Source organism: Rutidosis leptorrhynchoides, chromosome 3 (assembly GCF_046630445.1).
Source record: "Rutidosis leptorrhynchoides isolate AG116_Rl617_1_P2 chromosome 3, CSIRO_AGI_Rlap_v1, whole genome shotgun sequence".
Taxonomy (NCBI): domain Eukaryota; kingdom Viridiplantae; phylum Streptophyta; class Magnoliopsida; order Asterales; family Asteraceae; genus Rutidosis; species Rutidosis leptorrhynchoides.
In genome coordinates, this window is record NC_092335.1 from 346745234 (window position 1) to 346817322 (window position 72089).

The following is a 72089-nucleotide window of genomic DNA, read 5'->3' on the forward strand; positions in this document are numbered from 1 at the left end:
TAAAGTAATTTCGGTTCCATGACCTAATTTAACTCATGAAGAATTTTTTAAATATTTTGGGTTGATTGATTAAAGATATTTATACCTTAAGAATAAACGTTAAATTTCGCAGTGATGTAATAAATTTTTTGAATGATATCAATAATTTCGGTCGCCAAACCTAATTTTATTCAATACCAATTTAATACTTTATAGCGAACAAATTAGCGTTTATTATCAAAAGGTTAAAAATAAAAATAAAAATAAAAATAAATAAAAACTGTACAGACTTACCTGTGAGATAGTATTCTTTAGTTATATGATCTATCCCATTCATAAGATAGTCGGTTTAATTGGTTTTCCATGGCTACATAGGCGTAACCTCGAGCATTCAGTGTTTTTTCTTCTAAGCATATGAACGGTCCGTCTCTGCATAAAGTAACAAATTCGGTATTTGAATAGGTTTGATTATTTGAACATTTACCTCCATGTGACCATTTTCCACATTTGTGACATCTTTCTAGGTGTCGTGCTCTTCTTTCGCTGCGGATTTTGATTTTCCTTTACCAAATTGTAACTTATTATCTTCGCATCTGGATTGTTTTCTTACTCCGTCCAATCTTTCTCTGATTACTGATACTATTTCACTCGGAAGTGTGTCATTATTACGTTTAGTGATCAAAGCGTGTAGCATTAGACCATGGTTTAGTTCACAGGCAGTCTTCATTTCCTAAAAAAAATAAAAATTCAGAATGGGGGGAGAAGACTAGTTCTTTAGGGTCTGCTAGGGAAAGACCATTCGGGTTCCATTTTTGAGAACTACATGAAAACAGAAAATCTAACTCTAACAGAAATACATATTATCCTTTAAAGACTTGATTCTCCCCACACTTAGTTAGCTGTGGTATCGAAATTGTGATTAACTTCGTTGTCGATTTCCATTGGACTATCTATGTAATGTTTAACTCTGTGACCATTAACTTTAAATTCAATTCCATTTGAATTTATTAATTCTACTGTTCCGTATGGGAAAACTCTTTTGACTATGAATGGTCCAGACCATCTTGATTTCAATTTTTCAGGAAATAGCTTGAATCGTGAATTGAAAAGAAGAACTCTGTCTCCTTCTTTAAATTCTTTTGAATTTCTGATTCTTTTATCATGCCATTTCTTCGTTTTTTCCTTATATATCAACGAATTTTCATATGCTTCATGTCTTAATTCTTCTAATTCGTTTAGTTAACTTAACCGTAGACGTCCAGCTTCATGTAAATCAAGATTACATGTCTTCAAAGCCCAAAATGCTTTGTGTTCAATTTCTACTGGAAGATGACATGCTTTTCCGTAAACGAGTTTAAAAGGTGTGGTTCCAATTGGAGTTTTGTAGGCTGTTCTAAAAGCCCATAGTGCATCCTCCAATTTAATGGACCATTCCTTCAGATTTGATCCTACGATTTTCTCTAGAATACGTTTTAAAGCTCGGTTGGTATTTTCAACTTGTCCACTTGTCTGTGGATGATAAGCAGTGGAGATTTTATGAGTTACTCCATATCTTTTGAAAATTTCTCAAGTTGATTATTACAAAAATGAGTTTCCCGATCACTTATTAAAGCTTTCGGTGTTCCAAACCTTGCAAAAAGACGTTTTAAAAAATTGACTACAACTCGTGCATCATTACTCGGGAGAGCTTGTGCTTTCGCCCATTTAGATACATAATCAATGGCAACGAGAATGTATAGATTATTATGAGATTTTGGAAATGGACCCATAAAGTCAATACCCCAAATGTCAAATACTTCACATACTTGAATGACATTTTGTGGCATTTCATCACGTTGACTTTTTTTTCTGGCCCTTTGACATGCATCACAGGATTTGCAAAGAAGGTGTGCATCTTTGTAAATTGTACGCCAATAGAATCCAGCATCATAAACTTTTCTTGCTGTTAGTTGAGGCCCATAATGCCCTCCTGTTGGTCCTGTGTGACAATGGTTTAAGAGTTTACTAGCTTCATCTCCGAATACACATCGGCGTATTATTCCATCTGGACAACTTTTAAACAAATGTGGATCTTCCCAGAAATAGTGTTTTATTTCACTAAAGAATTTCTTTCGTTTTTGGTACGATAATCCTTTTTCAAGGAATCCACATACTAAGTAGTTTGCATAGTCTGCAAACCATGGAATTTCATTATAATCTATCTTCAATAGATATTCATCAGGAAAGTTGTCTTGTATGGCCGATTCATTTAGAACTTCTAATTCGGGATTTTCAAGACGAGAAAGATGATCAGCGGCGAGATTTTCTGCTCCTCTTTTATCTCGGATTTCAATATCAAACTCTTGTAAGAGTAAGATCCAACGGATTAATCTTGGTTTGGCATCTTGTTTCGAAAATAGGTATCTAAGAGCAGAATGGTCGGTATAGACCACCGTTTTTGCTAGAACGAGATATGAATGAAATTTGTCAAAAGCAAAGACAATAGCAAGGAGTTCTTTTTCAGTAGTTGTGTAATTCGTTTGTGCTCCTTGTAACGTCTTACTAGCATAATATATAGGTTGAAATCGTTTTTCAATCCTTTGTCCTAAAACGGCTCCCATTGCAAAATCACTTGCATCGCACATTAATTCAAACGGTAGATTCCAATTTAGTGTTATCATGATCGGCGCATTAGTAAGTTTCTCTTTAAGAATATTAAAAGATTTGATACATTCATCTGAAAAGATGAATGGAGCATCCTTTTCTAGGAGTTTATTCATAGGAGTGGCAATTTTAGAAAAATCTTTTATGAAACGTCGGTAAAAACCGGCATGCCCTAGAAAACTCCTAACTCCTCTAACATTGGTGGGATGTGGAAGTTTAGCAATTACATCTACTTTAGCTCTATCCACTTCAATTCCTTCCTTTGAGATTTTATGTCCAAGAACGATGCCTTCTTTAACCATGAAATGGCATTTCTCCCAATTAAGTACTAGATTTGATTGTTCGCATCTAATAAGCATTCGTTCCAGATTAACTAGACATGATTCAAATGTATCACCGAAGACTAAAAAGTCATCCATGAAAACTTCCATGCATTCTTCTATCATGTCGTGAAAAATCGCCATCATGCACCTTTGAAAGGTTGCAGGGGCGTTGCAAAGTCCAAATGGCATGCGTTTGTAAGCAAAAGTACCATAAGGGCACGTGAACGTGGTTTTCTCTTGATCTTCGGGTGCTATTAGAATTTGAAAATATCCAGAAAATCTATCAAGAAAACAATAGTAACTATTTCCGGCTAGCCTTTCCAACATTTGATCAATGAAAGGTAAGGGAAAGTGATCTTTTCTGGTGGCGTCATTTAATTTCCTATAATCAATACACACACGCCATCCTGTTACAGTCCTAGTAGGAATAAACTCATTTTTTTCATTTGTAATGACAGTCATGCCACCCTTCTTAGGCACGCATTGAACTGAGCTTACCCATGGGCTATCAGAAATTGGATAAATTAAACCTGCATCTAGCAGTTTAATTATTTCTTTTTTAACTACATCTTGCATATTAGGATTTAGTCTTCGTTGGCGTTGCACATACGTTTTATGACCTTCTTCCATAAGGATTTTATGTGTGCAATACGAAGGACTTATTCCTTTAATATCATGAATCTTCCATGCAATGGCTGGTTTATGAGCTTTCAACACAGAAATGAGTTGTGATTTCTCATTTTCAGTAAGAGAAGACGATATTATTACAGGTAATTCAGATTCACCATGTAAATAAGCGTATTCCAAATGGTTTAGAAGTGGCTTTAATTCTAATGTCGGAGGTTCTTCTATCGATGATTTGTATCGATATATGTCTTCTTCTTTTAGCATTTGAATTTCTTCTGTTGTTGGTTCATATCCATTAGCTATAAGTGTAGCTAACATTTCAACTTCATCAATTGGTTCAGTTCCTTCTCCTAAAGAACATTCTCCTGTTCCTTGTAATTCTGGAAATTCTTCTAATAATTCTGCATGTAAATCTATAGTTTGAATATAATAACATGTATCATCTGCAGATTGTGGTTGTTGCATTGCTCTATCAACTGAAAAGGTAACACTCTCGTCCTCTATACTTAGGGTCAGTTTCTTACCGAACACGTCTATCATTGCTTTAGCTGTGTTTAAGAATGGTCTTCCTAATATGAGAGGAACTTGAGAATCTTCTTCCATGTCCAGAACAACAAAATCTACTGGAAATACTAAAGTACCAACTTTAACTAGCATGTTCTCCATTATCCCTCTAGGATATTTTATTGATCGATCGGCTAGCTGTATGCTTATTCTTGTTGGTTTCAATTCTCCAAGGTCTAGTTTAGCGTATAGTGAATACGGCATTAAATTTATACTAGCACCTAATTCTGCCAATGCTTCTATTGAACTAAGACTACCCAGAAAACATGGAATTGTGAAACTTCCTGGACCAGATAGTTTTTATGGTATCTTATTCAACAGCACTGCTGAACAATTAGCATTCATAGTAACAGCCGAGAGTTCTTCCTTTTTCTTTCTATTTGAGATTAGATCTTTCAAGAATTTAGCATATCTAAGCATTCCTGAAATCACATCAATGAAAGGAAGATTTACATTTATCTGTTTAAACATATCCAAGAATTTGGATTGCTCAGCTTCAAGTTTCTCTTTTTTCATTTTACTTGGGTAAGGAAGTGGTGGTTGGTATGGTTTAACATAAGGTTTATCCTTAGCTGTGTTATCTTCATTAACCTTTTCAACTACCGGTTCTTTTTCCTTATCTTGATCAGGTTGTGGTTCTTGTGGAGTAGGAATAGCTTCATCAGAAGTTACAGGTATTTCAGGTGGTTTAAGTGTTGTACCACTTCTTGTGGTAATGGCTTTAGCTGTTTCATTCCGGGGGTTAGCATTTGTATCACTAGGTAAACTTTCCGGTTTTCTTTCACCTATTAACCTTGCTAGGTTACTTACTTCTTGTTCCAAGTTTTGAATAGAAGCTTGTTGATTTCTAAATGCTTGAGCATTTTGTTCATTAGTTTGTTTTTGAGATGTGAAAAACTGCGTTTGAGTTTCAACTAGCTTCGTCATCATATCTTCTAAATTCGGCTTTTTATCATCGGTTTGTGGTGGTTTGTTTTGAAAATTGGGTCTTTGCTGATTGTAAGTATTGTTGGATACTTGTTGATTGCTAGGACCTTGTTGGTTGTTGTACGGAATATTTCGATTATAATTCTGGTTTTGATTGTAAATCGGTCTTGGCAGTTGATAATTATTCTGATAATTATTTCCAGGCCTTTGGTTTATGTATGAAATATTCTCTCTTTGTTCCATTGTTAATTCAATACTGAGACAATCTTTTGTCAAATGTGGTCCTCCACACTGCTCACAACTAATTCGTATTGAGTGAATATCCTTAGTCATCTTTTCCATTCGTCTCTCGACAGCATCTATCTTTACGAAAATGGAATCTAAGTCATGGCTAGAATCGGCTCTAGCTGCTTTAGATGATCTAACGATATCTTTTTCTTGGTGCCACTCATGTGAGTGGGAAGCAGTGTTATCAATAATTTTGTAAGCATCAGTTTTGGTTTTCTTCATAATAGAACCACCAGCTGCTATATCTATGTCTTTCCTTGTAGTGATGTCGCATCCTTGGTAGAATATTTGCACTATTTGACAGGTGTCTAAACCATGTTGCAGACATCCTCTTAATAACTTTCCAAATCTTGTACATGCTTCATATAGAGTTTCATTCGGTTTCTATGTGAACGTAACAATTTCTCCTTGAAGTCTTACGGCTTTAGATGCCGAAAAGAATTGTTTAAGAAATTTTTCAACTAAAACGTCCCATGTATCAATCGCCCCTTCAGGTAACGATTCCAACCAATTTTTGTCTTCTCCCTTTAAAGTCCAGGGAAATAACATGAGATATATTTGTTCATCTTCTACTTCTCGGATTTTAAATAGTGTGCAGATCCTATTAAAGGTACATAGATGTTCATTTGGATCTTCCTTCGGCGCACCACTAAATTGGCATTGATTAGTCACCATGTGTAGAATTTGTCCTTTGATTTCATAATCTGGCGCATTAATGTCTGGATGAGTAATTGCATGACCTTGGCCAGTACGTTTAGCTCTCATTCGGTCTTCCATACTTAAAGGTTCTAGATTCTCCATAATTGAATTTGTTGAATCGGAATCACTAGAGGATTCTGATTTAATGGTTCGTTCCTCAACAATCTCTGTTTGAATGATTGGTGGTTCCGGAGGAAAATTTAATGGTTCAGGATCTATGAATCGTCCCTGAATATTCTCCGGATTCTCAATTGTGAGGTCGGGTTCAAAAAATGGATTATCGGAAATTTGAATTGGAGTACTAGGTCGACTGGATGAAGATTCTAAATAAAAATCAACGGCGGTAATATTTGCTAAATGTATTGATCTAGTTACAGGTGGTGAACGTACAAAAGGTGGTGAACGTCTTGCTCGGTGCATTCACTGAATATCCTATTAGTTTTTAAAAAGGAAAGAAAAATTATATAAGTTATCCAATTAATAAACTTTTCTGATTTTGCCCACGTTTCGAATAGCCAAAAGATGCAGCAGAGGGGCAGGATTCGTTTGGTCTCAATATAATTGAGGACTGTTTGGCTCCAATAACCCGGTCCACGTACAAATCCAACTATTACTACGAACTAGAAAATTTTTATGTCTATCAATTTAACCACTTAAAATAAATTTTCGTAATTTTAAGAAATTTAGATAAGAAGTAGAATAAAAATCTATGTCCTAAAAACTAGAATAGCGAGAAATAAGAAAGAAAAAGAGCGCGTCGAAAAAGAAAAAGAAAAGGGTTGAAAAATAAAAGGCGTCGGAAAATAAGAAATAAAAAGAAATGACTTATAGAACTTAAAAACACTCGACTAACCCAACCTTATTACTATCACTAACTTAAAATTATAATCGCAAATTGAGATTACTAATTGGAATGATAATTGATACATATGTAAAAGGCGTCGAAAAATAAAAATAAGAAAGTAGCGCGTTGAAACTTAAAAAGGCACTAAAAACTAAAAATTAAAAGTTGCTTCTAAAAATATTAAAGCTTACAAGTAAAACTATATCCCAAATGGCAATAACTTAAAAAGAAACTAAAACCTAAAAAGGCGTCGCAAAATTCTAAAGCACCTAAATCTTAGTCTAAAGAAAAAGCACTTAAGGGATTTTACGGCAAGGCCTAAAAATCTAGAAATAAAAATAACTATGGCAAAAACTATGAATTAAAACTAAATACGAGCGAAAAATACAAAAGTTACGCTAAAACTATTAAAAAGGGACAAAATATAAAAATATATAAAAAGTTGTAAAAATTACAACTTTTATTAAAATATTATTAAAATATTATTTATTTTATAAAACTATTAATTTTATAAATTATTAAAACTAATTTACACTTAAAATACAAATTATAAATAAATTAAACTAAATAATAAAATAATTATAACCTAATTAGGGTTATTAATTAATAATAATTATTATTATAAACCCTAATTTCGTACAGCTTATGTTTCAGACGAGTCAAATCACTCCATGCGATCGCATGGAGTGTATGCTATATATTCATGCGATCGCATGACGTAGAAAATCGGGTCAGATGGGTTGGGCTGCTACAGTGTAGCCCGTAAACTTTTATATATTTTTTTTCTGTTTTGCTGTTTTGATGTGTTATAAAAAAAACACAATATTTAAATAAAATTTATATTTTTAAATACTAAAAATAAAAATAAAGAAACTTTATAAAACTTATATATTTAACAAACTCTTAAAAATATATAAATTTTTGAATTTTTAAAACGTATTTTTACAAAAATGTATTTTTATAAAAGTAAACTAAAAATAAAAATATTTTTTTTATATATATAGCGTTGCGCTTCCGGCTTTTAAGCTAAATTTTTAAGTTCCCCGGCAGCGGCACCAAAAATACTTGATGTTATGCGAGGTGTATATAAAATAGCTTAAATTTTAGCAGGAAATACTATTAAATACGATATAATTTTACACAAGATATTTATTTATTTATAGAATGGATATACTTAAACCTTGCTACAACACTTATAGGCAGTGTACCTAATCGTACAGTAGTGTAGTTTTTAGTAAGTCCGGTTCGTTCCACATGGAAAATCTTTTAATCAAAGCTTAACGCTATATTTGTAGTGACCCGAACTTTTCCATGTTTATATATATTAATTGAGATTGATATTTACATGATTAAATGTTTCCAACATGTTAAGCAATCAAACTTGTTAAGACTTGATTAATTGAAATATGTTTCATATAGACAATTGACCACCCAAGTTGACCGGTGATTCACGAACGTTAAAACTTGTAAAAACTATATGATGACATATATATGGATATATATATAGTTAACATGATACTATGATAAGTAAACATATCATTAAGTATATTAACAATGAACTACATATGTAAAAACAAGACTACTAACTTAATGATTTTTAAACGAGACATATATGTAACGATTATCGTTGTAAAGACATTTAATGTATATATATCATATTAAGAGATATACATACATGATAATATCATGATAATATAATAATTTAAAATCTCATTTGATATTATAAACATTGGGTTAACAACATTTAACAAGATCGTTAACCTAAAGGTTTCAAAACAACACTTACATGTAACGACTAACGATGACTTAACGACTCAGTTAAAATGTATATACATGTAGTGTTTTAATATGTATTTATACACTTTTGAAAGACTTCAATACACTTATCAAAATACTTCTACTTAACAAAAATGCTTACAATTACATCCTCGTTCAGTTTCATCAACAATTCTACTCGTATGCACCCGTATTCGTACTCGTACAATACACAACTTTTAGATGTATGTACTATTGGTATATACACTCCAATGATCAGCTCTTAGCAGCCCATGTGAGTCACCTAACACATGTGGGAACCATCATTTGGCAACTAGCATGAAATATCTCATAAAATTACAAAAATATGAGTAATCATTCATGACTTATTTACATGAAAACAAAATTACATATCCTTTATATCTAATCCATACACCAATGACCAAAAACACCTACAAACACTTTCATTCTTCAATTTTCTTCATCTAATTAATCTCTCTCAAGTTCTATCTTCAAGTTCTAAGTGTTCTTCATATATTCTACAAGTTCTAGTTACATAAAATCAAGAATACTTTCAAGTTTGCTAGCTCACTTCCAATCTTGTAAGGTGATCATCCAACCTCAAGAAATCTTTGTTTCTTACAGTAGGTTATCATTCTAATACAAGGTAATAATCATATTCAAACTTTTGATCAATTTCTATAACTATAACAAGCTTATTTCAAGTGATGATCTTACTTGAACTTGTTTTCGTGTCATGATTCTGCTTCAAGAACTTCGAGCCATCCAAGGATCCGTTGAAGCTAGATCCATTTTTCTCTTTTCCAGTAGATTTATCCAAGGAACTTAAGGTAGTAATGATGTTCATAACATCATTCTATTCATACATATAAAGCTATCTTATTCGAAGGTTTAAACTTGTAATCACTAGAACATAGTTTAGTTAATTCTAAACTTGTTCGCCAACAAAAGTTAATCCTTCTAACTTGACTTTTAAATTCAACTAAACACATGTTCTATATCTATATTATATGCTAACTTAATGATTTAAAACCTGGAAACACGAAAAACACCGTAAAACTGGATTTACGCCGTCGTAGTAACACCGCGGGCTGTTTTGGGTTAGTTAATTAAAAACTATGATAAACTTTGATTTAAAAGTTGTTATTCTGAGAAAATGATTTTTATTATGAACATGAAACTATATCCAAAAATTATGGTTAAACTCAAAGTGGAAGTATGTTTTCTAAAATGGTCATCTAGACGTCGTTCTTTCGACTGAAATGACTACCTTTACAAAAACGACTTGTAACTTATTTTTTCGACTATAAACTTATACTTTTTCTGTTTAGATTCATAAAATAGAGTTCAATATGAAACCATAGCAATTTGATTCACTCAAAACGGATTTAAAATGAAGAAGTTATGAGTAAAACAAGATTGGATAATTTTTCTCATTTTAGCTACGTGAAAATTGGTAACAAATCTATTCCAACCATAACTTAATCAACTTGTATTGTATATTATGTAATCTTGAGATACCATAGACACGTATACAATGTTTCGACCTATCATGTCGACACATCTATATATATTTCGGAACAACCATAGACACTCTATATGTGAATGTTGGAGTTAGCTATACAGGGTTGAGGTTGATTCCAAAATATATATAGTTTGAGTTGTGATCAATACTGAGATACGTATACACTGGGTCGTGGATTGATTCAAGATAATATTTATCGATTTATTTCTGTACATCTAACTGTGGACAACTAGTTGTAGGTTACTAACGAGGACAGCTGACTTAATAAACTTAAAACATCAAAATATATTAAAAGTGTTGTAAATATATTTTGAACATACTTTAATATACATGTATATATTGTTATAGGTTCGTGAATCAACAGTGGCCAAGTCTTACTTCTCGACGAAGTAAAAATCTGTGAAAGTGAGTTATAGTCCCACTTTTAAAATCTAATATTTTTGGGATGAGAATACATGCAGGTTTTATAAATGATTTACAAAATAGACACAAGTACGTGAAACTACATTCTATGGTTGAATTATCGAAATCGAATATGCCCCTTTTTATTAAGTCTGGTAATCTAAGAATTAGGGAACAGACACCCTAATTGACGCGAATCCTAAAGATAGATCTATTGGGCCTAACAAACCCCATCCAAAGTACCGGATGCTTTAGTACTTCGAAATTTATATCATATCCGAAGGGTGTCCCGGAATGATGGGGATATTCTTATATATGCATCTTGTTAATGTCGGTTACCAGGTGTTCACCATATGAATGATTTTTATCTCTATGTATGGGATGTGTATTGAAATATGAAATCTTGTGGTCTATTGTTACGATTTGATATATATATAGGTTAAACCCATAACTCACCAACATTTTTGTTGACGTTTAAAGCATGTTTATTCTCAGGTGAATATTAAGAGCTTCCGCTGTTGCATACTAAAATAAGGACAAGATTTGGAGTCCATGTTTGTATGATATTGTGTAAAAACTGCATTCAAGAAACTGATTTCGATGTAATATATTTGTATTGTAAACCATTATGTAATGGTCGTGTGTAAACAGGATATTTTAGATTATCATTATTTGATAATCTACGTAAAGCTTTTTAAACCTTTATTTATGAAATAAAGGTTATGGTTTGTTTTAAAAATGAATACAGTCTTTGAAAAACGTCTCATATAGAGGTCAAAACCTCGCAACGAAATCAATTAATATGGAACGTTTTTAATCAATAAGAACGGGACATTTCAGTTGGTATCCGAGCGTTGGTCTTAGAGAACCAGAATTTTGCATTAGTGTGTCTTATCGAGTTTGTTAGGATGCATTAGTGAGTCTGGACTTCGACCGTGTTTACTTGAAAAAATGATTGCTTAACAAATTTTGTTGGAAACTATATATTTTTAACATGTGAATATTATGTGATATATTAATCTCTTAACGCGTTTGATATTATGTGATAGATGTCTACCTCTAGAACAAGTCCCATTGACTCACCTAATAATAATGAAGAGTCAAATGTAAATTGGAATGATTCGTGGACTGATTCACAAATTCCCGAAGAGGAACCGGAAGAAGAGTCGGAACCAGAAGAAGAATCGGAACCGGAAGAAGAATCGGAACCGGATGAAGAAATAGAACCGGTGGGGGAAATAATAAAACGGTTAAGTAAAAGAAAATCCTCAACCAACCGACCAAGGCTAATTATGGTCAATGGTGTTTCCGCCAAGGAAGCAAAATATTGGGAGGATTATCAATTCTCCGATGAATCGGATTCCGACGAGAATTCCGATGATGTTATAGAAATTACCCCAACTGAATTTAAAAAGGCAAAAGAAAATAATAAGGGAAAGGGCATAAAAATAGAGAAATCTAATTCCAACCCCGATGAACTTTATATGTATCGTCAACCCCCGAAGTCCTTAAGTTGTAACAATGACCCGGGAACCTCTAAACCACCAGGTTTTTCTAAACCAATGTGGAAAATAACGGCTCGTATTAGGGGAACATCATATATCCCTAGAAACTTGGCAAAACGAACCAAAACCGAAGAAGAAGAAACAAGCGAGTCAGAATAAGATAGTTGTATTCGTGTGGTGTAATATATGTAATATAGTGTGCTTATGCTTTATGATATATGTAAAAATTGCTTGTATTAATAAGTATCTTTTTTTATGAATCTAACTCTTGTCTATTTTACAGTATAAAAACACAAAATGGATAGACAACCCAATATTTTAAGAGACCTACCCGGAGACATGATTGATGAAATCTTGTCTAGAGTTGGTCAGAATTCTTCGGCACAACTATTTAAGGCGAGATCAGTTTGTAAGACATTCGAAGAACGTTCCAAGAATGCCTTGGTTTATAAAAGGCTTTCGTTCGAAAGATGGGGGATATCACATTGGGAAATCCATAAGTTACGATGTGTTTACTTTCACGCATATATTGCGGGGAACCCAAATGCTATTTTACGCAATGGGTTAAGAAATTATTTTGACTCAATATATCCGAATATTGGACTTCGTGATTTAGAAAAAGCAGCTAACATGCAACATAAAGAAGCATGTTATGCTTACGGATTAGTAATGTTCGCTTCTCACCAAAGTGAGAACAAGAACATCGGGCTACAACTATTAAACAAAACGTTCCCACAAGTGACGGAGTCGGTAATTGGGGTAAGAAATGAGGTTTTTAGATTGTTACGGGACTGTTGGACATTACGTAACCCTCGTCCCTTTGACGACGTTACAACACGCTGTCTTATCAACGGCCATAACGGTTATGTTCCACAAGACCAAGGATGGGAAGTAGTCCTAGTAAAACCAGAATGCATGACTTGTTTCTGGACGTATGAATTACGTGTCTTTATTGCCTTTGCTGAACGACTTGTGTACTAGCTAGAATTATCTTCACAACTATCTTGTATCAAAGTTATTGTGTGCTATATTTCATGCTTTATGTAAAATAAGCGGTATTGTAAGTTTGTAAAATATTGTATAAAAGTTTGAACGCGAAATATTATTATAATCAGTTTTTCATATAGAATTGTAGTAGTTGAATTGTATATTAGCTACTAAGTATGAACTTAACGGGTAGGTACTACCCGAATTTAAACTTATAAAACGCTAATATGAAGAAAAAGCTTTTATAAATGAGTTCATATTATGCTACGAAATACTATTAACTACTCTTAATATTCTGTATGATTAACTTGTTCCATTTGACAATTTTGAAGGAAATGGCACCGACTACTCGACACACCGTGAATATGAATGAAGAGGAATTCCGTACTTTTCTAGCTTCAAACATAGCCACAGTACAGGCTGCGCTACATACCAACAATAACCTTGGATCTAGCAGTACAGGAAATCGTGTAGGATGCACCTACAAAGAATTCACTGTCTGCAAACCTTTGGAATTTGATGGAACCGAAGGACCGATCGGATTGAAACGGTGGACCGAGAAGGTCGAATCGGTGTTTGCCATAAGTAAGTGTACTGAAGAGGACAAAGTAAAGTACGCTACGCATACCTTCACAGGTTCTGCGTTAACATGGTGGAATACCTATCTAGAGCAATTGGGACAAGATGATGCGTACGCACTACCGTGGTCAGCATTCAAGCACTTGATGAATGAGAAGTACCGTCCCAGAACCGAGGTCAATAAGCTCAAGACAGAACTTAGAGGGTTACGAACCTAAGTATTTGATATTACCACGTACGAAAGACGATTCACAGAATTTTGCCTATTGTGTCCGGGAGCATTCGAAGATGAGGAAGAGAAGATCGACGCGTTTGTGAAAGGATTACCGGAAAGAATCCAAGAAGATATAAGTTCACACGAGCCCGCCTCCATACAACAGGCATGTAGAATGGCTCACAAACTAGTGAACCAGATTGAAGAAAGAATTAAAGAACAGACTGCTGAAGAGGCCAATGTGAAGCAAGTCAAAAGAAAGTGGGAGGAAAACGGTGATAAGAATCACCAATACAACAACAACAGCAATTACAACAATAATCGCAACAATTATCCCAACAATCGCAACATCAATCGCAACTACAACAAAAGGCCCAACAACAACAACAACAACAACAACAACAACAGCAACTACAACAATCATCCCAACAACAATAATAACCGCAACAACAATAACAATCAGAAGCAGCTATGCCAAAGGTGTGAAAAGTATCACTCGGGGTTCTGCACCAAATTTTGCAACAAGTGTAAAAGAAATGGTCATAGCGCAGCGAAGTGTGAGGTCTACGGACCAGGGGTTAATAGAACGAAAGGAACAAATGGTGTCGGAACGAGTAATGGCGGAGCAAGTAGTGTCGGAGCAATTTATGCCAATGTAGTTTGTTATAAATGTGAAAAACCGGGCCACATTATTAGAAATTGCCCGAACCAGGAGAACACGAATGGACAAGGCCGCGGAAGAGTTTTCAATATTAATGCGGCAGAGGCACAAGAAGACCCAGAGCTTGTTACGGGTACGTTTCTTATTGACAATAAATCTGCTTACGTTTTATTTGATTCGGGTGCGGATAGAAGCTATATGAGTAGAGATTTTTGTGCTAAATTAAGTTGTCCATTGACGCCTTTGGATAGTAAATTTTTACTCGAATTAGCAAATGGTAAATTAATTTCAGCAGATAATATATGTCGGAATCGAGAAATTAAACTGGTTAGCGAAACATTTAAGATTGATTTGATACCAGTAGAGTTAGGGAGTTTTGATTTGATAATCGGTATGGACTGGTTGAAAGAAGTGAAAGCAGAGATCGTTTGTTACAAAAATGCAATTCGCATTATACGAGAAAAAGGAAAACCCTTAATGGTGTACGGAGAAAAGGGCAACACGAAGCTACATCTTATTTGTAATTTGAAGGCACAAAAACTAATAAGAAAAGGTTGCTATGCTGTTCTAGCACACGTCGAGAAAGTACAAACTGAAGAAAAGAGCATCAATGATGTTCCCATTGCAAAAGAATTTCCCGATGTATTTCCGAAAGAATTACCGGGATTACCCCCACATCGATCAGTTGAATTTCAAATAGATCTTGTACCAGGAGCTGCACCAATAGCTCGTGCTCCTTACAGACTCGCACCCAGTGAGATGAAAGAACTGCAAAGCCAATTACAAGAACTTTTAGAGCGTGGTTTCATTCGACCAAGCACATCACCGTGGGGAGCTCCTGTTTTGTTTGTCAAGAAGAAAGATGGTACATTCAGGTTGTGTATCGACTACCGAGAGTTGAACAAACTTACCATCAAGAACCACTACCCACTACCGAGAATCGACGACTTATTTGATCAACTACAAGGCTCGTCTGTTTATTCAAAGATTGACTTACGTTCCGGGTATCATCAAATGCGGGTGAAAGAAGATGATATTCCAAAGACTACTTTCAGAACACGTTACGGTCATTACGAGTTTATGGTCATGCCATTTGGTTTAACTAATGCACCAGCTGTGTTCATGGACCTTATGAACCGAGTGTGTGGACCATACCTTGACAAGTTTGTCATTGTTTTCATTGATGACATACTTATTTACTCAAAGAATGACCAAGAACACGGTGAACATTTGAGAAAGGTGTTAGAAGTATTGAGGAAGGAAGAATTGTACGCTAAGTTTTCAAAGTGTGCATTTTGGTTGGAAGAAGTTCAATTCCTCGGTCACATAGTGAATAAAGAAGGTATTAATGTGGATCCGGCAAAGATAGAAACTGTTGAAAAGTGGGAAACCCCGAAAACTCCGAAACACATACGCCAGTTTTTAGGACTAGCTGGTTACTACAGAAGGTTCATCCAAGACTTTTCCAGAATAGCAAAACCCTTGACTGCATTAACGCATAAAGGGAAGAAATTTGAATGGAATGATGAACAAGAGAAAGCGTTTCAGTTATTGAAGAAAAAGCTAACTACGGCACCTATATTGTCATTGTCTGAAGGGAATGATGATTTTGTGATTTATTGTGACGCATCAAAGCAAGGTCTCGGTTGTGTATTAATGCAACGAACGAAGGTGATTGCTTATGCGTCTAGACAATTGAAGATTCACGAACAAAATTATACGACGCATGATTTGGAATTAGGCGCGGTTGTTTTTGCATTAAAGACTTGGTGGCACTACTTATATGGGGTCAAAAGTATTATATATACCGACCACAAAAGTCTTCAACACATATTTAATCAGAAACAACTGAATATGAGGCAGCGTAGGTGGATTGAATTGTTGAATGATTACGACTTTGAGATTCGTTACCACCCGGGAAAGGCAAATGTGGTAGCCGATGCCTTGAGCAGGAAGGACAGAGAACCCATTCGAGTAAAATCTATGAATATAATGATTCATAATAACCTTACTACTCAAATAAAGGAGGCGCAACAAGGAGTTTTAAAAGAGGGAAATTTAAAGGATGAAATACCCAAGGGATCGGAGAAGCATCTTAATATTCGGGAAGACGGAACCCGGTATAGGGCTGAAAGGATTTGGGTACCAAAATTTGAAGATATGAGAGAAATGGTACTTAGAGAAGCTCATAAAACCAGATACTCAATACATCCTGGAACGGGGAAGATGTACAAGGATCTCAAGAAACATTTTTGGTGGCCGGGTATGAAAGCCGATGTTGCTAAATACGTAGGAGAATGTTTGACGTGTTCTAAGGTCAAAGCTGAGCATCAGAAACCATCAGGTCTACTTCAACAACCCGAAATCCCAGAATGGAAATGGGAAAACATTACCATGGATTTCATCACTAAATTGCCAAGGACTGCAAGTGGTTTTGATACTATTTGGGTAATAGTTGATCGTCTCACCAAATCAGCACACTTCCTGCCAATAAGAGAAGATGACAAGATGGAGAAGTTAGCACGACTGTATTTGAAGGAATTCGTCTCCAGACATGGAATACCAATCTCTATTATCTCTGATAGGGATGGCAGATTTATTTCAAGATTCTGGCAGACATTACAGCAAGCATTAGGAACTCGTCTAGACATGAGTACTGCCTATCATCCACAAACTGATGGGCAGAGCGAAAGGACGATACAAACTCTTGAAGACATGCTACGAGCATGTGTTATTGATTTCGGAAACAGTTGGGATTGACATCTACCGTTAGCAGAATTTTCCTACAACAACAGCTACCATTCAAGCATTGAGATGGCGCCGTTTGAAGCACTTTATGGTAAAAAGTGCAGGTCTCCGATTTATTGGAGTGAAGTGGGGGATAGACAGATTACGGGTCCGGAGATTATACAAGAAACTACCGAGAAGATCATCCAAATTCAACAACGGTTGAAAACCGCCCAAAGTCGACAAAAGAGCTACGCTGACATTAAAAGAAAAGATATAGAATTTGAAATTGGAGAGATGGTCATGCTTAAAGTTGCACCTTGGAAAGGCGTTATTCGATTTGGTAAACGAGGGAAATTAAATCCAAGGTATATTGGACCATTCAAGATTATTGATCGTGTCGGACCAGTAGCTTACCGACTTGAGTTACCTCAACAACTCGCGGCTGTACATAACACTTTCCACGTCTCGAATTTGAAGAAATGTTTTGCTAAAGAAGATCTCACTATTCCGTTAGATGAAATCCAAATCAACGAAAAACTTCAATTCATCGAAGAACCCGTCGAAATAATGGATCGTGAGGTTAAAAGACTTAAGCAAAACAAGATACCAATTGTTAAGGTTCGATGGAATGCTCGTAGAGGACCCGAGTTCACCTGGGAGCATGAAGATCAGATGAAGAAGAAATACCCGCATCTATTTCCAGAAGATTCGTCAACACCTTCAACAGCTTAAAATTTCGGGACGAAATTTATTTAACGGGTAGGTACTGTAGTGACCCGAACTTTTCCATGTTTATATATATTAATTGAGATTTATATTTACATGATTAAATGTTTCCAACATGTTAAGCAATCAAACTTGTTAAGACTTGATTAATTCAAATATGTTTCATATAGACAATTGACCACCCAAGTTGACCGGTGATTCACGAACGTTAAAACTTGTAAAAACTATATGATGACATATATATGGATATATATATAGTTAACATGATACTATGATAAGTAAACATATCATTAAGTATATTAACAATGAACTACATATGTAAAAACAAGACTACTAACTTAATGATTTTTAAACGAGACATATATGTAACGATTATCGTTGTAAAGACATTTAATGTATATATATCATATTAAGAGATATTCATACATGATAATATCATGATAATATAATAATTTAAAATCTCATTTGATATTATAAACATTGGGTTAACAACATTTAACAAGATCGTTAACCTAAAGGTTTCAAAACAACACTTACATGTAACGACTAACGATGACTTAAAGACTCAGTTAAAATGTATATACATGTAGTGTTTTAATATGTATTTATACACTTTTGAAAGACTTCAATACACTTATCAAAATACTTCTACTTAACAAAAATGCTTACAATTACATCCTCGTTCAGTTTCATCAACAATTCTACTCGTATGCACCCGTATTCGTACTCGTACAATACACAGCTTTTAGATGTATGTACTATTGGTATATACACTCCAATGATCAGCTCTTAGCAGCCCATGTGAGTCACCTAACATATGTGGGAACCATCATTTGGCAACTAGCATGAAATATCTCATAAAATTACAAAAATATGAGTAATCATTCATGACTTATTTACATGAAAACAAAATTACATATCCTTTATATCTAATCCATACACCAACGACCAAAAACACCTACAAACACTTTAATTCTTCAATTTTCTTCATCTAATTAATCTCTCTCAAGTTCTATCTTCAAGTTCTAAGTGTTCTTCATATATTCTACAAGTTCTAGTTACATAAAATCAAGAATACTTTCAAGTTTGCTAGCTCACTTCCAATCTTGTAAGGTGATCATCCAACCTCAAGAAATCTTTGTTTCTTACAGTAATTTATCATTCTAATACAAGGTAATAATCATATTCAAACTTTGGTTCAATTTCTATAACTATAACAATCTTATTTCAAGTGATGATCTTACTTGAACTTGTTTTCGTGTCATGATTCTGCTTCAAGAACTTCGAGCCATCCAAGGATCCGTTGAAGCTAGATCCATTTTTCTCTTTTCCAGTAGGTTTATCCAAGGAACTTAAGGTAGTAATGATGTTCATAACATCATTCTATTCATACATATAAAGCTATCTTATTCGAAGGTTTAAACTTGTAATCACTAGAACATAGTTTAGTTAATTCTAAACTTGTTCGCAAACAAAAGTTAATCCTTATAACTTGACTTTTAAAATCAACTAAACACATGTTCTATATCTATATTATATGCTAATTTAATGATTTAAAACCTGGAAACACGAAAAACACCGTAAAACTGGATTTACGCCGTCGTAGTAACACCGCGGGCTGTTTTGGGTTAGTTAATTAAAAACTATGATAAACTTTGATTTAAAAGTTGTTATTCTGAGAAAATGATTTTTATTATGAACATGAAACTATATCCAAAAATTATGGTTAAACTCAAAGTGGAAGTATGTTTTCTAAAATGGTCATCTAGACGTCGTTCTTTCGACTAAAATGACTACCTTTACAAAAACGACTTGTAACTTATTTTTTCGACTATAAACCTATACTTTTTCTGTTTAGATTCATAAAATAGATTTCAATATGAAACCATAGCAATTTGATTCACTCAAAACGGATTTAAAATGAAGAAGTTATGGGTAAAACAAGATTGGATAATTTTTCTCATTTTAGCTACGTGAAAATTGGTAACAAATCTATTCCAACCATAACTTAATCAACTTGTATTGTATATTATGTAATCTTGAGATACCATAGACACGTATACAATATTTCGACCTATCATGTCGACACATCTATATATATTTCGGAACAACCATAGACACTCTATATGTGAATGTTGGAGTTAGCTATACAGGGTTGAGGTTGATTCCAAAATATATATAGTTTGAGTTGTGATCAATACTGAGATACGTATATACTGGGTCGTGGATTGATTCAAGATAATATTTATCGATTTATTTCTGTACATCTAACTGTGGACAACTAGTTGTAGGTTACTAACGAGGACAGCTGACTTAATAAACTTAAAACATCAAAATATATTAAAAGTGTTGTAAATATATTTTGAACATACTTTAATATACATGTATATATTGTTATAGGTTCGTGAATCAACAGTGGCCAAGTCTTACTTCTCGACGAAGTAAAAATCTGTGAAAGTGAGTTATAGTCCCACTTTTAAAATCTAATATTTTTGGGATGAGAATACATGCAGGTTTTATAAATGATTTACAAAATAGACACAAGTACGTGAAACTACATTCTATGGTTGAATTATCGAAATCGAATATGCCCCTTTTTATTAAGTCTGGTAATCTAAGAATTAGGGAACAGACACCCTAATTGACGCGAATCCTAAAGATAGATCTATTGGGCCTAACAAACCCCATCCAAAGTACCGGATGCTTTAGTACTTCGAAATTTATATCATATCCGAAGGGTGTCCCGGAATGATGGGGATATTCTTATATATGCATCTTGTTAATGTCGGTTACCAGGTGTTCACCATATGAATGATTTTTATCTCTATGTATGGGATGTGTATTGAAATATGAAATCTTGTGGTCTATTGTTACGATTTGATATATATAGGTTAAACCTATAACTCACCAACATTTTTGTTGACGTTTAAAGCATGTTTATTCTCAGGTGAATATTAAGAGCTTCCGCTGTTGCATACTAAAATAAGGACAGGATTTGGAGTCTATGTTTGTATGATATTGTGTAAAAACTGCATTCAAGAAACTGATTTCGATGTAACATATTTGTGTTGTAAACCATTATGTAATGGTCGTGTGTAAACAGGATATTTTAGATTATCATTATTTGATAATCTACGTAAAGCTTTTTAAACCTTTATTTATGAAATAAAGGTTATGGTTTGTTTTAAAAATGAATGCAGTCTTTGAAAAACGTCTCATATAGAGGTCAAAACCTCGCAACGAAATCAATTAATATGGAACGTTTTTAATCAATAAGAACGGGACATTTCAATATTAGTTTAATTTATAAAAATACGAATATATATATAAGTAATATTATTATTTTAAAGTTGGGTTTTTACCGTTTAATGACCGGTTTGTCGATTTTAAAACTTTAGTCGCAGTTAAAACAAAATGTAAAATATTAAATAAATAAAAGACTTAATTTAAAGCGTAAAGTAAATAACGATAATGAAATTGCGATAAATAAAAGTGCGATAAAATAAACTTGCGATAATTAAAAAGTACGATAATTAAAAGTGCAATTAAATACAATAACAATAAATAAAAATGCGATAATTAGAAGTGCAATTAAATATAAAATAAAGGAAATTAAATATGAAATAAAAGAATTATGCTTATTTAAACTTCCGTAATCATGATGTTTGACGTGTTGATTTTAGTTTTATGCCCATGGGTTAATTGTCCTTTGTCCTGGATTATTTAATATGTCCGTCTGGTTTTTGTCCATAACAGTCCATCAGTCATAAATATAAAGTGCGAGTGTCCTCGTCAAATTATCCTTATACCCGAATTCAAATATTCCAACTAATTGGGGACTTAAACTGTAACAAGGTTTTATTACTTTGTTTAATAATTACACCAGGATGTCGACTGAGTGTAACCCAAGGTTTTAATACTTTGTTAACAATTATGCCAAGTGTCCTTGTACATAATTTCACCCCTGTTTTAATAATTCTAGTGGCTATGAATCCATTCCCGTGTCCGGTTAAATGAACGATTATTCGTACATATAAATATCCCGCCCATCGTGTCCGATTGAGTGTATATGGTTATTTATAGGGATGTCCAATTGTAAATCTTTATATTAACATTAACAAACTATCATTTAGTTAAACCAATATAAAGCCCATTAATAGCCCATAGTCTAATTTCCACAAGTGTCGTTCTTTTGTCCAAACCCCAATTATGGTACAAAGCCCAATTACCCAATTTTAATATTTTTAGCCCAACATCATGATTACTTCGGATTAAATAAGCATAATAATAACTTAGCTACGAGACATTAAATTAAAAAGGTTGAACATAACTTACAATGATTAAAAATAGCGTAGCGTTACACGGACAGAATTTCGACTTACACCCTTACAACATTCGCTAACATACCCTTATTATTAGAAATTAAAATTAAAATTAAATTAAAATATTAATATATATATATATATATATATATATATATATATATATATATATATATATATATACACTTCACGTATGATGAAGAGAAGAAAGGATGTGTTTTTGTGGTGCACCAAAGCTCGATTTTTATAGGCATGTAGGCTGGAACTGGGGCTCATGCGATCGCATGGATTTATGCCTTCCAGGCCATGCGATCGCATGGCCAGCTGGGGAGGCTCACATTTGGTTGTTTTCTTCTGCCGACGGTTTTATAATATAATATAATATATATATTAATTTTAAGAATTAATTATATATTATATTATATTTATGTGCATAGTTGACTTGTAATTTTTAGTCCGTTGCGTCGAGCGTTGAGAGTTGACTCTGGTCCCGGTTCCGGATTTTCGAACGTCCTTGCGTACAATTTAATATCTTGTACTTTTCGTTTTGAATCTTGTACTCTTGTAATTTTGAGACGTTTCTTATCAATAAATGGAACCTCTTTGATTGTATTTTGTACTTTTGAGCTTTTTGGTCGTTTGCGTCTTCAATTCGTCGAATCTGTCTTTTGTCTTCACCTTTTATTATTTAAACGAATATCACTTGTAAATAGAACAATTGCAACTAAAAGCTTGTCTTTCTTGAGGAATAATGCTATGAAATATATGTTCGTTTTTAGCATTATCATAACCACATACGCTTGACTGGGTACGGTGGGCGGGATATCTATAAATACCAATAATTGTTCATTTTACCGGACACGGAACTGGATTAATAGTTAATAGACTTGTTGAAACAGGGGTGAATTACATTCAAGGGTAATTGGTGTAATTGCTAACAAAGTAGTAAAACCTTGGTTTACACGCAGTCGATAACCTGGTGTATTCATTAAACAAAGTATTAAAACCTTGTTACAATTCGAATCCCCAATTAGTTGGAATATTTGACTTCGGAAATAAGAATAATTTGACGAAGGCTTTCGCACTTTATATTTATGACTGATGGACTATTATGGACAAATCCGTATGGACATATTAAATAATCCAGGACAAAGAACAATTAACCCATGGGCATAAAACTAAAAATCTACACGTCAAACATCATGATTACGGAAGTTTAAATAAGCATAATTCCTTTATTTTCATATTTAATTGCACTTCTAATTATTGCACTTTTATTTATTGTTATTGTATTTAATTGCACTGTTAATTTTTTTACTCTTTAATTATCGTAGTTTTATTTTATCGCACTTTTATTATTCGCAATTTCATTATCGTTATTTACTTTACGCTTTAAATTAAGTCTTTTATTTATTTAATATTTTACATTAGGTTTTAACTGCGACTAAAGTTTTTAAAATCGACAAACCGGTCATTAAACGGTAAAAACCCCCCTTTATAATAATACTATTACTTATATATATATTTGTATTTTTATAAATTAAAACTAATATAGCGTTAAGCTTTGTTTAAAGATTTCCCTGTGAAACGAACCGGACTTACTAAAAATTACACTACTGTACGATTAGGTACACTGCCTATAAGTGTTGTAGCAAGGTTTAAGTATATCCATTCTATAAATAAATAAATATCTTGTGTAAAATTGTATCATATTTAATAGTTTTTCCTAGTAAAATATAAGCTCTTTCATATACACCTCGCATAACAACCAAGTATTTTTGGCGCCGCTGCCGGGGAGAACTTAAACACCGAAAGCGCAACGCTAATGATATAAAAAAATATATATATAATTTTGTAAAAGTTTTTATTAAGTTCTTCGTATAAAAATATAAGTTTTTAAAAATATAAAAATATAAAAATACAAAAAGAGTTTGTTAAAAAAATATATAAATTTAAAAAGTATTTTTATTTTTGAGTTTAAATATAAGTATTTTATTGTTTTATAGAAATAGTTATATATATATATATATATATATATATATATATATATATATATATATATATATATATATATATATATATATATATATATATATATATATATTTTATATTTTAGAAAAACAGAAAAAGTAAAAAAAAAATTTAATTGAACCTGAGTAAAAAACGAACCCTTTCTCAGTTTAAATTGAACCCTCCGCGACTCGCGGAGCTATTGAACTGGACCTAACCGCACTCGCGGAGGTCAATCTGACAGGTCAAACCTCAGACGCATTAATTACAAAATTAGGGTTAAATTTAAATTATTATTAATTAAAATTAGGGTTTGATTTATTATAATTAGTTTTAGTTTTATTTTAATTTGTATTTTTTAAGTTATATTTAGTTTTAATAAATTATATAAATTAATAGTTTTATAAAATAAATAATATAAAAATAATATTTTTATAAAAATTGTAAATTTTACAACTTTTAGTTTATTTTTATATTTTGTATCTTTTTAATTGTTTTAGCGTAATTTTTGTATTTTTCGCTCATTTTTAGTTTTAAGATATAGTTTTTGCCTTAGTTATTTTTATTTCTAGATTTTTAGACTTTGCCGTAAAATCCCTTAAGTGCTTTTTCTTTAGACTAAGATTTAGGTGCTTTAGAATTTTGCGACGCCTTTTTAAGTTTTAGTACCTTTTTAAGTTATTGCCATTTGGGATATAGTTTTACTTGTAAGCTTTAATATTTTTAGACGCAACTTTTAATTCTTAGTTTTTAGTTCTTTTTTAAGTTTCAACGCGCTACTTTGTTATTTTTATTTTTCGACGCCTTTTACCTATGTATCAATTATCACACCAATTAGTAATCTCAATTTGCAATTTTAATTTTAAGTTAGTGATAATAATAAGGTTGGGTTAGTCGAGTGTTTTAAATTTTTATAAGTCACTCTTTTTCTTTCTTATTTCTCCAATTTTAATACCGACGCGCTCTTTTTCTTTCTTATTTCTCGCCACTCTAGTTTTTAGGACATAGATTTTTATTCTATTTCTTCTCTAAATTTCTTTAAATTATGAAAAATTATTTTAAGCGGTTAAATTGATAGACATCAAAATTTTCTGGTTCGTAGTAATAGTTGGATTTGTACGTGGACCGGGTTATTGGAGCCAAACAGTACTCAATTATATTGAGACCAAACGAATCCTGCCCCTCTGCTGCATCTTTTGGCTATTCGAAACGTGGGCAAAATCAGAAAAGTCTATTAATTGGATAACTTATATAATTTTTCTTTCTTTTTAAAAACTAATAGGATATTCAGCTAATGCACCGAGCAAAACGTTCACCACCTTTTGTACGTTCACCACCTGTAACTCGATCAAGACATCTAGCAAATATTGTTGCCGTTGATTTTCCTTTAGAATCGTCATCCAGTCGACCAAGTACTCCAATTCAAATTTTCGATAATCCATTTTTTTGAACCCAACCTCACAATTGAGAATCCGGAGAATATTCAGGGATAATTCATAGATCCTGAACCACTAATCTTTCAAACAGAGATTGTTGAGGAACGAACCATTAAATCAGAATCTTCTAGTGATTCAGATTCAACAAATTCAATTATGGAGAATCTGGAACCTTTAAGTATGGAAAACCGAATGAGAGCTAAACGCACTGGCTAAGGTCACGCAATTACTCAACCTGACATAAATGCGCCAGATTATGAAATCAAAGGACAAATTCTACACATGGTGACTAATCAATGCCAATTTAGTGGTGCACCGAAGGAAGATCCAAATGAACATCTTCGTACCTTTAATAGTATCTGCACTCTATTTAAAATAAGAGAAGTTGAAGATGAACAGATATATCTCATGTTATTTCCCTGGACTTTAAAGGGAGAAGCCAAAGATTGGTTAGAATCGTTACCTGAAGGGGCGATTGATACATGGGACGTTTTAGTTGAAAAATTTCTTAAACAATTCTTTCCGGCATCTAAAGCCGTGAGACTTCAAGGAGAAATTGTTACATTCACACAAAAACCAAATGAAACTCTATATGAGGCATGGACCAGATTTGGTAAGTTATTAAGAGGATGTCCGCAACATGGTTTAGACACCAGTCAAATAGTACAAATATTCTACCAAGGATGCAACATCACTACAAGAAAAGACATAGATATAGCAGCTGGTGGTTCTATTATGAAGAAACAGAAACTGATGCTTATAAAATTATTGATAACACTGCTTCCCACTCACATGAGTGGCACCAAGAAAAAGACATCGTTAGATCATCTAAACCAGCTAGAGCCGATTCTAGCCATGACTTAGATTCTATTTCCGTAAAGATAGATGCTGTCGAGAGACGAATGGAAAAGATGACTAAAGATATTCACTCAATACGAATTAGTTGTGAGCAGTGTGGAGGACCACATTTGACAAAAGATTGTCTCAGTATTGAACTAACAATGGAACAAAGAGAGAATGTTTCATACATAAACCAAAGGCCTGGAAATAATTATCAGAATAATTATCAACCGCCAAGACCGATTTACAATCAAAACAAGAATTATAATCGAAATGTTCCATACAACAATCAATAAGGTCCTAGTAATCAACAAGTATCCAATAATACTTACAATCAGCAAAGACCTAATTTTCAAAACAAACCACCACAAACCGATGCTAAAAAGCCGAATTTAGAAGATATGATGACGAAGCTAGTTGAATATCAAACACAGTCTTTCACATCTCAGAAACAAACCAATGAACAAAATGCTCAAGCATTTAGAAATCAACAAGCTTCTATTCAAAATCTGGAACAAGAAGTAAGTAACCAAGCAAGGTTAATAGGTGAAAGAAAATCGGGAAGTCTACCTAGTGATACAAATGCTAACTCCCGGAATGAAACAGCTAAAGCTATTACCACAAGAAGTGGTATTACACTTAAACCACCTGAAATACCTGTAATTTCTGAGAAAGCTATTCCTACTCCACAAGAACCACAACCTGAACAAGATAAGGAAAAAGAACCGGTAGTTGAAAAGGTTAATGAAGATAACACAGTTAAGGCTAAACCTTATGTTAAACCATACCAGCCACCACTTCCTTACCCGAGTAAAATGAGAAAAGAGAAACTTGAAGCCGAGCAATCCAAATTCTTGGATATGTTTAAACAGATAAATGTAAATCTTCCTTTCATTGATGTAATTTCAGGAATGCCTAGATATGCTAAATTTCTGAAAGATCTAATCTCAAATAGAAAGAAAATGGAAGAACTCTCGGCTGTTACTATGAATGCTAATTGTTCAGCAGTGCTGTTGAATAAAATACCAGAAAAACTATCAGATCCAGGAAGTTTCACAATTCCATGTTTTCTGGGTAGTCTTAGTTCAATAGAAGCATTGGCAGACTTAGGTGCTAGTATAAATTTAATGCCGTATTCACTATACACTAAACTAGACCTTGGAGAATTGAAACCAATAAGAATAAGCATACAACTAGCCAATAGATCAATAAAATATCCTAAAGGGATAATGGAGTACATTCTAGTTAAATTTGGTACTTTAGTATTTCCAGTAGATTTTATTGTTCTGGACATGGAAGAAGATTCTCAAGTTCCTCTCATATTAGGAAGACCATTCTTAAACACGGCTAAAGCAATGATAGACGTGTTCGGTAAGAAACTGACCCTAAGTATAGAGGACGAGAGTGTTACCTTTTCAGTTGATAGAGCTATGCAACAACCACAATCTGCAAATGATACATGCTATTATATTCGAACTATAGAATCACATGCAAAATTGTTAGAAGAATTTCCAGAATTGCAAGGAACAGGAGAATGTTTTTTAGGAGAAGGAACTGAACCAATTGATGAAACTGAAATGTTAACTACACTTATGGCTAATGGATATGAACCAACAACAGAAAAAATTCAAATGTTAAAAGAAGAAGACGGATATCGATATAAATCATCGATAGAAGAACCACCGACATTAGAGTTAAAGCCACTTCCAAACCATTTGGAATATGCTTATTTACATGGTGAATCTGAATTACCTGTAATAATATCGTCTTCTCGTACTGAAAATGAAAAATCTCAACTCATTTCTGTGTTGAAAGCTCATAAACCAGCTATTGCATAGAAAATTCATGATATTAAAGGAATAAGTCCTTCGTATTGCACACATAAAATCCTTATGGAAGAAGGTCATAAAACGTATGTGCAACGCCAACGAAGACTAAATCCTAATATGCAAGATGTTGTTAAGAAAAAAATTATTAAACTGCTAGATGCAGGTTTAATTTATCCAATCTCTGATAGTCCATGGATAAGCCCAGTTCAATGCGTGCCTAAGAAGGGTGGCATGACTGTCATCACAAATGAGAAAAATGAGCTTATTCCTACTAGGACTGTAACATGATGGCGTGTATGTATTGATTATAGAAAATTAAATGACGCCACCAGAAAAGATCACTTTCCCTTACCTTTTATTGATCAAATGTTGAAAAGATTAGCCGGAAATAGTTACTATTGTTTTCTTGATGGTTTTTCCGGATATTTTCAAATTCCAATAGCACCCGAGGACCAAGAAAAAACCACATTCACGTGCCCTTATGGTACTTTTGCTTACAAACGCATGCCATTTGGACTCTGCAACGCCCCTGCAACCTTTCAAAGGTGCATGATGGCGATTTTTCACGACATGATAGAAGAATGCATGGAAGTTTTCATGGATGACTTTTCAGTCTTCGGTGATACATTTGAATCATGTCTAGTTAATCTTGAACGAATGCTTATTAGATGCGAACAATCAAATCTAGTACTTAATTGGGAAAAATGCCATTTCATGGTTAAAGAAGGAATCGTTCTTGGTCATAAAATTTCAAAGGAAGGAATTGAAGTGGATAGAGCTAAAGTAGATGTAATTGCTAAACTTCCACATCCCACCAATGTTAGAGGAGTTAGGAGTTTTCTAGGGCATGCCGGTTTTTACCGACGTTTCATAAAAGATTTTTCTAAAATTGCCACTCCTATGAATAAACTCCTAGAAAAGGATGCTCCATTCTTCTTTTCAGATGAATGTATCAAATCTTTTAATATTATTAAAGAAAAACTCACTAATGCGCCGATCATGATAACACCAAATTGGAATCTACCGTTTGAACTTATGTGCGATGCAAGTGATTTTGCAATGGGAGCCATTTTAGGACAAAGGATTGAAAAACGATTTCAACCTATATATTATGCTAGTAAGATGTTACAAGGAGCATAAAAAAATTACACAACTACTGAAAAAGAACTCCTTGCTATTGTCTTTGCTTTTGACAAATTTCGATCATATCTCGTTCTAGCAAAAACGGTGGTCTATACCGACCATTCTGCTCTTAGATACCTATTTTCGAAACAATATGCTAAACCATGATTAATCCGTTGGATCTTACTCTTACAAGAGTTTGATATTGAAATCCTAGATAAAAAGGGAGCAGAAAATCTCGCCGCTGATCATCTTTCTCGTCTTGAAAATCCCGAATTAGAAGTTCTAAATGAATCGACCATACAAGACAACTTTCCTGATGAATATCTATTGAAGATAGATTATAATGAAATTTCATGGTTTGCAGACTATGCAAACTACTTAGTATGTGGATTCCTTGAAAAAGGATTATCGTACCAAAAACGAAAGAAATTCTTTAGTGAAATAAAAAACTATTTCTGGGAAGATCCACATTTGTTTAAAAGTTGTCCAGATGGAATAATACGCCGATGTGTATTCAGAGATGAAGCTAGTAAAATCTTAAACCATTGTCACACAGGACCAACCGGAGGGCATTATGGGCCTCAACTAACAGCAAGAAAAGTTTATGATGCTGGATTCTATTGGCCTACAATTTACAAAGATGCACACCTTCTTTGCAAATCCTGTGATGCATGTCAAAGGGCCAGAAAAATAAGTCAACGTGATGAAATGCCACAAAATGTCATTCAAGTATGTGAAGTATTTGACATTTGGGGTATTGACTTTATGGGTCCATTTCCAAAATCTCATAATAATCTATACATTCTCGTTGCCATTGATTATGTATCTAAATGGGCGGAAGCACAAGCTCTCCCGACTAATGATGCACGAGTTGTAGTCAATTTTTTAAAACGTGTTTTTGCAAGGTTTGGAACACCGAAAGCTTTAATAAGTGATCGGGAAACTCATTTTTGTAATAATCAACTTGAGAAAGTTCTCAAAAGATATGGAGTAACTCATAAAATCTCCACTGCTTATCATCCACAGACAAGTGGACAAGTTGAAAATACCAACCGAACTTTAAAACGTATTTTAGAGAAAACCGTAGGATCAAATCCGAAGGAATGGTCCATTAAATTGGAAGATGCACTATGGGCTTTTAGAACAGCCTACAAAACTCCAATTGGAACCACACCTTTTAAACTCATTTACGGAAAAGCATGTCATCTTCCAGTAGAAATTGAACACAAAGCATTTTGGGCTTTGAAGACATGTAATCTTGATTTACATGAAGCCGGACGTCTACGGTTAAGTCAATTAAACGAATTAGGAGAATTAAGACATGAAGCATATGAAAATTCCTTAATCTATAAGGAAAGAACGAAGAAATGGCATGATAAAAGAATCAGAAGTTCAAAAGAATTCAAAGAAGGAGACAGAGTTCTTCTTTTCAATTCACGATTCAAGCTATTTCCTGGAAAATTGAAATCAAGATGGTCTGGACCATTCATAGTCAAAAGAGTTTTCCCATACAGAACAGTAGAATTAATAAATTCAAATGGGATTGAATTTAAAGTTAATGGTCACAGAGTTAAACATTACATACATGGTCCGATAGAAGTTGACAATGAAGTTAATCATAATTTCACCACCCAAGAAAACCTTCAAAATGAAAACATAAATATGTTATCAACAACATATGAAAAATCAAAATTGGAAAATAGGGAGGAGTCAAATTTGAGTGATGAAGAAGAATTCTTATACAAACCTCCCATTCCAAGAAACGAAGAAAAATGTGAACAAGAAGTTCAAATAGAAGTGAAAGAACCAAGAAAAGAACACCCAAAAAAGGTTTACAAACCAACTCGACTTACTAAAGCAGGAGACCCGGGTGAATTTATCATTTCTTGCTTGCTTAATGATAGTGCTATATATAATGGACTCGCAGATTTAGGAGCAAGTGCAAATATTATGCCTCTTTCCTCATACAAAAGATTAGGCATGGGTAAATTAAAATCAACCAAAATAGGTGTTCAAACATTTGACCAAACCATTAAACACCCGGTTAGAATAGCAAATAATTTACTTGTTAACGTGGGAAGTTTGACCTTTGTTACAAACTTCATAGTGATTAATATGGAGGAAAACCTTGATATTCCTCTAATTCTAGGTCGCCCATTTTTAGCAACCACCGAGGCATTCATTGATGTAAGAGAAGGTAGAATAACACTTAGGGATGGTGATACATCGATCACCTTTGTGAACCGAAAGTTTAGATCTCCACCAACCAAAACTGTTAAACCAATAAAAATGCATAAGTGTGGGGAAGATGAAGAAACACTTAATGATGATCCAATCACAAAGAACCCCGTTGATAATACGAAATTAGATGAACCCATTTTTAACAGTTCAATGAAGAAACTTTATAAACGGATTCACGATGCTAAGATTAAGGGAAACTTTAAGTTATGTAACCGATTAGTATCCAATTTATCGCCAAAAGAAAAGGGAATGTTAGTTGAATTTGTGAAAGTTACGGAGGAAATCAACAAATGGATTAAAGTAAAAGTCAAAGGTATACAAGTTTTTCAAAGACTGCATTCATTTTTAAAACAACCATAACCTTTATTTTATCAATAAAGGTTTTAAAAACATTACGTAGATTATCAAATAATGATAATCTAAAATATACTGTTTACACACGACCATTTCATAATGGTTTATAATAGAAATATATTACATCGACATATGTTTCTTGAATGCAGTTTTTACACAATATCATACAAACATGGACTCCAAATCTTGTCCTTATTTTAGTATGCAACAGCGGAAGCTCTTAGTATTCACCTGAGAATAAACATGCTTTAAACATCAACAAAAATGTTGGTGAGTTATAGGTTTAACCTATATATATCAAATCGTAACAATAGACCACAAGATTTCATATTTCAATACACATCCCATACATAGAGATAAAAATCATTCATATGGTGAACACCTGGTAACCGACATTAACAAGATGCATATATAAGAATATCCCCATCATTCCGGGACACCCTTCGGATATGATATAAATTTCGAAGTACTAAAGCATCCGGTACTTTGGATGGGGTTTGTTAGGCCCAATAGATCTATCTTTAGGATTCGCGTCAATTAGGGTGTCTGTTCCCTAATTCTTAAATTACCAGACTTAATAAAAAGGGGCATATTCGATTTTGATAATTCAACCATAGAATGTAGTTTCACGTACTTGTGTCTATTTTGTAAATCATTTATAAAACCTGCATGTATTCTCATCCCAAAAATATTAGATTTTAAAAGTGGGACTATAACTCACTTTCACAGATATTTCCTTCCTCGGAAATAAGACTTGGCCACGGATCGATTCACGAACCTATACAAATATGTACATATATATCAAAGTATGATCAAAATATAATTACAACCATTTTTATTATGTTTTAAAGATTTGAGTGTATTAAGTCAGCTGTCCTCGTTAGTAACCTACAACTAGTTGTCCACAGTTAGATGTACAGAAATAAATCGATATATATTATCTTGAATTAATCCACGACCCAGTGTATACACGTCTCAGGCTAGATCACAACTCAAAGTATATATATTTTTGGAATCAACCTCAACCCTGTATAGCTAACTCCAACATTACTGCATATAGAGTGTCTATGGTTGTTCCAAATAATATATATACATGGGTCGATATGATATGTCAAAACATTTGCATACGTGTCTATGGTATCCCAAGATTACATAATATATTAGAATACATGTATAATACAATATAAGTTAGCTAGGATATGATTTGTATAGATTTGTTAAACATTTCCCGTAGCTTAAAAGATCAAAAATATCCATTCTTGTTTTACCCATAACTTCTTCATTTTAAATCCGTTTTGAGTGAATTAAATTGCTATGGTTTCATATTGAACTCTAATTTAAGAATCCAAACATAAAAAGTATAGGTTTATAGTCGGAAATTTAAGTTACATGTCAATTACTAAAGAGGTAGTCATTTCCGTCGAAAGAACGACATCTTGATGACCATTTTGAAAAACATACTTTCACTTTGAGTTTAACCAAGATTTTTGGATATAGTTTCATGTTCATATGAAAAATCATTTTCCCAGAAGAAAAACTTTTAAATCAAAGTTTATCATAGTTTTTAATTATCCAAACCAAAACAGCCCCCGTTTTCACTACGACGGCATATATCCGATTTTATGGTGTTCATCGTGTTTCCAGGTTTTAAATCATTAAGTTAGCATATCATATAGATATAGAACATGTGTTTAGTTTATTTTAAAAGCCAAGTTAGAAGGATTAACTTTTGTTTGCGAACAAGTTTAGAATTAACTAAACTATGTTCTAGTGATTACAAGTTTAAACCTTCGAATAAGATAGCTTTATATGTATGAATCGAATGATGTTATGAACATCATTACTACCTCAAGTTTTCTGGATAAAACTACTGAAAATGAGAAAAATATATCTAGCTTCAAAGGATCCTTGGATGGCTTGAAAGTTCTTGAAGCAGAATCATGACACGGAAACAAGTTCAAGTAAGATTTCCACTCGAAATAAGATTGTTAGAGTTATAGAAATTGAATCAAAGTTTGAATATGAGTATTACCTTGTATTAGAAGATATCTTACTGTAAATAAGAAAGATTTATTGAGGTTGGATGATCACTTTACAAGATTGGAAGTAAGCTAGCAAACTTGAAAGTATTCTTGATTTTATGAAACTAGAACTTATAGAATTTATGAAGAACACTTAGAACTTGAAGATAGAACTTGAGAGAGATCAATTTGATGAAGAAAATTGATGAATGAAAGTGTTTGTAGGTGTTTTTGGGCGTTGGTATATGGATTAGATATAAAGGATATGTAATTTTGTTTACATGTAAATAAATCATGGATGATTACTAATATTTTTGTAATTTTATGAGATATCTCATGCTAGTTGCCAAATGATGGTTCCCACATGTGTTAGGTGACTCACATGGGCTGCTAAGAGCTGATCATTGGAGTGTATATACCAATAGTACATACATCTAAAAGCTGTGTATTGTACGAGTACGAATACGGTGCATACGAGCAGAATTGTTGATGAAACTGAACGAGGATGTAATTGTAAGCATTTTTGTTAAGTAGAAGTATTTTGATAAGTGTCTTGAAGTCTTTCAAAAGTGTATAAATACATATTAAAACACTACATGTATATACATTTTAACTGAGTCGTTAAGTCATCGTTAGTCGTTACATGTAAATGTTGTTTTGAAGCCTTTAGGTTAACGATCATGTTAAGTGTTGTTAACCCATTGTTTATTATATCAAATGAGCTGTTAAATTATTACATTATCATGATATTATGATATATTAATATATCTTAATATGATATATATACAATTAAATGTCATTACAACGATAATCGTTACATATATGTCTCGTTTCGAAATCATTAAGTTAGTAGTCTTGTTTTTACATATGTAGTTCATTGTTAATATACTTAATGATATGTTTACTTATCATAATACCATGTTAACTATAACTATATATATATATATATATATATATATATATATATATATATATATATATATATATATATATATATATATATATATATATATATATATATATATATATATATATATATATATATCCATATATATGACATCATATAGTTTTTACAAGTTTTAACCTTCGTGAATCACCGGTCAACTTGGGTGGTCAATTGTCTATATAAAACATATTTCAATTAATCAAGTCTTAACAAGTTTGATTGCTTAACATGTTGGAAACACTTAATCATATAAATATCAATTTCATTTAATATATATAAATATCATTATATATATATATTTTTTATACATTTATATTCAACAATATATATATATATATATATATATATATATATAGGGAGAGGATCCCCTGAGAACTCCAATTTGGTGAGAACCCTGAGAACTATGGTGGGCGAACAAAAAAAATCGGAAGGTCGAACAATTTTTTAATCCTAACAAAATCGAATTAAAACATCAATTAATCAATTTGTTGATACTAGTTTGAGATTGATTCATAAACAGAAGCTAAACTTGAATTGGTCACGGCTTTGTTCTTAATTCACGGTTTCCTATCTGATCCCAATCGAATTGGTGATTCAGGTCAATTTTTTTTTCACTTACTTCATTTTGTGTTCAAATTGAAGTGTATTGACGATAAGCAATTGCTTCAGTTGTAAATGGCAGATAACTGAGAAAGAACAGGTGATTGTTTTAGTGGGGACCAACAATGCGCTGCAACTTGTTCGATGTCTAATTTTAATTGATGATAATTGTATAATTCGTATTAGATAATAATTAGTCTGTAACTTGATAATTACACCTGTGCGAAATCGTGTATGTAACTTAATACCATGTACAGTTTGCTTTATATATTTTAATATTTATTAATGATTTAAGTGTAGAAGATGATGCATATGGGTTTAAGGCTGTACAATTAGATGCATGATGCATCTTTTTTTTTTTTTTTTTTTTTTTTTAGAACTTTGATTGTAGAACAACAGATGTAGAACAACAAATGTAGAACCAAAATTGTTCTAAATCAACAATTTTTGTTCTAATACAAAAAAATGCTCGCCCTTTTTTTTTTGTTCTAATTCAAACTTTTTTGTTCTAATTCAACAATTTTTGTTCTAATACAAAAAAATTGCTCGCCCTTCTTTTTTTTTTTTGTTCTAATTCAACAATTTTTGTTCTAATACCATGAAAATTGCTCGCCCTTCCATTTTTTTTGCTCGACTACCAAGCATTTTTGTTCGCCCGCCATGTATTTTTTTGTTCGTCCTTCCCCTTTTTTGCTCGCTCGCCACTTTTTTTGCTCGAATTTCAGTGTATTTTGGGGTATTTTCGAGTTCTCAGGGTTCTCACACAAAAAAAGTTCTCATTTGATCCCTCTAATATATATATATATATATATATATATATATATATATATATATATATATATATATATATATATATATATATATATATATATATTATTTGCTCATATTATAGACAAACAAATTTTCACAACTATAAATTATATTTTCAATTGTGAATTAAATATGAAATATTCGCATATTCACAAACACATCTTCACATGTGAAAAAGAAATTATACATATGATTATATAGTTGAATAGTTAAATTATAGATTTTTTCAAACTATTTTTTGCTCAAACTTACTATTCATTGACATTTATATATGATTCAACTTATTCACATGTAAAAATACTTGTAATTTAATAATTGTCACAGTTCTCTACTTTTTTTAATTCTCATTTGAACTTTTAACTATACATTTGCATTTTTTGTTTATATTCATACACTCAGGGGTGAAACTATGTGGGGATCGGGGGACGTTCGCCCCCATTTAATTTGAAATTTTTAGTGTAAAAACTATGGATCTTTTTATTTGCCTGGTAGATTTTTCTTTTGCCAAAAGTTTCAATATTTTGCCTAAAAGCTTTCATATTTTGGCCCAAAAGCCTCCAAATTTTGTCTAAAAATCTCAATATTTTACTGAAAAATTTTCATATTTTACCCTAAAAAGTGCTACGCTTTTCAAATTATTTTCGCCTCCAGTGAAGATAATTCTACATAATGGATATGCAAGTACTAGCATAGTAGACATGGCTTGTATTTTTATACGTACGCTCAAGAATATAAAGTAGACATGACACATTTTTATACATATGCTCTGTATATATATAGTTCTGGTCACCCGGTAAGGCCTTTAGACGGTTTTATGGGAAGGGCTTGTTGTGGTAAAAGCTGACTAATTATCTTAATACACTAAAGAAGAGCTTCTTGTTGTCCATTCCTTCCAAATTCGTCGTTTCCTCAGTGTCTTGAGAACCGAACCCGTAAATTTTTTAATAATAAATGTACCTCTTTTGTCCGAACTCACATGCTAAAATGGCCAACAAAGATAATGATGTAACAAGACTAGGATCTTACAAAACATGTGTAGAAATAATATGTGGTGAAAATTAGAAACGTGGATGCCACATGTTCATGTACTAAAATCTTGAACGAAGTGGACATGAGCCATTATATAATGTAACTAATTACTCTTCCTCTCATATTAATATTAATAGTCTAATACTCACTCGGTTCCATATTAATAATCTCCAAACAAAAAACATACAGTTTAAAAAATTATCATAAAAATATATTTTCTCTTTACTTTCCAATTTTACCCTTATCTTTTTCTTTCTTCCACATACATTAAGAGCATAATAGAATTTAAGCTTCTTATTATTTTCTATTTATGAAATTAAACTATTAATTTGGAACATCTTAAAATAGAATACTTGACTATTAATATGGAACGGAAGGAGTAATAGTCTAGTAGTAATTCATCCGTCTCATATTATTAGTCTAATATTAATCGTAATCTAGTAGTAATTCATTAGTCTAGTAATATTAACTATTAGAGATATAAATGTCTTTTTTGTTCACACTGTTTGATTCAGATTAAGGGAGAAAGAGCTTGTTATTTATAGAGAATAATGATAAGAAATAGGTAGGTTGATGGTTCAGAAAAGATAAATACTACGTAGTACATGTTAAACGTTAATGAACTTTTTTAAAGAATGTTAGTAGAAGAGCAACCAGCGAGCATTATATAGAAATTCATGAACGATCCATGATTGACTCTATTTATATTTATATTCTATTTATAAAATTAGAAGAGATTGTAAGAAGCCCTTATTATTATCCCTACATGCTAAAACTCCCCCAAATTTTTGTAGTTACAGTTTCACCGCTTTGAGTTTGCGTTCACACTACAAACGGTCCCTCAAATTTGACTCAATTTACACAACAGCCCCTCAAATTTACACTTTTGCAGGGTAGAATGCGTAAATATATAATTTTATTAAAATAAAAGAAATAATTCCACCCAAATTTTTAACGGGCCCTATCTTCTCGTTCGGTGCGAGTTAAATTATTCCGAGACCACCGTTCAACTCGAAATATCTTACGAGCACAACGCGACTAACTATACGCGGAACGGACATCGTTAAAAAACACTAAATAACGGGCCCTATATTCTCGCTCGGTGCGAGTTAAATTTTACCGAGATCACCGTTCAACTCGAAATACTTTTACGAACACAACGCGACTAACTATACACGAAACGGACATCGTTTAAAAAACATTAAATATTTCGGGCTATATTTCATACATAGACATACACGTCCAACAAACAACCCAACCTACTAAATAGATTAGGTACCAAACAACGTATATCCAAATTCAATCACGCGTTGAATACAACTGCAGCAACGCGCGGTCGAATTTTTTCTAGTTCTTATAACATAAAACAAACGTTTTACTACAATTCCTGAAACCCATCTATACATTTATCAATTACTTAAGTTTGGAGGACAAAAGGAACAATAGACAGTGTTCTAAGTTTCAAATTTTAACTTGAGCCGCGAGTTAACACATTATTCTATCATCACACTCAATGTAAGAAATTTTAACTTGAGCCGCGAGTTAACACATTATTCTATCATCACACTCAATGTAACCTTCAAATTTATTTATTCGTCAACACGTGTAATCATGCCATCATGGGCAATGAACTAGTCATGGTAAAAAAAAATTAAAAAATTAAAAAATAATGAACAATATAACACTATCCCTGAATGCTTATACTAACTAATATTGTACATTATGTCAATTTACACACACACACACACAACCATATAAAATAAACTATAATTCTGGATAGAAAGAAGAGAAAAAGCAGGACGTGATCATTGAGTTGAATGAGAATGCAAATTGTTGGCAACATAGAGCAAATACCTAACATTTGTGGATGGGTAACTTTGGAGTAGCTTAAGGTTAGCTGTGAAATCACCAGCGAGTAAATGCCTCCGCACAAGAATTACCATTGCACAACATACCTCAACCAAAGCCTCCTGCAAAAAGAATAGGAATTTTAGTACAACATAAAACATGTGTATAATCATAACAGTAGAATTGAAGAAACTAACTATAATGAGTTAAAACACTATGAAAGTTGTCACAAGTGCAATAAAACCTCCAAACCTCCTAATTTAGATTCACATAACATATAATCTACAAATCGAAAATAGGGAATTTTAATAGATAGACAAAATGATGAACCCACACCTACGGTCCTACCTGTTTCGCCATGAACGTGAATAAAGATAACCCATTTTAGTATTTGACCCAGACCCATCACCCATGACCCAACCTGTGAGTTCTGCCATCTCCTCAAAACAAAATAGGGTTGGTTGACTCACTTGAGGACCCTCAGGACTGCTTAACACCATATCCCAGATGTAGAGACAATTACTGAAGTTAAATTCCTGAGTCAACAAGAGTGTAATCCATCTAAATGCATACAACTGAGGGTTGACCTGTCATCATTACAAGGGCATATCTGTCAGACATAAATATTACTATTATTATTATTATCTGATCGACATTAGGATGTCAAAAAGATTGAAAATGCCAACCACATTAGGCTAAAAAGGATTCTTAAACTAGTTCATATAGCATTCTTAAACGACAACGGCCATATAAGATTCTTACTTTTGTTGTGATCTCAAGATGTCGCCATAATTCTTCATCATGTTGCTTTAGGAGCTGTGATAGCCTTGAAATTGTTGAACGGATGCTAACAATACAATTATCGAGTTGTTGACTGAAATTATCACGAAAATCACTTATTAACGCCGAAAAGCAGAAAAATGTATCTGCTTCTACATCCTCCTGTACATGTTTAAATCAGATGTAACATTTGGTAAAAAAGAAGCCAGCCGAGTCAATTTTCTAATCAATTTTTCATATACGCATTGGCAATATAAACAGAAATGTTATGTTATTTACTTACTGCATAATCCTCATAATCATCACTGGGGTCAGTTTTGAACACATAGAACAAGGGGGCCAAAATTTCATTCATCCCTTGCACATATCTTATCTCTGGGTTCACCTTTGCAAATATCATCAGTATATTTTTCATAGAGTCCTGAAAGCAACAAACGTTAGGGTTAGGTCCGTCATGACCATATACTTCATGATTGCATCATCAAACGTATGAAATTTACGTAACTTCAAGAACAATAAGATACCGGCTATCGGGTTATGTTTAATTTAGTTCCTGGTTCTTAACTTTTTTAGATTTGTTATTGAATCAATTGATTTTCGATTGCAATTTCTTAATTGTTTAGTTCCAGCCTGTCGAATGAAGGCAGTTTGTCTAATTACCTGATTAGCTTTTGCAAATCCAAAGTCACCAGAGAAAAAACGCATGTCTGGGAGAGTGCGTTTCACATCACGGTCTATCTGTTCAGTGATCTCAGAGTCCTAAGATAACAGAAATTGGAGCAATGATATAAATTTAAGAATTAATCACAAAAATTGTTGCACAATTAGATTAAATATGCGCAGAAAAAAGATGCTCCTAAACACAAATAGATACGGAGTAGTATTCACGTAAGAAATGCTAATTAAACTACGGAAAATTTCATAGAATGGAACCAAAAATGACAAAAAACTTGATAAAGGGAACATGAGTTGCTTTTGCACAGTTTTAGGTTTACATTTTCTATTTTTCTTTTTTAAATACGGGGAATGCAAGTTTAATTGCGCACAAAAAACGATTACAAGTTCACAGAACAAATCATTATGTTGTCGTGACAAGTCCTTTTATTGTGCAAAATTGAACTTATGATCCATTTTTTTAACAAGACACGTGTAACCCTTTGATTATGCAAACTCATCATACGTTCCCTTCATCAATCATTTTAGTATTAGTATTTCATGTTCCCCGGTTATAGAAAGTGCACATTAAACTAGTATACTTCAAGCTAAGCTTATATATTCAAAATCTTAGAGGAATTATAACAAAAACCTTACAAAAGCAAGAAACATCCCAAGATAGCCTAATGGTTAGGTTACTGATGTCCAAAGTTGCAAAAATTGCTACTCGTGGAGTACTCGGTAAGGACTTCTTAGAGAATACTCAGCAACTCGCGGAGTACTAGGATGTTGACCAAGTTTGACTTTGACCAATTTTGACCGATTTTTCGAGTAATCCCAAGTTTAGCCGAGTAGGCTGAACAGGGAAAACCTTTTACGTTTACCCGTGCAAAAGAAAGAGAGCCAACAAAAAGGTCCACTTCACAAACTCCCTTCGTAAATCAGATTGACATGACCCACAAACACATATACAAAAGCAAGAAAGAAAATAGGAAATTGGAAAGTTTATGAGGGATCAAAATGATCATCCTTATTCTAGAGCCTTTGGTGGTCTATCTTGGAATTTTGTCTTGCCATTCACAACAAAGAACAAAAGAGACACAACCAGATGAAATTTCATGCCTACCAAACTATCCTAGTATCAATATCTCAGAATTATAGACCCCTTTATTAGTTCTCATATACAACAATAGCATAAGCGGTAATCATCCAAAAGCCCTACTTACTGAAATCTGTTGAAGTTGGTACCTGTAGATAAAAATACATGTATGAGTATGCCTATCTGACAATAGATTGTTCTTTCTACTGTGGTTGGTACCTGAAAGAATTGGTTCCAAATGCTAGTCTTCCCTAGGCTTAGAGGATGCTCTCCATGAGGTACTTTTGATCTTGCTAGTAAACATCTGGCCTGACTTATGTGATCACCATATTTAGCAGATGCAGAATCTTCCAATTTCCTTGTGATTTCTGACTGACTAGCCACAAAAACATTTAGAACACAAAAAAGGTGCAAACATACGCAACTTTGGAAACATATAAAACCAGTAGCATTTCAAGAAGCTCACTGATCAATCAAATGATAAGCATAACTTTCGGAACATCACTTACGTTCAATATGGCTTCAAACATTACAACATACGAAATCATAAATGGAAGGAGAAGGGGGAGGATAGAATAAAGCTCGACTTGAAGGAGCTTTTATTGACCGAGGACATGACTTCTGATAGGAATGCGTGGAGGACTTTAATTAGAATAGACGAGTAGGTTTTGGTACGTAGGTGTGTATGTGGGTATGTATGTATGTGGGTATATGGGTATGGGAGAATGTGTGTATGTGTCTTCTTTTAAAGGGATCTACGTATGAATGTTTAAGTAAGTATGTATCTTCATGTTTAGTGTATTTTCACGCTATGCTTTTTACTAAGACCCCCTCTTGGTATTGGGTATGTTTGTATGTGCAGGTATGTTGTTATATGTATGGATGTATGTGTTTGTATGTAAGCATATTTAGGGTCTAGGGTATGGATGCATGCATGTCTATGTAGGTATGTTTTTGGGTATGCATGTTTACGTTTGGTTGTATGTGTGCATATATGGTTGCATCTATGTATCTTTATGGACGTATGTTCGTATGCTTTCGTATGTATGTACGTGTATGTAGGTATGTTAGTTTGTTTGTATGTATTTATGCGTGAAGGGGTGTATGTATGTATGTGTGTATTTATGTACGCAGATATGTTCCATATATGTATGTTTCATGTATGTTTCGGTTCGGATGTAGGTATGTATGTATGTATATATGGATGGATGTGGGGTGTATGTATGTATGTCGATATGCATGTTTAGGTGTGTTTATGGTTGTTTGTATATGGTCATATAGGGTTATTGTACTTTTAGTGTAGCATTTTCAGGTATGCCTTAAGCACCTCACAGCAGCCTAAGGTACATTTCCATATATATACATACGTATATATATATATATATATATATATATATATATATATATATATATATATAGATTTAATCAAGAGGGAAACACTTTTTTGGGGGGAAGTAATTTTTTTTCGTTTTTTGAAAAAACTTTGTTCACGAACATTATAGATTAGATGAAAATATGAACATTTAAAAAAGACGCTTTGTGATGAATGTCATTTTTTTGGCGGGAAAACCCTCGAAGAAAAAAATAAAAACATTCAATGCATTGAATGTTTTCCTGCTGAGTTTTTTTTTAAGGGGTTAGAAATTAGGGTTTAGAAATTAGGGGGTTATAAATTAGGGTTCAACTATTAGGGTTTAGAAATTAGGGTTTTGGATTTAGAAATTAGGATTTAGGGTTTAGAAATTAGGGTTTAGATTGAATATTTTAACACGAACGGTTTAGGGTTTAGGGTTTATGGTTTTGGGTTGAGGATTTACGGAGTAAACCCGAAAACCCAAAACCCTAAACTCTAAATCGGGCTAAATTCGAAAAAAACACTTCATACAAGATGAAAACAAAACGATGCAAATAAACTCAGCAGCAAAACATTCAATGCATTGAATGTTTTTATTTTTTTCTTCGAGCGTTTTCTCGCCAAAATAATGACATTCATCACAAAGTGTCTTTTTTAAATGTTCATATTTTCATCTAACCTATAATGTTCGTGAACAAAGTTTTTTCAAAAAACGAAAAAAAAAAAAAATAATTTGCTTCCCCCCTTCCCCCAAAAAAATGCTTCCCTCTTGATTATGATCATATATATATATATATATATATTATTTATTTATTTATTTATTTATTATTATTATTATTTTCTATTTACGGCTTTATTAAGTAAGGCAATAGCGAGTGTCGATTTATTGGCGACTTGACTGCTACTTAGAGCCTAAATTGTACTACAGGCATGTTCTAAATCCCATGGAAATTTGATTCTACTATTTTCATGGCGTGTTTATTTAATTATTTCTTTATTTATTATTATTATTATTATTATTATTATTATTATTATTATTATTATTATTATTATTATTATTTCTATTATTTTATTATTTTTATTTTTTTCTATTTTAATTTTTATTATTATTATTATTATTCTTTATTTTTTTTTTAATTTATAATTTCCCTTACTTTTTGGCCGGAGGTCCGCTTAGAAGCAATCTCTTTATCCGTCGAATCGAAAGAGGGATGACTCTCCCTACTCTTGTGAGTGTTTCACTCGGAGTCGGGGTGGAGAAACGACTTCTCTTTATTCAAGGATAGAGGAAAGATTGTCTACGTCCCACCTTCCTCATACCCCACACATATGAGATTGGGTATTGTTGTTATTGTTGTGAAATCATAAATGGAAGCACATGCATTCCCAACATAAAGATCACTATGTGATGAAAATGAACAATAACTTACTGGATTTATCAAAAGGTCCTTTTTAAAACGCTTGTATTGAGACCTCTTCTTAACCAATTCAGATGACCAAAGCCCCTTATCAGTTGGAAGATATCCCAACAACAACTGTATGTATTATAAAAGTGCAAATTAGTACTCACGTTCAACAATAAGCATAAACGTAAACAACAATGTGATGCCTATCACATTTACACTACTAGTTATTGTCCACATTCGATTGGTTGATTTCAATAGCAAATTGTTACAAACCTTCCATACAGTTGAACGGATACCAGCAGTATCCAGAATACCTAATGAAGCAAGCTGCCGCAATTCCCCAATGTTTATAATCTTCTTTGAGAGCTGCATTTCAACAACAAAAACATATAAACTGCTATCCATTCGATTAATGATTCAAATTTCACAGATCAAAAGCAAGTAACTCTTCTAATTACATAAACTAAAAACAACTAACCTCCTGTAATAACTGCGTTTGCCGTGAATAAACTTCAAGAGAAGAACTAAATTCGAAATCACTACTACTGCTGCTGCTACAAATCGAAGAAACCCTAGCTTCCGTCCTCGTAGTCGCCGGCAACGGAAACCGAGATTCATTAACAGAGGAATCAGAAGAAGTAACAGAAGACGATTTGGAAGGATAACTACCGGTGCGATCGTCGTAGGACGACGACGGAGGCGGTGGAGATTGTGATTTTGACGGTGGAGATGTGGTGAGTGTAGGAGAAGACCACATAGGGCTATTGAGCCAATCAGGAACTCGTTTCTTCACCATGATTGATTAATGATTAATTTCTGCAGATTATTCAGTCGTTTGTGTAAGTTAGGGTTTCGGAAGATAGATGTATAGATACAGAGTGTGTGTGTATACGTATGTATTTGTTTGAACTGTGTGTTTCTTGGGAAATGGAATTTGTTAGCTACAGGTGTGAGTCATCGTCTTCCCGGTTGAACCTTCTTCATGTTTGTAAGACCATTCGTAATTCGTAACGGTGAACAGTGTCACTTTTGGTGTCACCTGCCTTTTTGCACTTTTTGGATAAGTAAGACGTGTTTCTTGTTGGGTGGAGTATTGGTTGTGTTATTTTTTGATGTAAGTATTGTGATGATGTGTTAAAATATAATTAAGTTAAGTATTAAATGAGGATATAAATAAATGTTTAAATCAATAAAAAATTAAAAAAAACAAGTGACACCGTCACTTTTGGTGTTTCTTTCTAAGAAATGCCAAAGTGACACCACAAAGTGATGCCCCATTACCGCATATTTGTGGCGTTTCTTGGTCCACATAAGCAAGTAACTCGCGTTACTTGAGACCGTTACAATTGGTCTAATCGTTGTTGCCCACGTGGCGTGACAAATTTGTATAGTCAACGTCGTTAACAAAATCTTGAATTGCAATAATATTTTATGGAGTAATCCGTAGTATAAAATATGAAAAATAAATTACTTCTCTCTAAGTGTGTTTGCTCGTTAACCCAATCGCTTAGTTAATCTGTGATGGTTTGACCCACTGTTGCAAAACACCTTGTCTCAAGCCGTTGTGACGTCCGTTGCGATGGTTTGTTGATTAGCCCGTCTCGTTTCGAAAAAAAACTGTCTAATATAAAAGTCCACGGTCAAAATCCGGGTCAAAATTGAAAAAAATCAGGTCAAAGTCTCTCAAAATTTGAAAAAGCCAAAAAGTCGGTAAAATCGGTCAAATTTGTCGTATTTTGATTTGAATTTTTTGTATTATATTAACGGTGATAACGATTATGTGTACAAATTAACCAATTAAAATTTTTGACTTTAAAATATGTACACATATACATTTATATACTTATATATTTAAAAAGTCAACTTTGATTAACGTCCATCTCGACTCCGTCTCGAACGTCTCGACCTCTTTAGGACCCGACCGTCTCGACCCCATCATATCGTCTTTTGCAACCTTAGTTTGAACACAAAATTTGGTTTTAAATTATTTTTAAAAAAAAAATGTTAACTCTTTTATTTTAGAGAAATGCTAATCTCACTCATATGTCTCATATACTTTAAACAATTTTCCTCACACAATTACAAGGCTCTATATGCTCTTCCACGTCTGACTCTATTTTTTAGTACTGTTATCTTTACTTTTAATTTAGTATCTTTACTTTTAATTTAGTTATCTTTTCCATATTAAATAACATTTCCATTCTCTTTTTCATATACTACATACACTTTTTATTACCAAACATAAAATTTCACAAGCATCTTCACTAAAATCCCCAAAATAGACTAGATTGATGTGTACCTTTACATATTAAACATATACACTTATTTGTTTCTATCACTTGGTATACAAATTTAAACATAGTTCATCAATTGTTATTTGCAACTAGTTCTAATTCTTATCAAATCTGAAATTATAAATTAGTTCTTTGGACATCAAGAATAGTTTATTAATTGTTTTTTTTTATTTTTATTTTTTTACGAGGAACCCCCTAGCGACGAGCCATAATGGCTCCCCTCTAGTTGGTAAACCCCGGGTAAACGGCAAGCCAGGCCTCCACCGCTACCAGGCAAAACATCCTCTAGTCAATCAGTCACTAAATGGAGCTCGCCCCAAGGTATTTGTCTTGAAGGGAATCGAACCCGTGACCTCTTACTTCATTGGAAGTCCTGATGGCTACCCAGGCTATGCCTGGATGGTTTTTATTAATTGTTGTTTGCAACTATTTCTAGCTCTTATCAAATCTGAAATTGTGAATTAGTTCTTTGGACACCGAGAATTATAAAAAATAGCACATATACTACAAAGCTTTCTTGTTAGCTCAATGTAACCTTTTTTCATAAAATAAAAACATTTACCATTTTTCCTTAAAAAGAAATCAAGCCGATTTACAATATACTCTTTTTTAAACTATTAAATATTTGACACTTTTTTAAAGGGAATACATATACATATGTTGGGTATTGCATATACATTTTGTAAGTATATCAGAAACTCCAACACTTAAATTGGTTTTCTTAAGAAAAGCTAAAGGTGTTTGCGTGTTAATTTTTTTTTTTTTTTTTGGAAAGGCAATGTTTTTATTGAAAATAAAATATCTGTACAAGAAATGCTCAAGAAGGAGCATTCAAAACACACTACAAGTATAACAAGAAGCTACTGCTTAGCACACCTATGTACATCTACTTGAACAGAATGTCACACAAACACAGTAGCAACAATTCACACTAAATAAAGATTTGAGGGTTACAAATCTAATTGTGCCAATCGATTACTTGTGATTTGCACCTCTTCGCGATGTAGCGACTCGACAAAATCGTCATTGACGGCGCCGTCTACTTAGGTTCCGTTACGTGGTCATAAGTCTTTAAAACAACATTTGACCAAAAATATGTCGCATTCATTTCAAATGTAAGGATGTTTCAAAGTTTACCAGAATAGTTCAACCACTAGTTACGTTACAATGTTATAAGTACAAATGAAACCTATGCGACACAGTTTAAATAAAGTCAAAAGACGCTCCATGTATGCATATATACTCGACATCCAATGCAAGTATCAAAATATTGAGCGGAAGCATGTATCACAAAACGTTCAAGGACCTGAGAAAAACATTGAAATCTGTCAACGAAAACGTTGGTAAAATCATAGGTTTAAGTAAGTAAGTAAGTACAAATGAACCACAAGATTTATAACATTTCAATAATAATAAACCATTCCAAAAATTGTTATCACGAGCACCCAATTATCAAGGCTTAACTTTTCTTCCATAGAACCCCATCACAATAGTGTTAGAACATACACTGTTTCTCGAAAATATATTTCATCCGAAGTAACGGTAGCGAACCGTCCGAATGAGGGTTTGTCAAACCCATATGGCCATACAACATAAGTTCTCGCTTACACCCGGCAAGTGTAACTAATGATAATCGAATTGAGGATTTTGTTTTAACTCGTATGTAGAATGTTTGTTTTCATACTTGTGTTCACTTTGTAAAATGAAACGTTTATGTTTTCTCATCCCAAATGTAAGTTTAATAGAGTAAAAGTGGGACTGTGATCTCACCTTGAGTGCACGAGTAATAAAGTACTTCACAAGTAAATGTGTGCAAGGACAATTGCTAGTCTTGACCTAAACAAGTAGGTTGTATCAATAACGGTAAACACGGTTGGTCAAAGTGTTCAATTAGTCCTATGGCTCGTTACGACTCGATTATTATAGCATGTGAATCAAATTGTCAAATTTCGTGCAAGGTACAAGTATAAAAGCATGTTAGAATGATTGCATAAGTATTTGGTTAAGTTTGGACAAAAGTCAACTTTGGTCAAGTCAAAGTCAACGAAAAAGTCAACACGTTCGGGTCGGGTCTCGAACTATTTTTCTGAGGTTTTTAATCATTTATGAGCATGTTAGAACAAGTTTCATGTTAATCGGAGGTGCGTAGCATAGTTAGAATTAAACGAAAAAATTCACTTTTGGACAGCAAGGTTTGGAGCGCCGCTCAAGGTTATGGAGCGCCGCTCCATGTATCTGTTCAGCAATTCTGGGCAGTTTTAACACTTAATGCAAGAATCCAACTTCAAACAACCATAAATATGGAACCGTAAACATTCAAAACACGTATCTTATATCGTTGGAAAGGTAATTTAACAAGGAATACAACTAAACACTTTTCATCAAACAAAAACATCATTTACAATAATCGAATTCTCGTCGATTGATCATTTAAAGCTCGTTATCAAGGTTTCAAGTTCGTAAAACGCATAAGAGGATTCGGGAACTTACTTGTGATGACCCGGAAAATTTCGACTAATTTAAACTAATTCTCTATACGATTTATTATTTTGACACGTTAAACAAAGTCTGTTAGATTGAGTCTCAAAATTTAGAACTGTTTCATATATACAATTACATTTGATTACTCTCGACGATTCATGAACAATTATATGTATGTATATATATATATATATGTACAAGTAAAAATGACTTTCCTACAGTAAAACCCTATTTTCTACAGTAAAAATTACTTTGCTACAGTAAAACACTATTTGCTACAGTAAAACACTATTTGCTACAGTGAAACCGTATTTTGCTACATTGCTACAATGAAAACGACTTTGCTACAGTGATTTGCTACAGTAAACACTATTGCTACAGTAAAACACTATTTGTTACAGTAAAACACTATTTGCTACAGTAAAAAACTATTTGCTACTAGTAAATACTATTTGATGTCGACGAACTAGCAAACAAAAACAGAAAAGTTTGCCATGCGATCGCATGGCAAAAACACTGAAAACTCATGCGATCGCATGAGCTACAGTAAATCGAAAAGTACTATAAAAGGTCCGTTTTGCTCGACGAATATTTCATAAATTTTCTTCTGTAATTTATTTTTATTTATATTATAATTATAATTTTAAATTTTAGTTTAATAATAATAATGTATATACGAGAGTGTTTTAATTCGTGTTTCAAACCGCTTTAAGCTAAGGAAGTATTGGGTATTGTTCGGGGTATTGTTCTTGAATCCAAGGCCAACCATACAGTCGTCTACCATCATTACGTCTACGCAATTTACCTACAATATTGAATCGCAATATTGAACTGTGAGTTATAGTCTCCCTTTTTAAATGCTTTAAATATTTTTGGACTGAGAATACATGCAATTTATTTTAAATGCAATATGACACAAGTACATACTAAATTCTACACTGAGTTAAACCGAAAATCCCTTAGCTTTGGTAACTAGTAGCTGCCAGTACATAGGATATGGACTGGTGGGCGCGAATAATTGTATATGGATCCATAGGGCTTGACATCCCCGTCCGAGCTAGAGCGCTAGCCTTTTAACGGACGTATGTTATTTGAGTTTAAGACACGTTGGTTTGCGTGTATTAAAACGAATGGGGTAATATCACTATAGCGTTAAGTTTAGTTACCAGGGTGCTCTGTTACGTAGAATCTATTGATAAACTTTTGATGAAATCTTGTGGTCTATCTTTATATATGTTTATGACTCGAGCAATTAAACCTATAACTCACTAACATTCGTGTTGACTTTTTAGCATGTTTTATCCTCAGGTCCTTAGAATGCTTCCGCTGTGATGTGCTTGTTGCCTGCATGGAGTCTCTCATGCTTTGTACAAAGTTTATTGCATTCAAAATAAAACTACGTTGTGTAATAAATAATTGGACTGTGATGTCAACCTGTAAATTAAAGACTTATGTATTTCGGGGTTTTGCTTATACCTAAGCACTCGCCCACATGTTTATAACTTTCTATGTTTAGAAAGTCACTTATTTTAATGAATGCAATATTTTATCAAAACGTATCATATAGAGGTCAAAACCTCACTGTGGAATCAATGATTAACGTGCCGCGTCAATAGCGATTTTGACGGGTCGTTACAGTTGGTATCCGAGCTTGAGGTCATAGGGAACCAGAAATTACATTAGTGTGTTTAACTGGTAATTGTTAGGATGCATTAGTGAGTCTGGACTATGACCATATTTGTTTTTACTGATTTTTGCTTATCATTTGGTCAAAAACATTATATGTAATATATTTATATGCTAACGTAATTGTTGTTTCAATTATGTGATAGTTGACTTCTTCTAATCCTATCATTTTGTACGACTCAGAATCGGACACTGAATCTATTCTATCCACAACTGAAAAGGGCGTTCCAATACCTATTAAAGAAGAAATTGTGTTAGCCGGGGAATCTCAACTCCCGGTAAATCCAGAGGAGGTTCCAGCTCCACCCAACTCTAGTTTTCCGGAGCCACGGTATCGTTGGCATGGACCCATGATCCCTGGAGTAAACGAGGATCGTCCATTTCTAAACAAATATGGACATTGGTCCAGATATACCACCGACGGGCGGGTTATGCTGATTACGCCTGGCAGATTTCGGTTCATGACCACCGGTACATATTCTCGCAGTTCGTCATCATATTCTCCTACACATGACTCAGACAATTCGTCATCAGACGAGATCAGTAAGGAGGAGGATTTCGCTAATGAAATAAAAGAGATCACTAAGGAGAAATTCCAACTTGCTATAGATAATAAAAATAACCACACTAATAAAAAGTTCTTAATTATTAAAAAGGAACAGGACCATTCGATCCGTAACCACCCTTATTGTATTAAACAAACTGAGGCAACGGGTACCTCAAAACCCCAACCAAAAATAAAATACACTGCCAGAATGTCTGTCGGACCATGTGCACACAAACAATTGGCAGAGAGAACCAAATGGGAAGAAGTTTCTGATAGTTCTGAATAAACGACCTCGCAACCATAAATCTTCCATGCGCTATCCTATTGCTTATGTGTGCTACTCTATCTTGTTATGTAGAATACTCATATATAAAATATCGGTATTGTATGGTATTGTATTATTTTGGTTTATTAATAATAAATGCATGTAATGATTATTTGTATTATTAATACTTATTATTATTATTACATAATAACGTAGTAACTCGCTATAATTTTCATAGTGGAATATTATTAGGATTTTAGTAGTTAATTCCTTGTACTAGCTATTATGTATGAACTTAACGGGTAGGTAATACCCTAGAAATAATTATAAAATGCTAATAAGAAGAAAAGGCTTTTATAATAATCGGTTCGTATTATTAATATGCTACGATTAACTATTGACAACTCATTTTACCTATAATATTCTATATGATTAAATTATATCTGTTGTGTTTATTGAAGAAACATGTCTCAAATGTCGGATGCTGAGTTTGAGCAACTAGTCGAGAAACGTGTGAATGAAAGAATTGCTGCAGCCGAGGCAGCAAAAGCAACAGCCGAAGCAGTAGCCGTAAACACAAACTCACGAAACGGATGCTCATACAAAACTTTTCAAGGATGCAAACCACAGACGTTTAGTGGAACCGAGGGACCAGTCGGTCTAACCCGATGGTTTGAAAAGATGGAGTCCGTTTTCAAAATCAGTAATTGTGCGAACGGAGACAAGTCAAAATATGCTTCGTGCACGTTGCAAGACGGTGCACTTACTTGGTGGAACAATTATGCTAAAGCAGAAGGAATAGATACGGCATATGATATCTCTTGGGAAGAACTGAAAAAGATGCTAATCGAGGAGTACTGTCCTCGAAACGAGATCAGAAAAATGGAATCTGAGTTACGTAATCTGAAGGTTATCGACGCGAATCTCAATAACTATGAAAAGCGTTTCATGGAACTAGCCTTGTTGTGTCCCGAATTGGTGCCGAACGAGAAACGAAAGATAGAAATGTATATTGACGGTTTATCGATCAATATCAAAGGAAATGTTACATCGTCCAAACCGAATACGATGCAGGAAGCCATGACAATGGCACACTAACTCATGGACCAGATCACAGAGAGTTCGATTAAGGCACCAATTACCGAAGTCAAGACAACTGAAGGAAAGAGGAAATGGGAAGACTATAAGGGCAAAAGTACTCACCTGAAGAAACAAGAAACTTTTAAAGGTAAACAAGATGGGGCAACTGCAAGTCCAAACTATAAGGGACCTCATCCGTTCTGCAAAAGATGTTACACACATCATGCAGGCTATTGCCAAGTGGTCTGTGATAAGTGCAACAAGAAAGGACATGTGGCAAAAGATTGTTATGCCACCGTTTCCGAAGTAAAGACAAAATCGACCGATGTCAAGAAATGTTATGGATGCGGGAAGTCTGGTCACTTTATAAATCAATGCCCTGATAAGGAGAAGAACAAAGAACCCGCACGTGGGAGGGCATTTAATGTTAGTGCCAGTAAAGCACGTGAGGATCCTAATCTTGTCACGGGTACGTTTACCGTTAATAATCAACTAGCTTCTATTATGTTTGATACGGGTGCTGATAGAAGTTATATGTGTAAAGACTTTAGTTTTAAACTAAAATGTGCATCATTACCTCTAGACGATAAATATACTATTGAATTAGCTAATGGTAAACTGATAAAAGCCGATAAAATTTTCCATGGTTGCGAAATGAATCTCGCTGGTGAAACCTTCAAAATTGATTTGATACCCGTAGAATTAGGAAGTTTTGATGTAATCGTTGGCATGGACTGGATGTCCAAAACAAGAGCGGAAGTTGTTTGCGCTGAGAAAGCAATCCGCATCCCTCGTAAGGATGAAACGTCATTAATGATTTATGGGGAGAAGAACAACTCAAAACTGAACTTTATCAGCTGTATGAAGGCCCAGAAACTTATAAGAAAAGGCTGTTATGCTATTCTGGCACACGTAAAGAAGATCGATACTGAAGAAAGAAGCATTGATGACATGCCGGTTGTAAGAGAATATCCCGGAGTATTTCCAGAAGAATTACCGGGGCTACCTCCACACAGATGTGTAGAATTCCAGATTGATCTCATACCAGGAGCTGCACCTGTAGCCCGATCTCCATATAGACTTGCACCTTCAGAAATGCAAGAATTACAAGACCAGTTGCAAGAATTATCGGACCGTGGATTTATTCGTCCTAGTTTTTCACCTTGGGGTGCTCCTATTCTGTTCGTCAAGAAGAAGGATGGATCTATGAGAATGTGCATAGATTACCGAGAATTAAATAAATTAACGATCAAGAATCGGTACCCATTACCGAGGATTGATGATTTGTTTGATCAATTGCAAGGATCCAGTGTTTATTCTAAGATTGATCTACGCTTCGGATATCATCAGCTGAGAGTGAAGGAAGAAGATGTTCCTAAAACCGCGTTCAGAACCCGTTACGGTCACTATGAATTTTTAGTCATGCCTTTTGGATTGACTAATGCTCCAGCAGTATTCATGGATCTAATGAATCGCATCTGTAGACCGTATTTAGACAAATTTGTCATTGTTTTTATCGACGACATATTGATTTACTCGAAGAACAAGGAAGAACATGAGCAACACTTAAGACTGGTACTAGAGATGCTCAAGAAAGAAGAATTGTACGCAAAATTTTCGAAGTGTGATTTCTGGTTACAAGAATTACAATTTTTGGGCCATGTTGTCAGTAAACATGGAATTAAAGTTGACCCCGCCAAGATCGAAGCCATTAGTAAATGGGAAACACCGAAGACTCCAACACAAATCCGCCAATTCTTAGGTCTTGCTGGTTACTACCGAAGATTCATTCAAGATTTCTCTAGAATCGCCAAACCCTTAACTGCATTGACTCAAAAGGGAAAGAAGTATGATTGGTCCACGGAACAGGAATCCTCATTCTAGTTATTAAAGAAGAAGTTAACGTCTGCACCCATTTTGTCATTACCGGAAGGAAATGATGATTTCGTGATCTATTGTGACGCTTCGCGCCAAGGTTTAGGATGTGTATTAATGCAATGCACAAAAGTTATCGCATATGCCTCACGACAACTAAAAATTCATGAAAAGAACTATACGACGCACGATTTGGAACTTGGAGCAGTAGTTTTTGCACTCAAAATATGGAGACACTATCTATATGGCACCAAGTGTACAGTGTACACCGACCATAAGAGTCTTCAGCATATTTTTGATCAAAAACAACTCAATATGAGGCAACGTCACTGGGTAGAGTTGTTAAACGATTACGATTGTGAAATCCGTTACCACCCCGGAAAAGCTAATGTTGTAGCTGATGCCCTAAGTCGAAAAGAAAGAGTAAAACCTCTTAGGGTCCGAGCTTTGAATATTACAATTCGTACTGATCTCACAAAGCAAATTCAAGCAGCACAGTTAGAAGCTTTAAAAGAAGAAAACGAAAAAGGTGAAATGAGCAAAGGGTTAGAAAAACAACTTGAAGTAAAAGCCGATGGAACCCTGTATTTTGCTGGTAGGATATGGGTACCAAGACATGGTAACCTAAGGCAACTAGTACTAGATGAAGCGCACAAAACGAGGTACTCAATTCACCCAAGAAATGGGAAAATGTACCACGATCTCAAGAAGTTCTATTGGTGGCCTAATATGAAGACAGAAATTGCTACTTATGTAAGCAAATGTTTGACGTGTACAAAGGTTAAAGCTGAGCACCAAAAGCCGTCAGGATTACTGCAACAACCAGAAATTCCGCAGTGGAAATGGGAAAGAATAACCATGGATTTCATTACGAAATTGCCAAGGACTGCAAGTAGTCATGATACTATTTGGGTGATAGTTGATCGTCTAACTAAATCAGCTCATTTCCTACCAATAAAGGAGACAAACAGTATGGAGAAATTAGCACGCCTATATTTGAAGGAAGTAGTTTCCAGGCATGGTGTACCCATCTCCATCATATCTGATCGCGACACCCGATTCACATCACGTTTTTGGCAATCATTACAAAAAGCATTGGGAACTCGATTAGATATGAGCACCGCTTATCACCCACAGACATATGGTCAAAGTGAAAGAACAATACAAACATTGGAAGACATGTTACGGGCATGCGTGATTGACTTTGGAACCAGTTGGGATCGACACTTACTGTTGGCAGAATTTTCATACAATAACAGCTATTATACGAGCATCAATGCAGCGCCATTTGAAGCACTTTACGGTAGAAAGTGCAGATCTCCTATATGTTGGAGTGAAGTAGGAGAAAGACAACTTACTGGACCAGAAATTATTCACGAAACCACCGAAAAGATCATTCAAATACAACAGCGATTGAAAACGGCCATGAGTCGCCAAAAGAGTTATGCTGATGTAAGAAGAAAACCGCTAGAATTTCAAGTGGGCGACAAAGTCATGTTGAAAGTGTCACTGATATTGCTATAAATATACATATACTTCGTCGCAATATCAATCCAAAATGTTATGATTTTTATGTGTATTCGAGTAGTTTTCGGTTTATAATTGGTAAAAATGTCCAAAGCGTCGAATGAAATGTTATTATGGATTTTCAATGATATAAAGATCAAAATGAAGATAAAATGAAGATTTCTAATGAGCAACAAAAGACTACAACATCGCGCCTCAAGACTACAAGTCAAAATGATCGAAATCACAAAATCAGCGCGCCTGCACGAGAAAAATCATAACTAAATCATACAGACTCGAAAAAAGGCGAATCAGGTGTCCAGACGTCCGTAACTCAAAAATCTACAACCTCAAAGAATTGTACTTACACGAAACGTGTACAACTACACGAATCGTGTAATCTTTCAACCAGAATCAGATTCCAAATGAAAGTGGACGGCTGCTTTTGTGTTAAATATAGTTTCTTTTTGAAGTGGTACAGCAAAAATGGGTGCTTTTGACCTACTACACCAACTATCAACATCTTAAATACGGAGTATTGGTGACACATATTGGACACAATTTTTATCATACACACATATATTACACAGAGAATATACACACAAAATTACTATATCAAATTACTATTGTTATTTTTACTTGTACCTATTGTAATTAGTTTCAAGTTTCAATTATTAAGGGAGTATTGTTCGTGATAAAGGGTGTTATTGTACGCGTGAAAGGGGTGTTATTATTGTAATTTTTCTACCGTTTGAAGTTAATGCAAGTGAAGATATTTTAGTAAGTTTACTCTGTTAAAATTAGCGTTGTTATTATGTTTGCATATCTATATTTTTATGTCTACCTTAGTGTAATGAATAGCTAAATTTCCCTAGTGTTTGCTTAAATGTAGAGCCCCTAGTGAAATGGATTGTTACCATTAGTAAAAGTTAAAATGTAACTTTAGTATTTTTAATATTGAGCCTAGTTAAAAGAACCATTTTTATGTAATTAGGTATTTAACCCTTGCCACTTAATTTATTAAATTTAAATAACGAAAGTTGTTTTTATCTACATAAATTGAGCTTCAACATTAAAAATGATCTAGACGAATTTATGGATAAGTTATTGACACCAATTTAGAAATAAACTTCGGTGGTTTGGGTGATATCAATAAGTTATATGAAGGTGAAATTATAAAAAGGGAAACCGTTATAATTTAGGTATTGGCGAAGGTCAAACTAGGCTAGGTCTCAATTTAAATACTTAGGGAATAGTAGCTTTCTAAAAAGAATCCAATGAAAATTAGATTTTATTTAGTTAAGTTGTAACTTTATATTTATTCGAGAGAAAAATGTAAAGTTTGATACTAGAACATTTTAAATAGGGCGTAAAACTTAAAACAATCCATGGACCTAGGGGTGACACAATTAAGTAAACACTCTCATTTATCTCATTTATATTTCTTATAAAAGTATTAAGTTTATTATTTACGAAGTATTATTTTAAAATATAAAAAAAATACATAAAAATAGTTAATTTTCGTAACAGTTATTTGTCACATCTTTTTACTCATACACGAATCGTGTATCATCACACGAATCGTGTAGGCCTTGAATACGGCTACAGTACCCGTAGGTTAAATTTAGGGTTTTTAATTATTTAATATTATATATTTAGGTTTTTAGTTATTTTAATTATTATACTTAGGTTATTTTTTTTATATAATTAGTTTTAATTATTATAAAATACTTAAATATATGTTTTAATTCTAAAAATTAGTATTAATTATAAGTTTATAAATTGTAACTAGTTTATAATTAGTAAATTAATTAATTTCCTTTTAATTTGTATTAGTTTAATTAAAAATGTCATTTAGTTAAGTTAAATAAGTTTATATAATAATTACTTAAAACAAAATTCTAAATATATAGTTTTATTGAAAATTACTATTTTACTAATTACCATCTAGTAATATAATTATCGCATCATAATTAGCATAATTTCATTTAGTTTCTTTTTAAGTTAATTATTGTAATCTTGTAATTTTATTTAGTAAATTAGTTAAGTTATTTTCTTTTACTGTTATACTATAAATTCCTAATCTAAAACCCCCTTTAATTAAGTTTGACATCAAAGACTATTAAAAACCATTAAACACTCCATCTCCCTGTGGAACGAATCGAATTTACCAACAAACTAAACTACACGGATAGGACTAGTTACCTATATATATGTGTGAAATCAACCTAAAATCAATAAAATACCACATATACAATAAATCAATTCGTGTAACAAAACAACTCAAATTCGTTCATAAATAAAGGTCTCGATTTCAACACATCAACTTTTTGGCGCCGCTGCCGGGGAGTTGGCAGTTAAATAAATAGATAATTTTTCTGATTCGTAGTAGTAGTTGGATTTGTACGTGGACCGGGTTGTTGGATCACCAATTTTATTGGTCAATAGAAGGATCCTGCCCCTCTGCTGCATCTTTTGGCTATTCAAAACGTGGGCAAAAATCAGAAGGAAAATCTGTTGTTTAAGGGTTTTTATCATTGTTTTTATGTTATTCGATCCTCTCGAGGAAATTCATTTCCAAGAAAGTTCAAAGTTTTTGAATAAATCCTTTAATTCTTTGTACAATTTCCCAAATTGTATGATCCGTTCAATCCTAAACTCGTTAAACTTAATCCGGAACCTCAAAGAATTAATAAAGGACAAAAACAACAAAAAGAAATAGGAAATACTAGTAATTTTAAAACACCAAAAAACACAAAAAAAAAGAAACAAATAGGTAACCCTAGATAAACCTTTAGTGAAGTGATCTCATAATAGAAATTAATGTATGAACTTACGTTCCTCCAACGCTGAATTAACTCCTTCACATCCTGAACCCGAAAGAAGATTCCACGAACGCTTAAGAACTCAAGAAGTAGAATCTCTTGCTAAAAATTTAGAGTCACTTTTCTTAGAATCCGACTCTGAACCAATAATTCAACCAATCATAGAGCCGATTATTAAAGAAGAAGAAGAAATGGCTGATACAAATCAAACGATGGAAGCATTAATGAAGGCCACAAGAAAAGGTCAAGGCCACGCAATCATCCAACCCACGATGAGTGATGGCTTTGAAATAAAAGGTCAATTTTTACACATGGTAACTAATACATGTCAATTCGGTGGAGCCCCAAATGAGGATGCTAACGAGCATCTTCGTAAGTTTGTAAGCATTTGCAAGCTTTTCAAAATCAAAGATGTCACCGATGAAGTTGCATGTTTAAAAATCTTTCCATGGTCATTAAAAGATGATGCAAGAGATTGGCTAGACTCATTACCAGAAGGTTATATTGAAAACTGGAATGATATGATGGATAAATTTTTGTCAGAATTCTTTCCTGCTTCAAAAGCAGCAAAATTACAAAGTGACATAAATCACTTTAAACAAAAGCCTAATGAAACTCTTTATGAAGCTTGGACCCGATTCAATAAAATGCTTCGAATATGTCCTCAACACGGGTTGAATACATTCCAAAAGGTCCAAATATTCTATAAAGGAGTCAATGTGACAACTAGAAAAGATATAGATGTTGCAGCTGGAGGTTCGATCATGAAGAAAACACCTGAAGACGCTCACACAATCATTGCTGATTTAGCTTCCCATTCTCATAATTGGCATCAAGAAATAGAATTTTCTAGATCATCAAATGTTGCTAGTATTGAAAGCAATGATGAAATTGCTTCTTTAAAAGTTCAAATAGCAAATCAAGCAAGACAAATCGAGAAAGTAACCAAGGAAATGCATTCTATCAGAGTAGGATGTGAACTGTGCCAAGGTCCCCATCTTACTAGAGATTGTGATCAAAGTACAATGGAAGAACAAGCAAATTTCTTAGGATACTTACGAAAAGGTGAAATGAACTTCAGTGATTTTCCAGCTATAGAAGCAAACAACCGAAAATATCCTCCTATAAACAGCTATCAAGTAGGAGGACCTTCAGGATCAAATAATAATAACTATCAAAATAATAATAACTATCAAGGAGGAAATCCAGGTTACCAAAATAACCGGATTTTCCCAAATCAAAATCAAAGAAATCCGCCACCAGGTTATAATAACCGAAATCAACCTCAACGAAATTATCAAAATAATTTCCAACACACACAACCACTAGCATTCAATCAACCACAACCATTAGCAATTATGCAACCTCAACCTGAGAGGAAATCTGGTTTAGAAGATCTCTTAAGAGATTTTATGGTTAAGCACGAGCAAAATGCAGAGCTCCAAACTCAGCAAATCCGAAATCAACAAGCCACAATACAAAACTTAGAAAGGGATGTTGGAAGGATATCACAGTTACTATCAGAGAGACCACCAGGTACTCTCCCCTCAAATACTCAAGTGAATCCCAACAACCTCCAAACAAGGAACGAGCATGTAAATACTATAACTACTAGAAGTGGCTTAACTACTAAACCGGAGACTCTTAAGTCCCCGGAAGTTTCTTTATCTCCTTCTGTTTTACAAATACTGGTTGATGAAAATGAGCAAGTTGATAAAGAACAAGAGAAAGATGATCCACCTGAGGTCATACCAAAGAAAAGCGAAGAACCACCAGTAAAGGTGCATAAGGAACCTATTCCTTACCCGAAAGCATTAAAGAAAGACAGACTCGCAAGGCGGTATGAGAAATTTGCGGACATGATTAAGCAAATTAGCATTAACATGCCACTCGCGGAGGTTCTTAGGGATATGCCCAATTACGGGAAGTTTTTAAAGGATCTCATATCCTCGAAGGGTAAATACCACGACGTTTCTGCCACATTCCTCCATGAGGAATGTTCGGCCATCTTAAAGAAACAAAATGTACCTCCAAAATTAGGAGACCCTGGTAGTTTTATCATACCATGTATGATGGGTGATTCGGTAGTGTACGATGCACTAGCCGACCTAGGTGCAAGTGTTAACTTAATGCCTTACTCGTTATATTTAAAACTTGACTTAGGAGACTTAAAACCAACCCGGATGGGTATTCGATTAGCAAACCAATCATTTGATACTCCCATAGGTATAGCCGAGGATATACTTGTAAAAGTTGGCTCACTTATCTTTCCCGTCGACTTTGTTATTCTAGAAATGCAAGAGGACACAAAAGTTCCTATCATTTTAGGACGTCCTTTCCTAAACACTGCAGATGCTATCATTAATGTCCAAAAAGAACAATTGAGTCTAGGTGTGGGAAACGAGAGAATAATTTGTCACATTGACAAAGCCATGAAAAGACCCACTTCTACCGATGACTCTTGTTTTCAAATTGATGTTATAGATCTTTGTGTCGAGAATGAATTGAAGGAGCTACTTGAAATTGATATCCCGGGGTTAGCCCCGGTAAGTGAGAATGAATACTTCAATATTGATAAAGATTTTGATGAGTTGATGAAGGTGGTCACGGATGACGAGACCATAATAGAAGAAATTCCCATGGAAGAGGAATCGTTTGAGGAAATCAAAAATGAAGATAGATTTCGTATAAAAAATTCCTTAGAAGAACCACCCGTACTAGAGCTTAAAGAGCTACCCAAACACTTGGAGTATGCTTATCTCGAAGGTACATCTAAATTACCAGTAATTATTGCTTCACATCTTTCAGATAATGAGAAGGATAAGCTAATTTCTGTATTAAAAACCCATAAAAAGGCTATAGCCTGGAAAACAACCGACATTCCGGGAATAAACCCGTCTTATTGTATACATAAAATTCTCCTTGAGAATGACTACAAACCCGTAGTACAAAGACAACGCAGGCTAAATCCCAACATGAAAGAGGTTGTTAAAAAGGAGGTCGTCAAGCTTCTTGACGCCGGGTTAATCTACCCCATCTCCGATAGTCCATGGGTTAGTCCAGTACAAGTAGTACCCAAAAAGGGGGGTACAACCGTTATATTAAATGAAAAGGACGAACTCGTCCCAACTAGAACAGTTACCGGCTGGAGAGTCTGTATTGATTACAGACGTCTAAATGATGTCACTAGAAAGGATCATTTCCCGTTACCTTTTATTGATCAAATGCTTGAACGATTAGCGGGAAAAGAATATTATTGCTTTTTAGACGGTTTCTCCGGTTACTTCCAAATTCCAATTGATCCCAACGACCAAGAAAAGACCACATTCACTTGTCCTTTCGGTACCTTTGCCTATCGCCGCATGCCGTTTGGTTTATGCAATGCACCCGGAACCTTTCAAAGGTGCATGATGGCAATCTTTTATGATATGGTAGAGGATTGTATGGAAGTCTTCATGGATGACTTTTCCGTGTTTGGAGACTCCTTTGAATTGTGTCTTTTCAATCTAGAACGTATGCTTATCCGATGTGAGAAAGCAAACTTGGTCCTAAATTGGGAAAAATGCCACTTCATGGTGAAGGAGGGCATTGTACTTGGTCATAAAATATCTCGTGCGGGAATAGAGGTAGATAAAGCTAAAATTGAAGTTATCTCTAAGCTACCTAAACCATCAAATGTTAAAGCAATTAGAAGCTTTCTTGGTCACGCAGGATTCTATAGGCGATTTATCAAAGATTTTTCTAAAATCGCCCGCCCATTGACCAAGCTTCTTGAAAAGGATGCTCCATTTGACTTTGACACTAATTGCGAGAATGCATTCTCGATTCTTAAGTCAAAACTCACACAAGCTCCCATTATGGTATCTCCAGATTGGAGTATGCCATTTGAGCTAATGTGCGACGCAAGCGACTATGCTTTAGGTGCTGTTTTAGGACAACGTCCCGATAATCATTTTCTTCCGATTTATTATGCAAGTAAAACTCTAACGGGAGCCCAAATTAATTATACCACCACGGAAAAAGAACTCCTAGCGGTTGTTTATGCATTTGATAAATTTCGGTCATATTTGGTATTGTCCAAGACCATTGTTTACACGGACCATTCGGCACTTAGGTATTTATTCTCGAAACTAGATGCAAAACATCATCTCATACGTTGGGTTCTTTTACTTCAAGAATTTGACATTGAGATACGTGACAAGAAAGGAGCTGAGAATCTAGCTGCCGATCATTTATCCCGACTTGAAAACCCCGAATTAGATAAACTTGATGACACAATCATCAAGAACACATTTCCTGACGAATCTCTAATGAGGGTTGAAAAAGAATCTGAAATCCCATGGTTTGCCCATTTTGCAAACTATCTTGCTTCAGGCATTCTACAAAAAGGACTTACTTATCAGCAAAAGAAGAAATTTTTTGCGGATTTAAAATCTTATTTCTGGGAATACCCAGACCTATTTCGTGTTGGTGCGGATCAAATAATTCGCCGTTGTGTGTACGGACAAGAAGCTCAACAAATTCTTGAGCATTGCCATCAAGGGCCAACCGGCGGTCATTTCGGACCAAACCACACTGCAAGAAAAATCCTTGAATCGGGCTTTTATTGGCCCACGATCTTTAAAGATGCCCATGATTTCGTTCGAACTTGTAATGCATGCCAACGAACGGGTAACATCACGAAAAAGGATGAGATGCCTCAGACCGGCATCCAAGTTTGTGAAATCTTTGACATTTGGGGAATCGATTTCATGGGACCCTTTCCAAGTTCACATAAGTGCAAGTACATACTAGTAGCCGTTGACTATGTATCCAAGTGGGCTGAAGCAAAAGCTTTGCCTACAAATGATGCTAGGGTGGTGGTAAACTTCTTGAAAAATCTCTTCTCACGCTTTGGGATCCCAAAAGCACTCATATCTGACCGAGGAACACATTTTACCAACAACCTTCTTGAAAAGGTGTTGAAGAAGTATGGCGTAACTCATCGTTTCTCTACTTCGTACCACCCGCAAACAAGTGGTCAAGTGGAGAACACGAATCGTGCTTTAAAACGCATACTTGAGAAGACGGTTAATAACAACCCTAAAATCTGGCAACGCAAGTTAGATGACGCGTTGTGGGCTTTTAGGACTGCGTATAAAATACCAATAGGTACCACACCATTTAGACTTGTATACGGTAAAGCGTGTCATCTACCTGTTGAAGTTGAACACAAGGCGTACTGGGCTATGAGAGAATGTAATACCGACCTTGTACAAGCCGGAGAAAATAGGTTATCACAACTTAACGAACTAGATGAATTAAGATTACAAGCCTACGAAAATTCTAAAACATATAAAGAAAAAACTAAAGTATGGCACGATGCACGATTAAAAAAGAAAGAATTTGAGCAAGGGGATAAAGTATTGGTATTCCAATCACGTTTCAAGTTTTCACCTGGTAAACTTAGATCCCGATGGAATGGGCCATATATAATAAAACAGGTTTTTCCATCTGGATATGCAGAGTTGTATGGTAAAGACGGCGGAACTTTCAAAGTGAACGGACACAGACTCAAGTTATACTTTGAAGAAATCAATACTACGGAAAGAGACGAAACCACCTTCTACCCTAAGGACAAATAAATTCAGGGTAACTCTAAGGTTTTAAACTCCATTCTCGATTTTTATTCTTATCTTTAAGAGTGGGGTTAGATTGGTCTTTCCCTAGCAGACCCTAAAGAACTAGTCTTCTCCCTCCATTCTACCTTTTTAATTTCTTTTGGTTTGTTTTTATTGTTTATTTTCAAGATGCGAGGTCAATATATCTACAACCACTTCATTTTAATATGCGATAAGATTTTACCAAGAGATGTGGTGTTAGATATTAAGAAAAGATGCGATGCCACGAGAAAAGGAGAAAGACAAGATTATAATGAGAAAAATTATGGAAAAGGCAAATCAAAATGCGCTAAAAGGCGTCGGGCACGTAAATTGGGTAAATGTGAAAAATGTGGAAAACCAGCTCACTCAGGAGATTGCCCAAAGAACCAAACGGACTCTAATTTCGAGTACGTAACTTTATGCCGAGAAGGGCCTTTCAAATGTTTAGAAGAAAACCTCTTAAACCTACGAGGTTACGCCTACGAGGCAATGGGAAGCGAAATTTCGCGACTCGACTACGAAGCGAGTCAACGTGGGTTCACTATCTAATTCTTTTTCTCGTCGATTGTATGTATGTGCATATTTTATTTTTATTTTTTTTATTTTGTGTGTATTTTGGTTTATATTTGTTTGCAGTGAGTTTTATAAAAAGGTCTACTATTTAAAATTGATTAAACTTGAATTTAACCTGTTTTCATTGAAAACGATAATGTTAAAGTGTTAAAACTGAATTATTGTTGTTCAAATTGCACGAAATTAATTGTTAAATTTTTAAGATATCATTTAAATAGTAAATCACGAAAACAAAATAAAAATTAAAAAAAATTATTTCTACTAAATTGAGGTGAAACGCCTTGAGTTTAACTTGTTTCTTTGAAAATGAAAATGTTAGGTGTCACAACTGAATTTTTATTTTTCAAAAATTGTACAGAATATTTGTTAAATTCTAAAAGTCTATAGTAGATTGCAAAAAAATACCCTTAAATCAACTAATTTTCAAACTTAAAACTTTGTTTCCTATCGTCTAGGTAGAGATTAATTTCGGTTGTCAAACCTATCATTATCCACGACAAAGATTTACAAGTTATATATTTTTACGGTTATTGATAAAAGAGTATATCAACAGGTTCGCACCTTAGGATTGGATGTGTATAGGACAGCTAAGGCCATACGTGTGAGGGCTGGGGTGATTAGTTTAAGGCCACAGGAAGTTGCGCCTCAGGAACCCATGGAAGAGGATGACGAACCCTAGAGGGAAGCCAGGAGGAGACGACGAGAGACAGATCAGGCTAGCTCGTCTCATACAGGTACTTCTGATTTCGATATGCTCCAAAACTCGTTTAACGCATTGAGTTTAGATGTACGTAATTCATATCAAAACTGGGAGCGAGATCAGAAGATCAGTACACTGCTTTATCTCGGCAATTAGGGGACATTAGGCATACCCAGCTAGATCAATATAATATGCTGTCCAACATCCGATATGATCAGAGGGGAATGGGAAATCAATTAGAGTGGGCGCACCAACAGGCATATCTATACGCGTCTAACCCGCAAGCTTACGCACCCTCAGCCTTTCCATCATATCCCCCATGGCAATCACCCGATGACCCTCTACCTCCACCCTATGACCATAACGCCGCAATAGCCGCGAGTCAGGATGCATATAGGCGTTTCTACGAGGAACAACGCCTAAACGAGCAACGGCAGCGACAGCAACAGGAGGAGGGCGAACGAGGAGGACCATTTTGGAGCCCATTTGACTAGTTCTATTGTTTTAATCTTTTTTATTTTTTAGTTTGTAATAACATAATTTTTTGGTGTGTATTGAAACTTATTATGTTTTTATTTTTTTATATTAGCAAGAAAATATAGTGTGGGGTAAAAAAATGTGTTGTACGATTGAATTAAAACCCCATATTTTGTGTGTTTTTAACATGGTTTTGACAGGTACAGACGAAAATGCAATTAGACGAAACGAAATATCAAATTACATTGTGATACAAACATTGGATATGATCATAGGTAAAACAATTTGAAAATCCAAATCGGTTAACAAAGGAAGTTCCAAATACTTCACACTAATTGTCCTCTCAAATTTATGCATTATTATCTGATTTTTATGTAATGAGGGCATTACATAATCTTAAGTGTGGGGTGGGAATATATAAATTCTCGAGAACTTATAATTTGGTGATTTTTATCAAGATTTATAAAAATTTTAAACAAATATATCAAATGAATTTTTAGGGTAACTACGAGCGATTAAAGCATAGGTGTCAAAAACCGAAATTATCGTCTCAATACATTAAAAACGCATAAGTTATTTGTTTAAAACCTATAAAAGGAAACCAAGTATAACAAGAATTTATAAAACCTTATGTTGAGAACCATATATCACATGTATCTATGAAGTTATTGCAGATATCATTGCTTTAGAACGTATAAACCTGAATATTCCACTATTACGAGTAACAAGAGGATGAATCAAGTCAATCCCGTAAGGAAGTAAGGTCTTCCAAATTGACACACTTGCTAACTTATGTTAGAAGATGTAGTCCAGAACAGCTGTAGGTTGACGAAAAATCTTGTAAAGTCATCCCTAAAATCGGCTGGAAATCCACCTAACCTCAGCATCAAACAGGGTTTTTGGTGGTCAGACTTATCCTAACCATGAGAAGGATATGTCCCGTACAATGGGGGGGCACAATGCAAATTAGCTTTTAAGACTAATGAATCTAATCCCCAGATGGATGATCTCCGTAAAGATTAACCGCATCTATGTTTGACCGCGGTCAACATACATATGCCATAACAAATTGAGGTGTGCAAACTCATGGTTCACCGATGATATTTGGACACGGTATAATTTTGTTCTAAAACTTATGCTATTTTATGAATTATATTTGTGTAAAACTATTTTTGGACATTTGGCTTCAAGTTCCATGATACTACAATCATGGGGGCGAATAGCTTGCTAATCGCCGACTGAGACTACGGTTTTCAGTTACCATCAACCAGAATTTGAGGTTAAAACCGGAAAACGTGTCTAGTGTAAAAACTAGCATGACATTTTATAAAAATCATAAAACGTTTTCACAAGGTCCAATTTTCCCTAAGGATCCAAATTTTTAAACCCTAATCATGAGTTTCATGTTTGTTTCTGTTGTCAGAATTTCATTTCGTGTGGTGTGCGTGTGATCTAATAAATACTGTGTTGTGTAATATATTTCATATAGCGTGTGTTTCATTTCGTGTAGTGTGTGTTGTGTGATCTAAATGTTCGATAAGAAAGATATATAATGTTCTAACTCTGTTAAAAGATGTAATTGCTTGAGGACAAGCAACGTTCAAGTGTGGGGTAATTTGATATTGCTATAAATATACATATACTTCGTCACAATATCAATCCAAAATGTTATGATTTTTATGTGTATTCGAGTAGTTTTCGGTTTGTAATTGGTAAAAATGTCCAAAGCGTCGAATGAAATGTTATTATGGATTTTCAATGATATAAAGATCAAAATGAAGATAAAATGAAGATTTCTAATGAGCAACAAAAGACTACAACATCGCGCCTCAAGACTACAAGTCAAAATGATCGAAATCACAAAATCAGTGCGCCTGCACGAGAAAAATCATAACTAAATCATACGGACTCGAAAAAAGGCGAATCAGGTGTCCAGACGTCCGTAACTCAAAAATCTACAACCTCAAAGAATTGTACTTACACGAAACGTGTACAACTACACGAATCGTGTAATCTTTCAACCAGAATCAGATTCCAAATGAAAGTGGACGGCTGCTTTTGTGTTAAATATAGTTTCTTTTTGAAGTGGTACAGCAAAAATGGGTGCTTTTGACCTACTACACCAACTATCAACATCTTAAATACGGAGTATTGGTGACACATATTGGACACAATTTTTATCATACACACATATATTACACAGAGAATATACACACAAAATTACTATATCAAATTACTATTGTTATTTTTACTTGTACCTATTGTAATTAGTTTCAAGTTTCAATTATTAAGGGAGTATTGTTCGTGATAAAGGGTGTTGTTGTACGCGTGAAAGGGGTGTTATTATTGTAATTTTTCTACCGTTTGAAGTTAATGCAAGTGAAGATATTTTAGTAAGTTTACTCTGTTAAAATTAGCGTTGTTATTATGTTTGCATATCTATATTTTTATGTCTACCTTAGTGTAATGAATAGCTAAATTTCCCTAGTGTTTGCTTAAATGTAGAGCCCCTAGTGAAATGGATTGTTACCATTAGTAAAAGTTAAAATGTAACTTTAGTATTTTTAATATTGAGCCTAGTTAAAAGAACCATTTTTATGTAATTAGGTATTTAACCCTTGCCACTTAATTTATTAAATTTAAATAACGAAAGTTGTTTTTATCTACATAAATTGAGCTTCAACATTAAAAATGATCTAGACGAATTTATGGATAAGTTATTGACACCAATTTAGAAATAAACTTCGGTGGTTTGGGTGATATCAATAAGTTATATGAAGGTGAAATTATAAAAAGGGAAACCGTTATAATTTAGGTATTGGCGAAGGTCAAAACTAGGCTAGGTCTCAATTTAAATACTTAGGGAATAGTAGCTTTCTAAAAAGAATCCAATGAAAATTAGATTTTATTTAGTTAAGTTGTAACTTTATATTTATTCGAGAGAAAAATGTAAAGTTTGATACTAGAACATTTTAAATAGGGCGTAAAACTTAAAACAATCCATGGACCTAGGGGTGACACAATTAAGTAAACACTCTCATTTATCTCATTTATATTTCTTATAAAAGTATTAAGTTTATTATTTACGAAGTATTATTTTAAAATATAAAAAAATACATAAAAATAGTTAATTTTCGTAACAGTTATTTGTCACATCTTTTTACTCATACACGAATCGTGTATCATCACACGAATCGTGTAGGCCTTGAATACGGCTACAGTACCCGTAGGTTAAATTTAGGGTTTTTAATTATTTAATATTATATATTTAGGTTTTTAGTTATTTTAATTATTATACTTAGGTTATTTTTTTTATATAATTAGTTTTAATTATTATAAAATACTTAAATATATGTTTTAATTTTAAAAATTAGTATTAATTATAAGTTTATAAATTGTAACTAGTTTATAATTAGTAAATTAATTAATTTCCTTTTAATTTGTATTAGTTTAATTAAAAATGTCATTTAGTTAAGTTAAATAAGTTTATATAATAATTACTTAAAACAAAATTCTAAATATATAGTTTTATTGAAAATTACTATTTTACTAATTACCATCTAGTAATATAATTATCGCATCATAATTAGCATAATTTCATTTAGTTTCTTTTTAAGTTAATTATTGTAATCTTGTAATTTTATTTAGTAAATTAGTTAAGTTATTTTCTTTTACTGTTATACTATAAATTCCTAATCTAAAACCCCCTTTAATTAAGTTTGACATCAAAGACTATTAAAAACCATTAAACACTCCATCTCCCTGTGGAACGAATCGGATTTACCAACAAACTAAACTACACGGATAGGACTAGTTGCCTATATATATGTGTGAAATCAACCTAAAATCAATAAAATACCACATATACAATAAATCAATTCGTGTAACAAAACAACTCAAATCCGTTCATAAATAAAGGTCTCGATTCCAACACATCAGTCACCCTGGAAAGGCGTTGTACGATTCGGTAAACGAGGAAAGCTAAGTCCTAGGTACGTAGGACCCTTTGAAATCACCGAAAGAATTGGAATAGTTGCTTATCGATTAAAGCTACCGCAAGAACTTAGTAGTGTTCACAACACATTTCACGTGTCAAATTTGAAGAAATGTTTAGCTGAAGAGGATGTCGTAATTCCTCTTGACGAAATACGAATCAATGATAAACTCCATTTTATCGAAGAACCTGTTGAAATCATGAACCGTGAGGTCAAACAATTAAAACAAAGCAAAATACCGATAGTTAGGGTTCGTTGGAACGCTAGACGAGGACCCGAGTTTACTTGGGAACGTGAAGATCAAATGAAGCAAAAGTATCCACATTTGTTCACTGATATCGCTCATGAAACAGGTACTACTCAAAATTTCGGGACGAAATTTTCTTTAACGGGGAGGTACTGTGATGACCCGGAAAATTTCGACTAATTTAAAACAATTCTCTATACGATTTATTATTTTGACACGTTAAACAAAGTCTGTTAGATTGAGTCTCAAAATTTTAGAACTGTTTCATATATACAATTACCTTTGATTACTCTCGACGATTCATGAACAATTATATGTATGTATATATATATATATATATATATATATATATATATATATATATATATATATATATATATATATATATATATGTACAAGTAAAAATGACTTTCCTACAGTAAAACCCTATTTTCTACAGTAAAAATTACTTTGCTACAGTAAAACACTATTTGCTACAGTAAAACACTATTTGCTACAGTGAAACCGTATTTTGCTACATTGCTACAGTGAAAAACGACTTTGCTACAGTGATTTGCTACAGTAAACACTATTTGCTACAGTAAAATACTATTTGTTACAGTGAAACACTATTTGCTACAGTACTATTTGCTACAGTAAAATACTATTTGATGTCGACGAACTAGCAAACAAAAACAGAAAAGGCGGCCATGCGATCGCATGGCAAAAATACTGAAAACTCATGCGATCGCATGAGCTACAGTAAATCGAAAAGTACTATAAAAGGTCCATTTTGCTCGACGAATATTTCATAAATTTTCTTCTGTAATTTATTTTTATTTATATTATAATTATAATTTTAAATTTAAGTTTAATAATAATAAGGTATATACGAGAGTGTTTTAATTCGGGTTTCAAACCGCTTTAAGCTAAGAAAGTATTGGGTATTGTTCGGGGTATTGTTCTTGAATCCAAGGCCAACCATACAGTCGTCTACCATCATTACGTCTACACAATTTACCTACAATATCTAATCGCAATATTGAACTGTGAGTTATAGTCTCCCTTTTTAAATGCTTTAAATATTTTTGGGCTGAGAATACATGCAATTTATTTTAAACGCAATATGACACAAGTACATACTAAATTCTACACTGAGTTAAACCGAAAATCTCTTAGCTTTGGTAACTAGTAGCTGCCAGTACATAGGATAT

The 72089-nt window shown here is 33.7% G+C and overlaps 1 protein-coding gene across 1 annotated transcript; it reads right to left on the reverse strand.

Moving 5' to 3' along the window:
• Positions 1-39129: 39129 nt before the first annotated feature.
• LOC139897547 (uncharacterized) lies at positions 39130-45692 on the reverse strand. The gene is made up of 9 exons (XM_071880249.1): positions 45182-45692; positions 44977-45069; positions 44728-44832; positions 42163-42315; positions 40851-40949; positions 40474-40611; positions 40173-40352; positions 39881-39997; positions 39130-39532 (listed from the first exon to the last, which is right to left on the reverse strand). Exons 1-9 carry the CDS (start codon positions 45497-45499, stop codon positions 39368-39370), a joined length of 1368 nt encoding a protein of 455 aa, XP_071736350.1. The 5' UTR covers positions 45500-45692; the 3' UTR covers positions 39130-39367.
• Positions 45693-72089: the final 26397 nt, after the last annotated feature.

Excerpts from the sequence above, each read along its gene's own strand:
- LOC139897547 (XM_071880249.1), bottom strand. The coding sequence starts at position 45,499 with ATGGTGAAGAAACGAGTTCCTGATTGGCTCAATAGCCCTATGTGGTCT. Across the intron at positions 44,833-44,976 it reads TCCGTTCAACTGTATGGAAG|TTGTTGTTGGGATATCTTCC; the intron begins GTTTGTAACAAT and ends TAATACATACAG. Across the intron at positions 39,533-39,880 it reads GCAGTCCTGAGGGTCCTCAA|GAGGCTTTGGTTGAGGTATG; the intron begins GTGAGTCAACCA and ends TTCTTTTTGCAG.